This window comes from Heteronotia binoei, unplaced genomic scaffold (assembly GCF_032191835.1).
Source record: "Heteronotia binoei isolate CCM8104 ecotype False Entrance Well unplaced genomic scaffold, APGP_CSIRO_Hbin_v1 ptg000814l, whole genome shotgun sequence".
Classification (NCBI taxonomy): domain Eukaryota; kingdom Metazoa; phylum Chordata; class Lepidosauria; order Squamata; family Gekkonidae; genus Heteronotia; species Heteronotia binoei.
Window position 1 is genome coordinate 102,376 of NW_026800105.1, and position 60,164 is coordinate 162,539.

Below are 60,164 nucleotides of genomic sequence, written 5' to 3' on the forward strand. Positions count from 1 at the left end.
GGGTGAAGGAAGAGAACGGCATTCGAGTTTGCCTGAGGCGTCAATGCTATGCAGGCTGATTTCGGTACGAACCTGTTGGAGACTTGCTTATGAGCAACTATGTACGCGATTGAGTTGTGGGTGACAGAGGGGGGGAAATTCCAGAGAGGGCTAAACCGTGTTGGTCAATTGTGAAAAGCAGGAAAACACAGACGTGTAAAGAAAGGAGACTAGACCGAAAGAGTGTGACGTTTTCGTGGACTAGCGTACAGCTACCTTAAACTGGATAGCCCAGGTTAACCTGCTGTCATCAGCCTTCAGAAGTTAAGCAGGTTTGGCCATGGTTAGTACTTGGAATGGGAGACCAGAGGAGAAAAGAGGTAGGCAATGGCAGACCCTCCCAGTTACTCTCTTGCCTTGAAAACTCTACTACAGGGTCGCTATAAGAAGGCTGCAAATGGACAAGGAAAAAAAGGAGGGGAAGAGCTTGCTTATTCACTCCATGTGCAAAAGACCGATTTTGTGGTTTAGCATTTTCTACTCTCCAAGACTTATATTTTTCAATTGGTAGGAATATGTAGAAATGTAAAACTATTACATTGGGCATATGTCTACAAAGGGAAATAATCAGAAATACAGGTTATGAATAAATAACCCAGATCCCTAATTTCCTTGTGCTCCCAATAAGGTAAGTTGACCCTCCAGAAGGGGAGCCACATAAACAAACAGGATTTAAAGGGGATTGTATATTTTTGAAGGTAGAATGCCAGCAGGGGGGTGGGGGCTTTCCAGTGTTTTGCACTGAGTGTCACATGTATGACTATCTGCCCACAGGACAGAAGTCTTGGGTGTGTGCTCAATGCAAGGAGCTCCTGGTCCTCAGGGAACGAATTCGTACCCTTGAGGCCGAGGTGACTGACCTGGAGAAGCAGAGGCAGTCAGTTAGGCACTCGGGGAAGACTCTCGGGGGCGTACTATATGAGCCCTGCTCAGAACGTGGCAGCCCCGTTGCTGCCAGGGAGCATGAGGGTCGAGAGGAAACAGGGCACTGTGCTGAGGATAAGGGGAATGCGCCCTCAGAAGGAACCTTTTCTTCGGTTGGTGAGCGGGAATCCTTTCACGCCAAGGAACCATCCCTGGGCGGGGAGAGAGGAGGGGTCTTGGTAACTTCGATCCTTAGACAAGTAGACAGCTGGGTGGCAAAACCGCATACTGACCGTATGGTGACTTGCCTGCCTGGTGCGAAGGTAGTGGACATTACGCATGTAGTAGATAGGCTGATAGACAGTGCTGGGGAGGAGCCCGTGGTCGTGGTGCATGTTGGCACCAACAATGTGGGGAAATGCAGTCGTGAGGTCCTGGAGGAAAAATTTAGGCTGCTAGGTGGGAGACTTAAGGCCGGGACCTCCAAGGTAGCCTTCTCAAAAGTGCTACGTGTTCCACATGCAGGGCAGGAGAGAAAGGCACAAATTAGAAGTCTCAATGCGTGGATGAGACGATGGTGTAAGGAGGAAGGGTTTAAGTTTGTTAAGCACTGGGATGCTTTCTGGAACAAGCGGGAGCTGTACAAAAGAGACGGTCTCCACTTGTCCCCGGATGGAACCAGGCTGCTGGCGTTTAAAATCAAAAAGGTGGCAGAGCAGTTTTTAAACTAAATCTTGGGGGAAAGCCAACAGGAGATGAAATGTCTCTGGTTCGGGAGGACTCATCTCAAAGAGATGAAGGGTTAGCTGTTACTTTTCTACCAGGTAATGGATCAGAGTTGTCCACTGAGATGATGACAAACAGTATGGACTGTCTGCCAAAGTCTCGAGGCGTCAGGAGGAAGGTTGCGGGCCTAGCTTGCCTGGGAAATCATAGATGTTTTTATTCAAATGCAAGAAGTGTTCGAAGTAAAATTGGTGAGTTGGAATGTTTAGTGTTGGGAGAAAACTTAGACATTGTGGGAATTTCAGAAACTTGGTGGAATGAGGAGAATCAGTGGGACATGGTGATTGCCGGATATAAGTTATATCAGAAGGATAGGGAGGGAAGGGTTGGAGGTCGGGTGGCTCTATGTCAGGGAGGGTATACGGTCCAGTAAGACTGAGGTCAGAGAATTAGATTTCCTTCTAGAAATGCTTTGGGTTGAAATAGAGGGCCCAAAAGGAAATTTAACTATGGGAGTTTGTTATCGCCCACCAAATCAAAAGATAGAGGACGATTATAATATGATGGAAGGATTAAAGATAGTGGCTAAACATGAAAACTGTGACGTAATAGGTGATTTTAACTACCTGCAGATTGATTGGGTCAATATGTGTTCTGGTCGAGAGAAAGAGATTGAGTTTCTTGATGCTCTCAATGACGGTGCTATGGAGCAGATGGTCTCAGAACCTACCAGGGGTGGGGCGATCCTCAATTTGGTTCTAAGTAATGCCTAAGACTAGGTGAGAGATGTAAAAGTGATCACACCACTTGGGAGCAGTGACCATAACGTTATTGATTTCACCATTTGTATAAATAGAGAGTTGCTCCAAAAGACCGGTACAACGACGTTTAATTTTAAAAGGGGTAAATTCTCTGAGATGAAGAGGCATGTGAAGAGGAAACTGAAAGGAAAGGTAAATACAGTCAAAACCCTTGGGGAAGCTTGGAGGCTATTTAAAACTACAATCCTAGAAGCTCAGATAAAATATATACCACAAGTTAGGAAAGGCACAAACAGGTATAAGAAAAGGCCTGCATGGTTAACAAACAAAGTAATGGAAGCTGTAAAAGGTAAGAAGGACTCATTTAAGCGGTGGAAAGCTAGTCCAAGTAAGATTAATAAAAGGGAATGCAGGCTGTGGCAAATCAAATGCAAGACTGTGATCAGGCAGGCAAAAAGGGACTATGAGGAGCATATTGCAAAAAACATAAAAGACCAACAATAAAAATTTCTTCAAATATATTAGAAGCAGGAAACCAGCCAGGGAAGCAGTGGGGCCCTTGGATGACCAAGGGGTAAAAGGATTACTGAATGAGGATAGGGAAATGGCTGAGAAGCTGAATGCATTTTTTGCCTCTGTCTTCACTGTGGAAGATGAGAAGTGTTTGCCTGCTCCAGAACCACTAATTTTGGAAGAGGTGTTGAAAGACCTGAGTCAGATTGAGGTGACAAGAGAGGAGGTCCTACAACTGATAGACGAATTAAAAACTAATAAGTCACCAGGTGCGGATGGCATACATCCAAGAGTTCTAAAAGAACTCAAAGTTGAACTTGTGGATCTCCTGCCAAAAATATGTAATCTTTCATTGAAATCTGCCTCCGTTCCTGAGGACTGGAGGGTAGCAAATGTCACCCCCATCTTTAAAAAGGGTTCCATAGGAGATCTGGGAAATTACAAGCCAGTCAGTCTGACTTCAATACCAGGAGAGTTGGTAGAAAGCATTATCAAGGACAGAATGAGTAGGCACATTGATGAACACGGGTTATTGAGGAAGACTCAGCATGGGTTCTGTAAGGGAAGATGTTGCCTCACTAACCTGTTGCATTTCTTTGAGGGGGTGAACAAACACGTGGACAAAGGAGACCCAATAGATGTTGTTTACCTTGACTTCCAGAAAGCTTTTGATAAAGTTCCTCATCAAAGGCTCCTTAGAAAGCTTGAGAGTCATGGAGTAAAAGGACAGGTCCTCTTGTGGATTAAAAACTGGCTAATTAATAGGAAGCAGAGAGTATGAATGGGCAGTCTTCGCAGTGGAGGACGGTAAGCAGTGGGGTGCCGCAGGGCTCGGTACTGGGTCCCATGCTCTTTAACTTGTTCATAAATGATTTGGAGTTGGGAGTAAGCAGTGAAGTGGCCAAGTTTGCAGATGACACTAAATTGTTCAGGGTGGTGAGAACCAGAGAGGATTGTGAGGCACTCCAAAGGGATCTGTTGATGCTGGGGTGTGAACTGGCAGAGACTGACCAAGAGAGAGATCTTGGGGTCGTGGTAGATAACTCACTGAAAATGTCAAGACAGTGTGCGTTTGCAACAAAAAAGGCCAACGCCATGCTGGGAATTATTAGGAAGGGAATTGAAAACAAATCAGCCAGTATCATAATGCCCCTGTATAAATCGATGGTGCAGTCTCATTTGGAGTACCGTGTGCAGTTCTGGTCACCGCACCTCAAAAAGGATATTCTAGCACTGGAAAAAGTCCAGAAAAGGGCAACTAGAATGATTAAAGGTTTGGAACACTTTCCCTATGTAGAAATGTTAAAATGCATGGGGCTCTTTAGCTTGAGAAGTATCGACTGCGGGGTGACATGGTAGAGGTTTACAAGATAATGCATGGGATGGAGAAAGTAGAGAAAGAAGTACTTTTCTCCCTTTCTCACAATACAAGAACTCGTGGGCATTCAATGAAATTGTTGAGCAGTCAGGTTAAAACGGATAAAAGTAAGTACTTCTTCACCCAAAGGATGATTAACATGCGGAATTCACTGCCACAGGAGGTGGTGGCGGCCACAAGTATAGCCACCTTCAAGAGGGGTTTAGATAGAAATATGGAGCACAGGTCCATCAGTGGCTATTAGCCACAGTGTGTATATATATGTCTGTGTGTGTATACACACACACACACACATTTATATATATATATATATATATATTTTTGCCACTGTGTGACACAGAGTGTTGGACTGGATGGGCCATTGGCCTGGTCCAACGTGGCTTCTGTTATGTTCTTATGTTCTTAAATGTGAGATAGAAAATTTATGCTGTATTCATATACAGAAGTCTAATGCCACCTGAAAGAACTTACATCCAGAAGGGTCTCACTAGACTTCTGTTTTGATTTTGCTGCAACAGACTAACATGACTAGTGCTCTGGAATTATCCTGTGTAGAGTAACTTCACTTTAAAGTTTCACAGGGCTTGTAAAACAAGAGTTGTTCCACTGGGCCTATGGTTGAAGATGGTGATTGGCCTTCCCTCTTGTCTCTCCCCCCCCCCCTCCTTTAGACCAGGCAGATCGTACACCACTCCTCCCTGAGTTTTACGTCATCTTTTATTATATTATTATTTATTATGTATTATTAGGTATTTTTGTATATATATTGTATTTATGTTTTAGACTGTTTTTATCATGATGTTACCCACTCTGAGCCAGGAAATAGGGAGAGTGGTATAAATCCAATAAAATAATAAAATAAGATTATGGATTTAAGTTGGAGTTGTTATGAAAAGGACTGCAATATATCTGTGTGGAACACTTCTAAACTGAGAGAGAGAGAGAGAGAGAGAGAGAGAGAGAGAAGTTTGGTTTGTAGGAATACACATAACTATTTATAGGTGTTTCTGCCAAATAGCATTTCAGCTAAAATCTTTGTCTTATTTCTATAGTGCATGTAAAATTGAAATAGATTCTTTCTTGTGTGTCACCTGGGCTGGCCAATGGCACTTGTGTCTGAGATGAAAAAGTCAAATAATATCTCACTCTTTTGTCAAAGCATAATAAAATAACTTAAAAGCTTGTCATCTAAAATACATAGCCTCAGAATAGAGTTGGATTTCCTCTGCATGTACTGTGTGTGAGAACATATCTGTTAAATATGGGGATATGTAGAACTCTGTAAGTTTGTATATGTATAGAATAATCTGAAAAGTTTGCAAAAAGTTTATTTGGATGTAGAAAAGAATCCCGTAGAGTAGACTGACCAGAATATATATCACCAAATGCCTATGCGCGCCTAAAGCATTGGTTTTCAGCTTTTCTATACTCAGGACCCACCATTAATGTGCAGGCAGCAGCATTGGACCCATCCTGCTACCAACTATGTGACATCAAAGGGGGAGCCAGAGTTGTGACTTCATTGATTGGGATGTGAGTTTCATGCTGAAAGTGTGAGTGGAGCATTGGCGGATGGCCAGGCTGAGGGAATAGAAGAGAAAGCATGGAAGATCTTTAGTGGGAAGGGGGCCTATGAACCTATCTGTTCAAAAATTAATCCTTCTCACCATTGAGTGAGCTTTCCTTGCTACCTGGCTGCTTCTCTAAGTGGTGTGTGCAAAGAGAAGCAAGACATGTACACAAACATGGTATCACATGAACACACATGAAGGTGCTTTATACTGAATCAAACCATTGGTCCATCAAGGTCAGTATTGTCTGTTCAAACTGGCAACAGTTCTCAAGGTCTTACACATCACCTCCTACCTTGTTGTTTAATTAGAGATACCAGAAATTGACCTGGGACTTTCTGCATGACGAGCAGATGCTCTGCAACTGAGCCATGGCCCTTTAGCACTTTTAGTCTATAGCATTGGGTCTTTAAAAAAATAATAATAATAAAAGCAAAAATATTGGCAGCTGTACAGGGATTTATGAAATGGGACTCCAAAACTGCCAAAAATGCATGGATTGAAGTCCATTGACCTCCTTTGCCTTTTAATAACCAGACAAAATACATGGCCTGGTAATGTCTGTGTTAGATTTCTATAATGTGCTGTACATGGTGATACCTTTGAAGAGTGGAAATTTTCAGCTCCCCCTTTGATGTCACATAGTTGGTAGCAGGATGGGTCCAATGCTGCTGCCTGCACATTAATGGTGGGTCCTGAGTATAGAAAAGCTGAAAACCAATGCTTTAGGCGCGCATAGGCATTTGGTGATATATATTCTGGTCAGTCTACTCTACGGGATTCTTTTCTACATCCAAACTTTGGTGCTGAGATTCTTCATTGAATTGGTGTAAAGATGCTTAAGTCTTAATTGAGTCCCCCATACCTACATCCTGTTAAAGTCAGTATTATGTCAACTGCAACTGCAGTGACTCCCAATTTAAAGTGCTGGCTTTCATGTTTAAAGCCAACATGATTTGTGATCACAGTTCCTGAAAGTACTCTTTCTACCCATATGACTATATTTGAGACTAGTTGCTAGCACCTTGTTTTGTGAGCTTGCCTTATTAGAGATGAGGTTAGGGCTTCCTCAGCTGCCCTCCTCAGACTGGCATTCTTTGGCTCCTGAAGTTAAGTTCTGGAGGGCCTTTGGAATGTGGTGAGGGTTTTTGTTATTGATGCTCTTTGGTTTTGTATTGGCTGCTGATTGGATTGTGTGTGTGTTTCATACAGCAATACATTTAAAAAAGTATTATTTGTTTATGGTTCTATTGTAAATTTCTTTTCTTTTTTTGTAAGCAGCTTTTTTACTGTAATGATAGAAAGAGGGGATATAAGTGTCTTAAATAAGTATACAATATGGCATAATTACATAATGAGTTTCCCTGAAGCATTGAGCACCAGCTGATTAAACAGAGGGGACTGGGAATGCAACACAACAATTTCTTGATGCATGATGTATTTTGTGACGGGAATGAGAGTAGGTGCCAATAGGGCCATTGTTTGCACTAGGAAGCCATGTGGTGGCCCACGGTGCAGCTGTTGCATGATAAATTTCTTAAGGTGTGAATTGAAAATATGTGAATTACCTGTTTTGTTGTTACCTTGTTTCCACAGGGATACATTTTCTCAATTAGAGCTAAAAATGGGAATGAGTCACTAGCTTTATGTAACACAAAGAGCAGAAGGAAACTATTCTGAAGCATAATGCAAGTTAATGTAGGATTTTGTGTTTGAATTTAAAATACGGGAAAGTGTAAACATTGATTTAGTCACTTGTAGAATGTTTAAGTCCTACCATGTATCTGGATTCATTTGGGACTTGTATGTTGGCATGCTGATACTGTTGATGTCAATCAAGTTGCTCCACAAGTTTGACTTAGAGCAAAACAGGAATTTAGTTCCTTAAGTGATATAACTCTCTAAACATCTTTATTGGCTCTTTGATAAACAGTCTTTGACCATTGCTTCCTGTTTCTTTCCCAGAACCTTAAGGTAACTTTGCTATTCCTTCCGTTATTTGCATACCTAATAGGTTCATTTGTGTATAGGGCATATACTCAAGGTTAAATCAGGGAAGAGAGAGGTAATGTCAAGAAATATAATGAAGATCGATTCTGTTTGCTGAACAGTATGTTTTGGCAGCCGAGTATGGGACAGGGATGCAAACTAGAAATCTAAATGTGGCCAGTTGGTATGCTGCAGATTTTGAATTGATTTCCCCCGCTCCTCAAATCAGGTTTATAGATTATTCCACTTTCAGGTAGTTGATGGATTTCTGTAACTTGTTTGCCATAAAGGAATTCTCTTAATATCAAACCTAGGTGTGGCTGTTCTGAATTATTCTTTCTTTCAGTGGGTTAAAACCAAACTAAATCGGCAACTTCCACCAATCCCCACGCTGCCAATGATGTTGTTCCCCAGGGTCCCCTATTCCCCAGGAGCAGCATTTTGTGGAACTTAGTGAGAACTGAGAGGCAGGGAAGTTCTGTGCTGCTGTTTTTGTTCCAACAAACTAAATGAATATTCTGTTGCAAAACATGGCCTCAGTCTTCCACCTGTATTCATGTTGCTCAGGGGACGTTTTGTAGAAAAATAGGTGGTGGAGCTCATCTAGGGATTGTTATGCAGCTGCACTTACTATTCAGTGGACAAGGTGGGAAGGAGGAGGTGGAACCGTCAGAAAGGTTCAGGAGCTGTGCTCCTGTGAGCTCCCGCTGAATCCAAGGCCTGATGTTGCTTAATAACAGTAGCTGGTGAGAGATTTTTTTAAAAAAAAAGTCTTACTGTTTTTAATTGAGATTAAATATGCTTATTTTGCTTTTATTTTGAGTTCAGTGGCATCTTTAAGACCAAACAGTTTTATTCAAGGTACCACTGGACTTAAACTTTGTTCTGCTGCTTCAGATTAATCCACCGGAATTTACTTTTATTTTTAGGTTTAGGGGTTATCAGCATGCCTACAACCGTTTGGTTCTAAGCCATAACATGAACACAAGTGTAGTCTGTATGTCTTGTTCCAGGCACAAACTATGCAAGGCAAAGAGAACTAAGATAAAGGAAAGGTCAACATCAGCCTCCCCATATCAGGAACACAATGAAATCTCTTTTTGGTGTTTGTTCTTGCCTAGGGCTATTGCTGGTGAGGATTAAACAAGATCAAAGAGTGAACATACTGATCAGTTAAAAGGGATCCTACACAACAAAATGTTATAAATATTAGAATATAATTGCATTTGTTAGAATCTCACCACATTGCAAGTGAAGAATATACCAGAGGATTGATCAAGTAGATCTGGGCAGTCACCTCTTGGAATACTGAACTGGTATGATTGGTACTGTATTATTGCAAATGAACTTCATATACAAATTTATTTGTTTGTTATAATAATTATACCCCTGCTTGTGACAGCTTATAAATTCAGATTTAAAATTTACAAAACACAATGACACACGACCCTTCTCATCATCTAACGGAGTGGTGTCTATGGATTTATTGCCTGCTTTCCACTAAAATTCTTAGTAACCATCTAATATCTTAAACTTAAATCTAAATGAATGCTTACTTCATATTTTTATATTAGGCATCTCTCTTTAAACATGTTTCTTCTATAATTACTTATTTATGGTTCTCACTCAGTTTGCACCTGTAATTTTCTGCTAATGAGCGAAAACTTCCAGTCAATGCAACTTGACAAATATTTTCTTGGAAAACATAAAAAAAATATGGAGTATGAAAGTCCCTCCATTTTGCTTCAGATGCACATTATTTTGTTTCATTCCTTTTTTAATTGGTGCTTCTTTAATGTGCAACTGATGATATTATTTCTTTTTAAATGTAGATGTGTCACAGGCAACTCCAGGCTAAAGTGAAAGGAGAAAACAAAGCAAGCCATGAAGATACCAAAATTATATTACGCTTGTGGAATTTTTGGATGTGCAATTATTATTGTTGCTTATGTGAAATGGAGTGACCTCAAACCCGTACTGGAAACAACAGAACGTGCTGTGGTTGATTTGAAAAATCATCTCAATAGTGAGCCATCAAGAACAGATGAGGAGGTTCTTTATGGAATTATGTTCGATGCTGGAAGTACTGGAACTCGAATACACATATACAAATTTACCCAAAATCCACAAGGTAGATCAAACTATTTGGGTTAAAACTTTCTTGTACTACTAATAAGTGCCAGGCTATAGATTCTCATGCTAATTTTGATGCTCATTTGTTGACGAAAAACAAATGACATCATATAGCTTAGTAAATATTTTCAAATGTGAATAGAAGGAAGGGTTGAGAGGCAATTAACAATGTGTTGTAGTATGGAAACAAGCATTCAAGCCTTTCTACTTGCGTTAATGTCTCTCTGTGTGTATAATCCATTTGTTAGCTAACTTCTCAAACGATTCTGCTTGATGTACAGTTAAGGCTAAGGTTACTTATTTTATAGTGACAGTATTTTACAGTGTTGATTTTCTTTTCTAAATCAGTTCTTCAATAACAAGACACATGGTCTGAATTATTTAAATTATGTTCCTGTGATGGATTTCCTTAAAGCAGGCATTTTCTTGTTTCAGTGGAGACTTGCCACTGAAATTTGAGGTAAAGAGTATTTGTTTGAGTCTTTGCTTCTGTACTCCTTAGCTGCAAAGAAGTCAGTTTGAGGGCTTCCTTGCAATTCTTTCCTCCACCTTTCCTGATGTTTAAAAATATTGTGGTTCAAAGTATTTAGAATTATTAGAAAAATATGTGCACCAAAATATATAAGATGGCCTGTTGCACAGATTGCTGTTTTGGGACTAAAATAGAAATAGCAAATTTAACCAGCTAGTTCATGTTTTCTCATGAGAAGAATAATCAGTAAAATAATTACATATTAAAATATATCTGGCAAAACTCTCTATGGGGTGCATTGTGTAGGTCCATGTATTAAGATGTACAAGGTGTTTTTTTAATTACAGTTTGCTAGGGTTTTGTCTTGGGTTCCGTATGTTTTTACATTCTTTCCCGGATCATTATACTTCTTGATAAAAGCCAAGAGATGCAAAGGGCACCACAGAATACCGAACAAAAAGTAGAGAGCAATATTTGTTATCAATCTGCTTCCATCCACATGAGGCTAAAGCTTTGGGATGGGAGAAAGCACTGAACTGGAACGATATGTCTTATATAGCAGGGGTGGCCAACGGTAGCTCTCCAGATGTTTTTTGCCTACAACTCCCATCAGCCCCAGCCATTGGCCATGCTGGCTGGGGCTGATGCGAGTTGTAGGGAAAAAACATCTGGAGAGCTACCGTTGGCCACCCCTGTTATATAGTGTTCTTTATTTGCTGTTCGTTGCAACTCCAACTTGAAGTGAGCCAAGAGGTATAAATATTCAGGTGTGATAATGGGTGGAACATACTACATACATTTGTGCACAGTAGTCTGTGGTGCAAATACTTTGCTATTGCAAGCTTGGGATTCACTACAAAAATAACAATTTCTGAAAGCACTGTCTGCATTGCAATTAATATAAGATACAGTGGGGTTTCATATTAATCCTTTTGAGGTAATATTGGCCTTTGTATTTTAATCTGCAAACTGCTACATTGTATATGGATTAACTCTTTTGAAACTAGAATTTGTTTTCCAACAGAAGCTCCAAAAGTAACTGATGAAACCTTCAAAGCACTGAAACCGGGTCTGTCTGCATATGCCAACAATGTTGATGAGGTAATTTGAATTTTACATCTCTAGCAGGGCACACATGTTTCTCATTTTCTGTTCTCTCAAAATTGAACAATTCAGTTCTTCTAGCCCTTTCCCAGATAATATAGAATAGTGCTGTTGCTGGCAGTCTAGATACCTGAACATGTTTAAGTCTTGTAGCTTTATAACTGCTGCCTTGCAATGTAAACACTGTAAAAGTGGTGAGAATGACTATCTTAAAAAGCACATGAACTTTTAATGGTCTCCTTCCTGCACAAGTGGGTATATGTGCTGATCCAGAGTAGAACAGATTAAAGTCCAGTAGCACTTTAGAGACCAACAAGAGCTGTAGGTTTTAGTAATCTACCATTCCCTGCCTAGGACATGGTGATATACTAGATGGTCAGCACTGTGAGCTAGAAGTGGTTGTCATTTTAAGACATAAGTGCTGAGTAGTACAGTCCAGACCATGATTACAGCCCAGTTTATGTGAAAGCAGGCTCACCAGCTTTAATTTGATTGTAATTCTAAGCAGGTGCATTTGTGTTGGGGACCATAGCATTTTATTTTGTTGACCCAAGTTCACATACCTTTATGAAAAAAAGGTGATGGAAAGCACCTAAAGGGAAAGTTAACTTTTTCAGAGTAGCTCTGGGCAACCAAACTAGTCTATAACCTTGATTAAAAACACAGAACAAAATGAACCAGAAAATCTATTACATTTTGCCTAAAACAGAAAAGTAGAAGTATTTAAAGTTATATCAAAATAATTGTTAATATTTATTTTGTTAGGGTTTGTAGAATCTTTCGGGCTCAAGTGCCGTGTTCTACTGGAGAAAGTTTTCCTTCCAGACGTTTCGTTCTCAACTTGAGCCCGAAAGATTCTACAAACCCTAATGATGTTACCAGCCGTGAAAACCTGAAATCTTTGATTTATTTTGTTACTTTATTATATCTCTATCCCACCCTCCCCTGATGGGGGCCCACAAAAATAATAATGTGGCCCTGATAACATGGGCAGTGGTGGTGGGAGGGGCTGACTTGAGCCACCCTCATAGATATGCATCTCTGGTCTCAGTTGTGGGAGCTGACATGGGAGGCAGTGCCTCATGCAACAGAAATGGGGAAAGCAGATGAGGCCACTGGGTTAGCCAGATTCCTGGCCCTTCCTTTCCTGTCCTCTCAGTGTTTGGTTTCCCCTCCATCCATTTCAAGTTGAGCCCCTGGAGATGGGGTACCTGTTAGGGTTTTGCACTGACGTCTGTTCATGGTCCATATCCAAGGCAAACCATTCAATATCACAGTAATCAAAGTTTGTGCCCCAACCACTGATGCAGAAGAGGCTGAAGTGGACCAGTTCTATGAAGATCTACAACACCTAGAATTAACACCAAAAAAAGATGTCCTCCTCATCATAGGGGACTGGAATGCCAAAGTAGGAAGTCAAAAGGTAACTGGAACAACTGACAAGTTTGGCCTTGGAGAACAAAATGAAGCCGGGCAAAGGCTAATAGAGTTTTGTCAAGAGAACAAGATGGTCATAACAAACACCCTATTCCAACAACCTAAAAGGCGACTCTACACATGGACATCACCTGTTGGGCAACACAGAGATCAGATTGATTATATACTCTGCAATCAAAGATGGAGAAGCTCCTTACAGTCAGGAAAAAAAAGACCTGGAGCTGACTGCGGCTCAGATCATGAGCTACTCATTGCAAAATACAGGCTTAAACTGAAGAAAACTGGGGAAGCCATTAGGCCATTCAGGTTTGACCTTGATCACATCCCTTATGAATATACAGTGGAGGTGAAGAATAGGTTTAAGGGACTAGAGTTGATAGACAGAACGCCTGAAGAACTATGGATGAAAGTTCATGTCATTGTACAGAAGGCAACAATCAGCACCATCCCAAAGAAAAAGAAATGTAAGAAAGCAAAGTGGCTGTCTGATGAGGCTTTACAAATAGCTGAGGGAAGAAGAAAAGCAAAAGGCAAAGGTGAAATGGAAAGATTCACCCAACTGAATGCAGATTTTCAGAGAACAGCAAGGAGAGATAAGGAAAAATCAAGGGAACATTTTGTGCAAAGATGGCCATGATAAAGGACAAAAACGGTAGGGACCTAACAGAAGCAGAAGAGATTAGGAAGAGGTGGCAAGAATATACAGAAGAATTATACAAGAAGGATCTCAATGTCCTTGACAACCATGACAGTGAAATCGCTGACCTTGAGCCATACATTCTGGAGTGTGAAGTCAAATGGACCTTAGAAAGCATTACTAACAACAAAACAAATGGAGATGACGGTATCCCAGTTGAGCTATTCAAAGTCTTAAAAGATGATGCTGTTGAAGTGATGCACACATTATGTCAGCAAATTTGGAAAACGCAACAGTGGTCACAGGATTGGAAAAGATCTGTTTATGTTTCAATCTAATGCCAAGGAATGTTCAAACTATTGCACCATTGCACTCATTTCACATGCCAGCAAGGTCATGTTAAAGATCCTACAAGCTAGGCTTCAGCAGTATGTAGATCAGGAACTACCAGAAGTTCAAGCTGGGTTTCAGAGAGGTCAAGGAACTAGAGATCAAATTGCCAACATTCGATGGATTATGGAGAAAGTACAGGAGTATCAGAAAAACATCTACTTCTGCTTCATTGACTATGCTAAAGCCTTTGATTGTGTGGATCACAACAAACTGTGGCCTTAAAGAGATGGGAGTACTAGCCCATCTCACATGTTTCCTGAGAAACCTATATAAGGGTCAAGAAGCAACGGTCAGAACGGGATATGGAACAACTGATTGGTTTAGAATAGGAAAGGGGGTTCAACAAGGATGTATATTGTCACCCTGCATATTTAATTTATATGCAGAGTACATCATGCGGAATGCTGGCCTGGATGAAGCACAAGCTAGAATTAAGATTGCCGGGAAAAACATCAACAACCTCAGATATGCAGATGACACCATTCTAATGGCAGAAAGTGAGGAGGACCTAAAGAACCTCTTGTTGAGGTTCAAAAGAAAAGGAAAGGAAAGGTCCCCTGTGCAAGCGCCAGTCGTTTCTGACTCTGGGGTGACGTTGCTTTCACAGCGTTTTTACAGCAGACTTTTGACGGGGTGGTTTGCCATTGCCTTCCCCAGTTATCTACACTTTCCCACCAGCAAACTGGGTACTCATTTGACCGACCTTGGAAGGATGGAAGGCTGAGTCAGAGGAGAGCACAAAAGTAGGCTTGAAACTCAGCATCAAAAAAACTAAGATCATGGCATCTGACCCTGTCACGCCTTGACAAATAGAAGGGGAAGACATGGAAGTAGTGACAGACTTCACATTTCTGGGATCCGAGATCACTGCAGATGGTGACTGTAGCCATGAAATTAAAAGATGTTTGCTCCTTGGGAGGACAGCTATGGTGAACATAGGCAATATCACAAAAAGTAGAAACATCACTCTGCCAACTAAAGTCCGTATAGTTTAACCATTTGGAAAAAACTGTTATGGATAAGGAGCAACTTCAAAGAAAACACACTTAACATTGTGAAAACAGCTACAAAGACCTGTTTGATGCATTCAGGAAAGGAAATGCATACTCTTAATTTGGGACTGCAGAGTCAATTGGATTCCACTGTCAAAAGGGAGAGATTGATAAATATTAATACCTTTGCAGCGGAGCAAAACATTATAGGATTGGGTAACAGAATGTTGGCAGGCATTCATAGAGACAGACCCCAGAGATGGGATTGGCCCCCTAGCCATCTGTGCAGCCAGGATTGGAAGTGTAAAATAGCCTATCAGTTTGGGAGAAGGCATGCAAAGAGGCCCAAGGACACAGGGAAAAAGTAAGACATGGGAGATGCTTTCATACACACACTAATTACAGCACTTCCAATTCACTTTCAATCCACTTTCAATGTAATGGTCAGAAGTCCCTTTGGAGTTCAGTCATGCTTGTCACAGCCTTTCTCCAGGCTCCACCCCAAAGTCTCCTGGCTTCACTCCCAAGGTCCCAAGGTATTTCTTGAGTCAGACATGGCAACTCTAGCTCAGACTGTTAAAGGCTGTGACTGGTCAACAGATTACATCAGTTGTTGTGAAGTGTTGACCAGAGCTAGCATCAGTTATGTCCCACAGTTATGTCCCTGCTAAAATGAGAGATTTCTGTGGCATACTTTTTCTTGAGGTAGTTTGGAGCCATTGTACTGGATGCATGGCCCTTATCTGAAATACAGTATGTCACAGAAGTGAGAACACCCCCTCACATTTTGAAAATATTTAAGTGTATCTTTTCATGTGACAACACTGAAGAAATGACACTTGGCTACAATGTGAAGTAGTGAGTCTACAGCTTGTATAACAGTGTAAATGTGCTGTCCCCTCAAAATTACACAACACACAGCCATTAATGTCTAAACTGCTGGCAACAAAAGTGAGTACACCCCTAAGTGATAATGTCCAAATGGGGCCCAAGTAGCCTTTTTCCCTCCCTGGTGTCATGTAACTCGTTAGTGGTACAAGGTATCATGTGTGAAGGGGGAGCAGGTTATCGCTTTCACTCCCTCATACTGGTCACTGGAAGTTCCACATGGCACCTCATGGCAATGAACTCTCTGAGGATCGGAAAAAAACAATTGTTGCTCTACATAAAGATGGCCTAGGCTATAAGAAGATTGCCAAGACCCTGAAACAGCTGCAGCACGGTGGCCAAGACTATACAGCGGTTTAACAGGACAGGTTCCACTCAGAACAGGCCTCGCCATGGTCGACCAAAGAAGTTGAGTGCCCATGCTCAGCGTCATACCCAGAGGTTGGCTTTGGGAAATAGACATATGAGTGCTGCCAGCATTACTACAGAGGTTGAAGGGGTGGGGGGTCAGCCTGTCAGTGCTCAGACCATACGCCGAACACCGCATCAAATTGTTCTGCAGGGCTGTCATCCCAGAAGGAAGCCTCTTCTAAAGATGATGCACAAGAAAGCCCGCAAATGGTTTGCTGCAGACAAGCAGGCTAAGGACATGGTTTTCTGGAACCATGTCCTGTGGCCCGATGAGACCAAGATAAACTTATTTGGTTCAGATGGTGTCAAGCATGTGTGGCGGCAACCAGGTGAGGAGTACAAAGACAAGTGTGTCTTCCCTACAGTCAAGCATGGTGGTGGGAATGTCATGAAGCAGAGCATGATCCCCTCCCTTTGGAGACTGGGCTGCAGGGCAGTATTCCAACATGATAACAACCCCAAACACACCTCCAGAATGACCACTGCCTTGCTAAAGAAGCTGAAGGTTAAGGTTATAGACTGGCCAAGCATGTCTCCAGACCTAACCCTTTTGAGCATCTGTGGGGCATCCTGAAACGGAAGGTGGAGGTGCACAAGGTCTCTAACATCCACCAGCTACATGACGTCGTCATGGAGGAGTGGAAGAGGACTCCAGTGGCAACCTGTGAAGCTCTGGTGAACTCTATGCCCAAGAGGGTTAAGGCAGTGCTGGAAAATAATGGTGGCCACACAAAATATTGACACTTTGGGCCCCATGTGGACATTATCACTTAGGGGTGCACTCACTTTTGTTGCCAGCAGTTTAGACATTAAATGGCTGTGTGTTGCGTAATTTTGAAGAGACAGCACATTTACACTGTTAGTGGTAAAGCTGCAGTACTGCAGTCGGAATCCTCTGCTCACGACCTGAGTTCGATCCCAGCGGAAGTCGGCTCCAGGTTGACTCAGCCTTCCATCCTTCCGAGGTCGGTGAAATGAGTACCCAGCTTGCTGGGGGGAAAGTGTAGATGACTGGGGAAGGCAATGGCAAACCACCCTGTAAAAAGTCTGCCGTGAAAACGTTGTGATGCGACATCACCCCAGAGTCGAAAACGACTGGTTCTTGCACAGGGGACTACCTTTACCCACTACTTTACATTGTAGCCAAGTGATAGCTAGTCATTTTTTCAGTGTTGTCACATGAAAAGTTATAGTTAAATATTTACAAAATGTGAAGGGGTGTACTCACTTCTGTGACATACTGTAAGTATGCTGTGACTTAGAAAAGAAGTATGGGCATCATAAAGATGGCAGCAGACTGGATCTGGATTTGAAAGCAGGGTTGGGCCTCTGGCAAAAGGAAAGTTGAGCTTTTGGAGGTTTAGTTGACTTTGAAAAATGTCAAGTGTAAGTATTTTCTTATATCATGGTCCTAGGCAGGTAATGATAAATAATAGTAAAACATATCTGAATGTTAATACATATGCATCTCTCACTAAATAATTATTTAGCTGCTAAACAAGCAATATTGTGATTTGTTTTGTCTCTTCAGAGTGTTCAAGGAATAAATGAGCTGCTTACAGTTGCTAAGAAAGTTGTTCCTATGTCATTATGGAAGTCCACCCCTTTAGTCCTTAAAGCAACAGCTGGTTTAAGGCTACTTCCAGGAGAAAAAGCACAAGAATTGCTGGATAAGGTACTTTTTCTTTAAAACAACTACAACATTGTTTAGTTACTTTAATGTTCCAATTTTCTTAGGGCAGATTACATGGGGTTCCTAGGAAGTCTCCCATCCAGATGCTGACCAAACTAGCTTACCTTCAGGAAACACATAGCAGTGTTATTAGCATACCTATAATGCGTAACTCTAAGCCTCTGGATGATTTAACATTAACTGCATAATGCATTACCAATGCAGTCATTTCTGTTATCCAATATTATTCTTGAAGTTTATTAATTAATGGATCATGGTATAAATATTAGAATATTTTAATTAAATCAGTAGTTGTACAGGTAAAATATCATTTATAATCCTAATTTAAATTCTAAAGACAAGGGAAGTCCCAGAGTATGGTTTAAAGGAAGATCTATGCCGCAGCAAGGTGGGTAGCCATTTTAGTCTGTCTGTAGCAGTAGAAAAGGGTAAGAGTGCAGTAGCAACTGAAAGACTAAAAAATCTGTGGGAAGTTAAGAGCTTTTATGAGTCACTGCTCTCCTCTAAAGACTCATGAAAGCTCATACCCTCCCACAAATTTTATTAGACTTTAAAGTGCTACTGGATTTTTACTCTTTTCTACTACTATACAGCAGCAGTGATAGTAGCAAAAAAAAAATTCGCTTCTCTGCAACCTTTGCATCTGCTGGCTCATGACCACCTCTGTTGTTTAAGGCAGGGATCCCCAACCTTTTTGAGCCTGTGGCTCATTTGGACATCTGACATAGGGTGGTAGATTGCAACCACAAAATGGCTGCTGCAAGAAGCAGGGCCAGCTACAAAATGGCTGCTGCTGGAGGTGGAGCCATACATAGAAATAGGAATCCCAAGTGCAGGAGAGAAGAGGGGTTATTTTAAAAATACACTGGGGAGGAGAAGTGAGAAAGGAATAATAGTGACACTACATATGCAGCTGCCACTAAAACAATATTTTAGTCCTTTTGAGATCTCCAGTGGTTACTCAGAAGTACTGCTGATCAAGACCTTCATCTGGCCACCCACTTTCTAAAAACATTTGGTAGGCACCAGGAAAGGTGCAGAGGGCATCATGGCATCCAGAGGCACCACATTGGGGATTCCGGTTTAAGATATTTAGACATTTTATGACTCCTAAATATGAACCTTTAGTATCTCCTGAACAGACAACTAGCTGTTATACTTTTGCCAAACACATTGCTGATAAAATTTCAAGAATACACTCTGATTTGAATGCTAGTTGTAATACAGGCAAGGCAAAATAAATGTCTGATATATATCTGGTCTGCTTATGGACCATTTTGGCCGAATTACCAGGATGGATGTTATCGGGATCCTTGGATCCTTGAAGGCCTCCATTTATATGCTGGCATTTTGCCTATCCTGGCTGCTAAAATCATTTAAGAAGCTCATCTGTGAACCCTTGATGTATATTAATCAATAACTACCTTAGGGCATCCACTCAAAGAGGCAATTATCCATCTGCTACTTTGAAAAACCATATAAATGCAGGCCTAGGGCGCCAGCACCCTGCAGGGACAAGAGGCAGGCGTCCCCTCCCTGCTTGCTCACGCCTTCCCGGAGCCTCCGCTGCTCTGTTGGCTCTGAAGGATCCTTCAGAGCTGAAAGTGGCGTTTTCCCTTCCTCCATGCCCTCCAAGGTGCAGGGGAAGGGAAGGGCCAACTGTCCTTTCGGCTCTGGCTCTGAGGGATCGGAGGGGATCCCTCAGAGCCAAAAGTGACATTTTCCCCCACGTTTTCCCTTTCCCCACACCCTGGGAGAAGGGAAGGGCCAACTGTCCCTCACTGGCAGAATACCCATCTGTCATCGCAGACCCTGGCTTGTCATCGCAGACCCTGGCATGCTAAAAGAAATAAGGAATCAGGCCACCTTAGTGATCAGAGGTGACAGAGCAGAAGTTTTTGCATTCCCTTCCCTACTAGGAACATCTCCATGGCACGGAGCAATTCAGTAGTCCACCCCCACCCCGCCACATGAGGATGTAGAGATGTGAAAGGAGATCAGTCATACTTTAAAGGCTAATAAAATTTGTCACCCCATAACCTTTTGTGAGCAAAACTCATGTAATCAGATGCATTATATGAAGTGCTTCACTTGTAGAATTTCTGCCTGCTCCACAATTTTTTTTTTTTAAAAAAAAGTCCTGATGGATATAAGGGAGAAACTTTACATGGTTCTCTTTCATTAGCCAACTGAACTTCACCAAGGGTTGCCAGCTCTGGGTTGGAAAGTACCTGGAGATTGGGGGGGGGGGGCGCACAAATGGTAGCCTTGCCTAGGGCACCAAAAAGTCTAGCACTGGCCCTGCATATATATAGCCAATGATCGCTCTGTCTTGCCTTTTCTGGATAAAGTGACTTGAGAGACCAGTAGTGAACCAGCTCCAGGTTTTCCTAGATAATTCATCTGCTCTGGACCCTTTTCATTGTGGATTCAGGGCAAGTTGTGGGACAGAGACAGTCATGGTAGCTTTGGTTGATGACCTCTGTCTGATGGTAGACATAGGCCATGTTCCTTTGTTGCTTCAACTGGTTTTATCTGCAGCCTCTGATACAACAAACCATGCCATCCTGTTGAGGCATTCAGAGGTAGAAGTAGCCATCAAATTATATGCCTTGAACTGGTTTAACTTATTCCACATGGATCACATTTACAGGGTTGCAAATTAAATTGTTTTTATTGGTTATGTACCATAATGATAAATAATCTGAATCTGGTTGCAATTTATCTTTAGTTTGGGAGTTGTCCTATGGAAAACCATAGGATGCAATCTTATCTGCTGTATTATTCACTTTCTTTGTAAAGCTAGTAGAAGAAGAAGAAGATGATATTGGATTTATATCCCGCCCTCCACTCCGAAGAGTCTCAGAGCGGCTCACAATCTCCTTTACCTTCCTCCCCCACAACAAACACCCTGTGAGGTGGGTGGGGCTGGAGAGGGCTCTCACAGCAGCTGCCCTTTCAAGGACAACTTCTGCCAGAGCTATGGCTGACCCAAGGCCATTCCAGCAGGTGCAAGTGGAGGAGTGGGGAATCAAACCCGGTTCTCCCAGATAAGAGTCCGCACACTTAACCACTACACCAAACTGGCTCTCCTGATGTAATGTTTAGTAATGTTTAGCCGTGATCTCTTTTACTAGTAGTGGTGATGTGGAGATGGATAAGAAAGAAATAAGTAAATAGAGTAGAGATCTGTTGATGGGGCATCTTCTTCTAGGTTTAGGTTTTAGGTTTTATTAAATTTATACCCCCGCCCTCCCCACCGAGGCAGGCTCAGGGCGGCCCTTGTTTGTAAAGCTCTTCGGAAATCATTCATACCTTTGGATTTTGGTGTCATCAATATGCTGATGATACTGAGCTCTATATCTCTCCATCCAAATCCCCTGCTTGACTGGAGTGACTGAAACTGAACCCAGATTAGATGGAGGTAATGTTGGCTGGGAAGCCTGAGGTCTTGAATAATATTGTGCTTCTCACTTTTGATTCAGTTCAGCTGACTCTTGCTGACTCAATCAATCATCTAGGGGTTATATTGCTACTAGAGATGGAAATTAATGCAGCCGGAAAAAAATTGTTTTCCAGCTTAGTTTACCCAGAATATGGCTCCATACCTGCACTTGGGTGACCTGGCCATCTGGATTCATGCTATGATGACTGCAAGACTATTGTAATACATTTTACATAGGTCTCCCTTTTAAATTATCTTGGAAACTCCAGTTAGTGCAGAATGCTGCAGCTCAGGAGTTAGGCAGAACATGTTATACCTATTCTGCACTCATTGCATTGGCCACCCATCAGTTACCAAGCTCAATTCAAGGTATTGGCTATCACATACAAAACTCTCCATGGCCTCAGACCCTTTTGTAAACATGACATGTTAAACAATGCAAACATGGCAACATATAAGTAGAAACACAATGCAATTTCCTGATATGATGTAGCCTTATTTCCGTATTTGCAAAATGCCAGGAGTATGGGAGGGTTCCTGACCTCCCCAGGCAGGCCATTCCACAGGATGAGGGCCACTACAGAGAAGGCACATATATAGACAAGGCCCTCATCCTGCCTGGGGAGGCCCTCAGCCTGCCTGGGGAGGTCAGGAAGCCTCCCATACTCCTGGCATTTTGCAAAATTTGTAAAGCACAGTTGTTCAGGAGACCCTTTTTATAAAGGAAATAAGGCTACATCATATCAGGAAATTGCATTGTGTTTCTACTTATATGTTGCCATGTTTGCATTGTTTAACATGTCATGTTTACAATTTATGCTTTGTCCAGATGACAGCTTTGTTTCAAATTTCTGCTATTCTGGAATTATTATATAACTTTTCAGATGTATCATCCCACTGATTGCATTGATCTTTGACCCTGATATTTGCCTGTTCTGTCTCATCAACATTGTGGACTGGGACTGTTTTCTGATCCAGTATTATTCCTAGAAGCCCAAACTCTAGCAGTTTCAAGGAATATGTTTCTCTCATTGCCCTTTCCTGTAGATAATAAAAATCTGTCCACTGTCATATATGCCTGGAAACGTTCCTGACTTAATTATTAGACTGCACATTATGAGGATACAGCCCTTAAGAACAGTTTGAATACAGTTAAGCTGTGTGATTGATTTTTTTCATCTTTTCTTTATAGTCTGCTTTGAGTCTCAGTGAGAAAGGTGGATTATAAATAATAAATCTGAAGATTACAACTGGTTCAAAATCTGACTGCAGCTGTAAGCAGCCACAGGGAACAATGCTGTATCTGAAGGATCTCTGTTGGTTATTATGTCTGGTTTTCCAGGTCCATTTGAAGAGTTTGCTTCTTGCCTAAAAAAAACTCTGAGCCAAAGATACATAGATAAATGTCTCCATCTGTGTGAGCTTTCTTGTATGTTTTAATATTCTGGAGATGTGTTGGGTCACATTCCTTTATGTAAGAGGCAAAATTGGATGTCAGAAAGTTTTTATAAAGTTCCACACGAAAGTCTCCTAAGTAAACTCAGAAGTCATGAGATAAGAGGACAAGTCCTTTTGTGTGTTAAAAACTGGTTAATTAACAGGAAACTGAGTGAGTATAAATTGGCAGTTTTCCCTATGGAAAGGTGATAAGCAATGGGGTACCGCACTTCTCAGTACTAGATCTGGTGCTTTTTAAATTGTTCATTAATTATCTGGAGTTGGGATTAAGCAGGGAAGTGGCTTAATTTGTGGATGACACTAAATTGTTCAGGGCAGTGAAAACCAAGGACTTTGAGGTGGTCCAGAGGGATCTGTCAAGGCTGGGAGAATGGGTGTCAACATGGCAAATGAGGTTCATCATGGGCACACTGGAGCCAAGAATCCTAACTAAATATACGTTGATGAGGTCTGAACTGGTGGTAACCAACCAGAAGAGGAATCTTGGAGATGTGGTAGATAACTCATTGAAGATGTTGACTCACTGTGAGGCTGCAATAAAAAAATGGTAAATGCTATGATGGGGATTACAGAATGCCCCTGTATAAATCTATGGTGGGGGCCTAATTTGGAATATTGTGTACAGTTCTGGTCACTGTACCTCAAAAAAGATATTATAGTATTAGAAAAGGTGCAGGAAAGGGCAATTTATTTACTCAATTTATATCCCACCCTATCCCAAAAATGGGCTTAGGGTGGCTTACATCATAAAACCATCAAAATAAAACAATAAATAGTATCAACAATTAATAGCAAAAAGCCCCATGTCAGATAGAAATAAGTGACTCCAGTGCCCAAATAATATCAAAAGGCCACAAAGGCTAAGGAGGTTAGAGTCTTTAGCTTGGAGAAACAGCAATTGAGGGGTAACATGATAGAGTTTTACAAAATTATGCATGAGATAGACCAGGAGTGTTAAACATGCAACCGGGGGGGGGGGGGGGGGAATCAGGCCCTTGTAGGGCTCTTATCAGGCCCCCGAGCAACTGGCTGTCATCTACTTCATTCCTTTTCTCGATTCCTTCTGCATCACAGCTTGCTTTGCCAGGCTTGCTCAATTGCACAGGAGCTACAAAGCAAAGTCTCTGTTTTCTCCATTGGCTGAGGCTTCTCCCTTGGGGAGGAAGGGGGAGGGAAAGCTTGCTTTGCCAGCCTCTTTCAATTGCACAGCAGAGCTACTGAGCCAAGTCTCTCTTCCTTCTACTGGCTGAGACTCCTCCCTCTCCTGGCCCCCTGGGGAAGGAAGGAAAGAGCCAGAGCTTCCTTTGCCCAGTTTCTTGGATCCCATGGGAGAGATGCACAGAAAGCACCTTTAAAACCAACGAGTGCTAATGTTTTAAGTATGTTTTATTTACTCAATTTATATCCTACCCTTTAATTGTGTTTGTCTGTGTCCTTTATAACATTTATATCTCTGCTACCTAATCTTAAATAGGTACACACATGGCCCAGCCTGGCCCAACAAGGTCTCATTTATGTCAGATCCAGCCCTTATAACAAATGACTTACACCCCTGAGATAGAGTTTTGGCCCCTGGATGGGGACTGGATGGGCTATTGGCCTGGTCCAACAAGGCTTCTCTTGTTTAATTTTAGGTAAAGCAGATTTTTCACGAGTCTCCATTCTTGGTAAAGGATGACTGTGTCTCCATAATGGAAGGAAAAGATGAAGGTAGGTTAAGTTTCTTTGAAGTGATTTCATACAGTTGTTTTGATTCGGGGATAAAAAGATGATTTAAGAATCGTTATACTCCCCCCTCCCACCAAAAATGCTGAAACTTTTCTGTATAGTAGACAGACCTATTGGGGAATAGGGGCTTCAGTTGTTGTTGTTGATAATATCCTTTATATTTTTAACTGTCGTCCATTCACATGATACCTGCAAAGTAACACAAGCAGAAAGAGGCAGCCTCTGTCCAAGCGCACTTGCAGTCTAAAGACTGGCAGGGATGAAGTAGAGGGAGGAGACAATGTGAGAGAGGTACAGGTGATGACATGTTACAAGTATGAGATCTGCCAATCCTGCTAGTAGTCGGTCATTCTTATTCCTTGGCAGCAGCTATCATACAGCAAAAAGATTGCCTTTGGAATTCACAGTTGTTTATGATAGGTGGCAAAATCCAACAAATGTGGTACTTTGTTTTCACCAACTGTGCCTTATTTCAGCTGTTATTTATGCTGCATAGATGGGCACTTTGCTGTGTAAATATCACCTGGCTTCCAAGAGAAGGATATACCCTGGTGCCATAGACCAATTAAGTCCATGTGTGAATGAAAGCTGGATTTCTCAAGAGCCAGATGAGGAATTCCATGCATAAAAATTCACATCAACACTGAGTTTTCTCCTAGATGACAGAAGTTTATTTCTCTGGCAAATGCAGCCCATTTAGATCTGTTGTACTCACAATTTTGCAGTTACATAAACCGAATCTGCTCTGGAATTCTGTTTCCCATTCATGACTGAACAAACCTCGCTCCAACTGTTTTAGTTTTATCAATCAAGGTAGAAAACTTGCTTTGTGTAAACTCACATAACTTCAGAATTTTTCTTGCCAGGTATTTCTGCATGGATAACTCTCAACTTTTTAACTGGTATGTATATAAGCAGATATAAGCAATTTGTACCTGTAAGTGAAGTACTCTTAACTAAATAGTATTTGTTTTGTAAAACTACCTAGCGGAATTGCTAGGAGAGCCATTATATTAAAATATATTTTGGAGAAGCACAGGAAAAAAGAATAGGTATGTATATATTTACATCCATATAATTCCCAAAATAACTCTAATGTTCACACTAGAATGATACATTATATTGGACAGAGTGACACACAGCTTGCTGCTTTGTGCTTTATATGATTTCTTGATGATAAAAGTAACATTCAGAAATGAATTTAAAGCATACCTGTGCATGAAGATCTCTCTCCATAGGACAAAAATAGTTATTTTCTCTGTCTCCTTACCAGCTCCCTCCAAATATGTTTTCCAAGTGCCATGCCAGGAAACTGGAGGCCTCTGCACATTCCTGACCACCCCTACCCATCTCTGCTTTTTCAAAAAACATGAGGTACAACCTTGTGTTCCTTAATACAGAAAGGAGGCAAAACATGGCAGGCATCAACGAGGCTCGTGCAGACCTCCCATCCCCTGAATTGGTGTGGTGTACAGTGCTGAGTTCCCCTGTGCATATGCTAAAGGGAAGGGGAGAGGGACCAGACTCTGTTATGTCTGTGGAGATCCCTCTACATGTAAGTGCTGTGCCAATGTAGACAGGGATGGTCCCTTGCTGCCCAATATCTTTCTTGTCATACAAATGATTTGTTCATATGTCTGTTCGTTTTAAAATCAAGCATTTAAAATCTGTGCATGCATCTTGTTTTTATGTACTATGCTGTTTCAGAAATAGTTTTGCATTTTTCTGACTCTACAATTGGACAAATTCTGTAGCTACAAATGGCATGCTCCATGGGCGCACCTGCTACCCATTCTCACATTGTGTTTTTCTTTATGATAGTTATTGCCATGATAGAAAATGTTTACTATAATGTGCAGAGCATTGCACAAGTCCCTGTCATTCTGCAAGTACACAGATCAGTGGATTGGAATATCAAGACAGGATTTCCATTTTTTAAATATAGGAAATGTGGCAATGGGAGTGTTTCATATAACTTGATTAAACTTTAATTTCTGAACCCTGAGGGAATTAATGCCTTTTCTTCCTTTCCCCCCGCCTCTTTATTCCTTGTTTTTCCTCTGAGTAGATGGTGCTGTGGGTTGGGAAAGGATTTGTTAAAAGTTTCTTCCATGGTGGCTTTACTTTTTGGGTTACTGCAAATGTTATGGAAAAGTGAGGGGACAAATTCCAGGAAAGTAGAAGGTTGGGGTGGGCCATCTGTTATCCAAAATTGTATAAGTTCTAAAAAGGAGATATGAATGTTGTCCATGTAACTGCATCAAAGAAATGACTATTGGGATTTTATATATGTGATGTTTAGCAAAACTGAGTAACAATGGAATAAGTACTGATACTGGTTTTTTTATTATTATTTTTATCAGGGAATCTTTCTTTAGAGGAAGTTTTTGTTGTTGTTTTTTGATCCATTGGAGAATTCTGTAGACAGAAGGGATCACCCATGGAGAACAACTTCCCTGCCTGCCCCCTCCTACCATGGCCCAAATACCCCTTGAATCACTGCTGGGGAGGGGGAGATAATCCCTGGGAACAGCAAAAATTGAGTTACAAGTTTGTAGTGGAAGGAGTGAAATGGATTGCCCCCTTCTCCACCTGCAGAAATCATCCATGGGAACTAAGCCCTAGTCCTCCTGCTGTTTTCCCATGCCCAAGAATTCAGCCTGGTCATCTACTAGATGATATTGCAGGAGTTCAAATAATGTTTTTTGTGGTTTATTTTGTAAAAAATGTGTAGATTGCATAACTATTGCATTACAAAAAAATTATGTGTTTCAGGCAGCTTGAATGATCCTACAAAGAGAAGTGTAGGGATGCTGGATTTAGGAGGAGGATCAACACAAATCACATTTCAGCCAAGCAGTGAGGTAATAAGAATTTGCGTCCCTCTAACAAAAAACCAGGTGGCTTTGACTTTTCTCTTTCACTTCCACTGTACTTCCAGTTTGCCTGTGTATTGCTCACTATGAGGAAAATCAGTCATCAAAGTAAATCTTTTATATCTGCAAGCTTTAAAAAGGGAGCACTTCACTGCTGCTGATGTTGTTGTTCAGTCGCACAGTTGAGTCCGACTCTTTGCGACCCCATGGACAAAGTCACGCCAGGGCCTCCTGTCTTCCACCATCCTCCGAAGTCTGCTCAAATTCGTGTTTGTTACATCAGTAACACTGTCCAGTCATCTCAACTTTTGCCATCCCCTTCTTCTTTTGCCTTCTGTCTTTCCCAGCATCAGGACCTTCTCCAGAGAGTGCTCCCTTCTCATTTGATGGCCAAAGTATTTGAGCTTCAGCATCTGACCTTCCAGTGAACAGTCTGGGTTGATCTCCTTTAGGACTGACTGATTTGAGCTTCTTGCAGTCCAAGGGACTCTCAAGATTCTTCTCCAGCACCACATCTCAAAAGCATCTATTCTTCTGCACTCGGCCTTCCTTATGGTCCAGCTCTCACAGCCATACATTTCTACTGGGAATACCATCACTTTGACTATACAGACTTTTGTTGGCAGGGTGATGTCTCTACTTTTTATTATACTGCCCAAGTTCGCCATAGCTGTCCTCCCAAGGAGCAAACGTCTTTTAATTTAATGGCTACAGTCACCATCTGCAGTGATCGTGGATCCCAGAAATGTGAAGTCTGTCACTACTTCTATCTCTTCCCCTTCTATTTGCCAAGGTGTGATGGGGCCAGATGCCATGATCTTAGTTTTTTTGATGTTGAGTGTCAAGCCTACTTTTGTGCTCTCCTCTTTCACCCTCAACAAGAGGTTCTTTAGGTCCTCCTCACTTTCTGCCATTAGAGTAGTGTCATCTGCATATCTGAGGTTGTTGATGTTTTTCCCGGCAATCTTAATTCCAGCTTGTGCTTCATCTAGGCCAGCATTCCGCATGATGTACTCTGCATATAAATTAAATAAGCAGGGTGACAATATACATCCTTGTCGAACTCCTTTTCCTGTTCTAAACCAATCAGTTGTTCCAAATCCTGTTCTGACCGTTGCTTCTTGACCCTTATATAGGTTTCTCAGGAAACATGTGAGGTGGTCTGGTACTCCCATCTCTTTAAGGACTGCCACAGTTTGTTGTGATCCACACAATCAAAGGCTTTAGCATAGTCAATGAAGCAGAAATAGACGTTTTTCTGATACTCCCGTGCTTTCTCCATAATCCATCGAATGTTGGCAGTTTGATCTCTAGTTCCCCTACCTCTCCGAAACCCAGTTTGAACTTCTGGTAGTTCACGATCTACATACTACTGAAGCCTAGCTTGTAGGATCTTTAACATGACCTTGCTGGCATGTGAAATGAGTGCAATGGTGCAATAGTGCAGTGGTTTGAACGTTTCTTGGCATTACTCTTCTTTGGTATTGGAATATAAACCAATATTTTCCAAACCTGTGGCCACTGTTGTGTTTTTCAAATTTGTTGACATAATGTGTACATCACTTTAACAGCATCATCTTTTAGGACTTTGAATAGCTCAACTGGGATATCATCATCTCTGCTCGCTTTGTTGTTAGTAATGCTTTCTAAAGCCCATTTGACTTCACTCCCCAGGATGTCTGGCTCAAGGTCATCGATTTCACTGTCATGGTTGTCCGGGACATTGAGATCCTTCTTGTATAATTCGTCTGTGTATTTTTGTCACCTCTTCCTGATCTCTTCTGCTTCTGTTAGGTTCCTGCCATTTTTGTCCTTTATCATGGCCATCTTTGCACGAAACGTTCCCTTGATTTCTCCAGTTTTCTTGAATAGATCTCTTGTCCTTCCTATTCTATTATTTTCCTCTATTGCTTTGCATTGTTCCTTCAGGAAGGCCTCCTTATCTCTCCTTGCTGTTCTCTGAAAATCTGCATTCAGTTGGGTGAATCTTTCCTTTTCACCCTTGCCTTTTGCTTTCCTTTTTTCCTCAGCTATTTGTAAAGCCTTATCAGACAGCCACTTTGCTTTCCTGCATTTCTTTTTCTTTGGGATGGTGCTGATTGCTGCCTTCTGTACAATGTCACGAACCTCCATCCATAGTTCTTCAGGCGCTCTGTCTATCAACTCTAGTCCCTTAAACCTATTCTTCACCTCCACTGTATATTCATAAGGGATGTGATCAAGGTCAAACCTGAATGGCCTAATGGCTTCCCCAGTTTTCTTCAGTTTAAGCCTGAATTTTGCGTTGAGTAGCTCATGATCTGAGCTGCAGTCAGCTCCAGGTCTTTCTTGTTCTTTCTTGTTCTTTCCTCAGCATGAGGCTCCGTAGGTTGGGAAAGAAAAGAGATTGCCAAGGCACTTGGAAGAGAGAAAACTGGACATGAGGAAAGGGAATTAAAAACAACTACCAGTTCCTGGGAGGCTGCCATGGAGCTGGTGATTTTATTGCCTCTCCTCTGCATCTGGTTTGCTCTTTTCATGGCAGGCAGCTAGGTGCTGTGATGAAAGTGCAGAGGCTGTGGAGAAGGGGTTGTTACAGAACATGTGTCCTTTACTTCCATCCCTGGTTTGAGGCTCACAGATCAGGAAGACTCACAGCTTTCCGGTCTTCCACTCCCTCTGGCAGCAGCTGTTTCAAGATGCAAGCCACCATCCATCCATAAGTCCCATTGGACAGGTTTCCTGGAACATGGAGTGGGTGCCACATTAGGGAACAGTGCTCAGAAGAGCCACAGGTGGCTCCTGAGCCACTGAGTATCACAGACTTAGCACCAGCTGATGCAAACATGTTGATTTCTCAGAGGGTGAAGAATTTCATCTGTATGATAAAATATGCACAAGCTCTTTTTTCTGTTTAAATTGATAGAACTTTGTGTCTGTGTTTTCCGCTAAGTGTTACAAAGTGGCTAGGATGCTACACTGCTTAAGAACATGTCTAAAATGCAGAGTACTGTGCTTGAACAGTGCCAACAACCTCTAAACATTCATTTTGGGTTTATTGATAGATCCAAGTAGGCAGCCGTGTTGGTCTGAAGTAGTAGAACAAAATAGGAGTCGATTGCACCTTTAAGACCAACTTAGTTTTATTCAGAATGTAAGCTTTCGTGTGCATGCACACTTCTTCAGACGAGGAATGAGGTATAGTAAGCAGAGCCACATATAGCTCATGGGGTTTGGAATGCCAAGTGGTACAAAGTTAAAAACCAATAGCAGAATAGTAAAATTAACAAATTCAGAAAACCTTTGATCTGGGTTGCATTAGCGTGGGAAACCATAAAGCAGTAACATGTCAGAATGTGAGAATGCCTGTTAATTATTCTATTGCTAATAAACCTGGGTCAAAATGAGGGCACTTCTTTCCCAGAAGTTTTTCCTGTCCAACTAATTTACCTTTTAACATGTAACATAAATATATACATCATTCTAGTTTGCCATTAGGAAAAAATACATTAAAATATAGTGGAATATGGGTTTAGTATATGTACTGAGATAAACAACCAATATCCCTTGTTTGAGTATGTCACTACAAAAGCATTATTCTGATACACTATCCTAAAAGAGAAATACATTGGAATACTGTGGATATATCGCCATACTTGGTGAAAGTGGGTTTAGCATATGTAATGAGAAAAAAACCAATATCCCTGTTCAGTCCTGGGGAGGTGTTTGTTCCAAGTTTCATAGTAATTTGTAATTCAGCAATTTCTCCGTTAGGTTCTTGAAGTTCCTTTGCAGTAAAACAGCTACTTTGAGGTCATCCATTGAATACTTTGGAAGGTTAAAGTGTTCCCCCACAGGTTTCTCAGTTCTGTTGGTTTGCCTTTCTCTTTCCAAATATTCTACCCAGTGTTCTATTTTCCTTTACAGACGACTCTGGAGGAGACATCTGCTAGTGACATCATTTCATTTCAGATATTTAACCAGATGTACAAACTGTATTCTCACAGGTTAGTTGTGGAAAGGAATTTACCTCAAATTAGAAAACAACTACACTTTAACAAGTCTGGGGATATTCTGTACTAGTATAATCCAGCATAGGTGTGAAGAAAATTACAGGGTTAACTGCTTTTCATTGATTCATCAGCAACCAGCACTAGTTTTTAACTGTGATACTCTGTGTGAGGAGGATGAGAAGGGACAGGTATTAATGAATCTGGCAATAGGCAGAGTTTGTGCATGTTTTTACTTTACCATGCCTAAGCGAGGCATCTGAATGTAGTCATCCTGATTCAACAGGGGCCACTTATGCACCAAAGCAGGCTTTTGCACTTAGTTTAAGAAACTTACATACAATTGGACTGAAAAACCTGATTGATGAGCTAGGGCTGGAATAGTCATTTGTTCAGGTAGAGGGACAGTGTGGAGATCTGAATCCAGCCCTCTGTTCTCCTGAACAGGGGCTAGAGATTCCCATTCCTGGATCAAGGTTTTCATTCCAAAATATTATCTAGTACTGCTGAACTGGGGACTATGGATGCCCTTTCAGACTTCCTTCTTCAAGTGCAGAGACTTTGAAACATTAGGACTGATTCCACAGTAGCAATTGCTCCACCCCCATGCTTCTGCTTTCCCTGGATCAGGCAATTGATTTCCTATCAGTTGCTGCATAGCTGCATTTTTACCCATGGCTCCCTCCAATTCCTTCACAGGAAGAAGGGGGCGGGACTAGAGGGAGCTGCACAGCAACTGGCGGAGAATCGACTGTTTGATATGAGGAAAGCAGAAACTCAGGGGTGGAGCGACTGTACAGCAGAATCAGTCCAGTAGAATTTAAATTCACAGGGTGTTCCTGTGCACATGTGTGTTAGAATGTATGTCCTGTATTTCCTGTTTCTAATTCTTTCTAGTTCAAGGGCATGATATGATGATTATTATAATAAAAATGCTTTGGAAATAATGCAGAAGAGACTGCCAAATGCAATAAACTTGCCTCAACAGCTTTTCTTTCTTCTGAAGGCCAGGACAACTTTATACCAGTAAGCCCTAGGTGTACTCTGATGCTTTATATTTAGCCCCTAACTGGCTTAGTATCATAATGTCTAGTACCAATTTCATGCAGCCTGTATTTTGCAAACATACAAGAAGGTGACAATTGCATGATGAGGAAAAAAACCCAGAGCACATTTCACTACAAGTTTATAATTCGATATCTCATCCTGCTACTTTTCCTTAAATCACAAGGTGTGAAAGCAAGTCAGTTATGTATAGACCAGCTTTCTCATACACTGTGAAGTGGATATTTAACAGGTTTGTGACTATCATGGGCAGAAGTAGAGATGTGAAAACCTGGGGTGGGGGGATGTAAAAATCGAAGAGGTGGGAACATTCCATCTCCAGGACCTTGCCTTAAAAAAAAAAAAGGAAAATGTGGAGATTTTGGTGTGTAATTAAAAAAAAAATTCTGTGACATATTTTCTCTTTTAGAACCAGTAAAATGTTTTAAAGACACGGTGGGCATGCTGTAGACATATACAGCTCTTAAATTCAAAATACATTTCTGCACCTAGAAGGATATAATCTTCACAAGGAGAACATGTAGGGCTGGCATTTTTTCTCAAAGGCTAAATGCTTTGTCCTGATTTGACTCCTTCCTTGTGGTTGACCTTTTCACCTCTCCCACTCTGATAGATATAGCCACAGACTGGATAACTAGTAGCTTATTGCCCTACTTTACTTGGGGAGGGGAGGGGAGGGTGAGATCAGAAGGAGGCAGAGTAGAAACTGCACCAAAGCCTCAATGGAAAAATTCTGAAAGTTTCATTGAACTGAGCGCTCTGTTACCAGATAGCAAAAATTAAGATACATATGCTAAGACAGCATAGCATGCCCCAGCATAGTTTTCTCTCAATTACTTGGGTATATTTGCAGTTTTCTATAACTTTTAAAGCTCATGTCAGATATTGCAATTGTATATGAAAACTAAGTAATAAATGATTTATTTTATGTTGCTAAAACAATAACATTAATTTAGGTTTGATAGAACAGTAAGTATTGTATACAGGGCTTTTTTTGTAGAAAAAGCCCAGCAGGAACTCATTAGTATGTGAGGCCATGCCTCTGACATCACCATCATTTGCATAGTATGCCACGCCTCTGACATCTCCATCATATGCATACTAGGCCACACCTCTGACATCACCAAAAGTGTACAATGTCTTTTTTGGGATGTGGTAACAATTCTGGTCATCACACCTCAAAAATGATATTCTAGCATTGGAAAAGGTTCAGAAATATATATCCACACATATATATAAAGCCATAAATATATACCATTCCCAGAGAAAAAAATCAAATTCCAACACACTACTGCAGACCCAGCCATGGTGTAGTGCTTAAAGAAAGAGAAATAAAGCAAACAGGAGAAAAGACTGACTGAATTAATAAAAGGGGGGAGAGAGTTGAAAAGAAAGGAGAGGGAGAGAGGGAGGAGCTAGTAGGAAATAAGACAAACGGAAAAAGAAATATTGACAGAAAGAGTGAGGGAGCGGAAAATAAAGCAAATAGACAGAGAAAAAGAAAGACTGAGAGAAAGAAAAAGAATGCATGAAAAGGGGGAGAAAGAAAGAAAGAACACTGCCAAAAAGAAAGAAAGAATGAATGAAAGGGACTGAAAGAAAGAAAGAAAGAAAGAAAGAAAGAACACTGCCAAAAAGAAAGAAATAAAGAATGAATGAAAGGGACTAACAGAAAGAAAATGAATGAATGAAAGGGGGAGAGAGTTGGAAAGAAAGACTGACAAAAAGAAAGAAACAATGAATGAATGGAAGGGAGGGAGGGGGAGACAGTTGGAAACAAATAGGGAAAAAAGGAAAGAGAAATGAAATAGGAAGAAAGGAAAAGGGTGGGAAGAAGTGAAAGAAAGGAGGGGGGGAAAGCAAGCAAGAAAGAGAAAAGAAAGGAAAAAGACTGAAGGAAAGGGGATACAAGCAATTCACCTGTAAAAGTGCTGACTCCCACAAAGCCCGAGCTCTGTAGCTTGGCCCCTCGAGCCCCGCCGGCCAGCTGGACGTTGGGAGGCCCCGCCCAAGTGCAGCAGGCCTCTCTGAGCCCCGCCGGACAGCATGACATCGGGAGGCCCCAGCAAAAGTGCGGCAGGCCTCTCCAAATCCTGCCAGACAGTGCGACGTCAGGAGGCCCCAGCAGAAGCGCGGCAGGCCTCCCCAAACCCCGCCGGCCAACATGACGTCAGGAGGCCCCAGCAGAAGCGCGGCAGGCCTCCCCAAACCCCGCCGGCCAACATGACGTCAGGAGGCCCCCGCACAAGCATGGCAGGCCTTTCCAAGCCCCGTCAGAGAGTGCGACGTTGGGAGGCCCCGCACAAGCACGGCAGGCCTCCCCAAGTCCCACCAGACACCTGGACATCGGGAGGTCCCCACGCAAGCGTGGCTGGCCTCCCTAAACCCTGCCAGGCAGTGGGGGAAGTCGATGAGGCCAAGCTGGAACGCTGCCCGGTCCAGCCAGAACGGTGTTCCAGTGCATTTCGGCTCAAAAAAAGGTCCTGATTGTATATATTTGAGTTTCCCTCCCAAATATCTATTTTTGAGTTATTGCTGGGGGCGGGAGTTCTCATGGCTTCAAAATTTCCATACATTTTAAATCTCTAAATAGACATAAGTTACCAAATTCAATAACAATTTATTGCATTACCATCAGAATATGATTTTTGATTTTCTGTTTTCCTGCTTCTCCAGTTACTTGGGCCTTGGGTTAATAGCGGCAAGATTTTCACTGTTAGGAGTTGTTCAGGGGCAAGCCTGTAAGTATTTTTCAGTCTTAGAGATTTTACTTTTATCTTTTTGATGGGGATCTTGTTTTGTGTTTCTGAGCTTCTTGCAGTCCTTAGCCTGAGGGATTGAGGTTAGAGCTAGATGTAACATATGCTGAAATAAGAAATATAGAACACGGCACTTGATCCCGAAAGACTCTACAAACCCTAAGAAATATAATTGCTTACCCCCTGGTTAAAGAGGACCTGTCTGGTGATACTTTTTTAAAAGAATGCATTTAAAGTAACTTTTTTCCCTTGGAAGAAAAATGTCACCTGCATGTCAGTAAACAGTGTTGATGCTGCACAGCCATTTACCATGGCCAGTTTTCTTTCTGTAAATAAAAAGCACCTAGAGTATAAAACATCCTCAGAAAAAGCAACAGTGTAAACATATGGGAAGGGGGAAATACCCCATGAGGTTTTCCAGAAATTAAGTATACAGGGAAGCATTGCTTAATGCTCTGGAGAGATACACTCATAATAACCTGTAAAATTATTCAGAACTGGTGTGAGTTATTTTATTGGGGGGTAATGACCCTGGTGTCCTTGGAGGACTCCCATTCAAATATTAGCCAGGGCCAGCACTTCTTAGCTTCCATTAGTTTGCCTAGGTTATTGCAATTATTACATATTATGAGTTTTTAAATATGCTTAAAGGGTGGTGGGAGAGATCTAAAAAAATAATTCCAACTCATGTAAAAATTTGTAGGCTTTGAAAGCTGTAAAACTTATCCATTTTAGCCACCAAAACATATTTATGATATATTTTTCTGCCCTATGATATACTGGAATCTGGTATGGAGTAGTGAATACATCCCAAATACAACTTTTGAAGCTTTCCCCCACACACCATTGGTAATGTTCCTGTTTATAAAATGTGTGGATTGTATTGTCTATTAAAACCATAACATGTAACTTCCAAGTAAATATCAAACTAATCAGCAGTCATCCAGTTTAGCTTATAAGAATAACAAAAGACAAACATTTACACCGTATAATTTAAGCAGAATCATTGTCAAAACAACATAATGCAAACAACTAGAGAAAGCCCTACTAAACAAACACTACACTTGGTGGCAAAACATAAAAAACTGTGTGTAGTATGAACAATCTACATAACTGGGGGGGGGGGCGTGTTATAACATTTAGAAGCAAAGTTCTGGATCTTATGGTGTAAGGAGATGCTTGAAAGCATATAATTTCTGTTGGTAGGGCATGTAAGTGCTATCATTGAAAGTGCCTTATTCCATGCCCACTTCTCATTTGAGTAAATAAGGGAATCTAGGGGAAGGCTGTCTCTGCAGCTTAAAGCAAGCATATAGATAAATGGACTTGAAGGGCTTTTAGGATAAGTCAGTAACAGTCAGATACAGGGTTCCCATGTGATTTCTTTGCTTTTGTCTCAGTGCCTTTATTCCTGTTACAGTAAAGGAAGATGAAGAATTGACAAGTCCCTGTTCATCACCTAATTTTCAGGGTGAATGGGAGCATGCCAAGATTCTGTACAAAATTAAAGGGCAGAAGGCAGGTATAGTAACCTGATTGCCTCGTAATTTGGTATTATTAATTTTCCTTTGGTATTTCCATTAACTTGAGATTCTGTAAATAGGGGTATGATAATATTTTAAAATGGCAATGAGAGGGATTTCATCATTGAAACAGTTCCTACAAATTCTCTTTCCTATGGTCAGGAAAACTGTGTGTATGAACAATCTACATAGTCTGGGGGGGGGGGCGTGTTATAACATTTAGAAGCAAAGTTCTGGATCTTGTGGTATAAGGAGATGCTTGAAAGTGTATGGGAAATGGTAGACATTTGAGAATGAGACAGTCTCCTGCTGTAGTTCTGGCTTGTCTTTCTTGCAGAAGTTGAATACTAGGCTTGACTTGCATAATTTATACAAGTCTCAGGCTAGCTTTTTCTTGTATATATACCAAGAGAGAAGTCACAAAAAATTAACCCAAATAAATCACGATGCAGTCACTGTGACTATAATTACTATGAAATTTAAAGACATTCACACAGTTACATTACAAGCATTCTAATACATACATCTATTATATATATATATATATATATTTGGAATTATGGTTTTCAAATCATTTGAATAATTTTCTTCATGCTTGGATTGCTCTAAGCTTACAGCTAAATGTATAAAACTTAAACAAATGGCTTGCTTCTTGAAATTGCTGAGCTCGCAGCGCTTTCACTAGCTTTTGACTGAAGGTGCCTGACATTCAGTGCTCTAGAAACAACAGATGTTATAATGGGACTGTGTGGACTAACTTTTGACTTATATTACGTCAGAAGCCTTCGTTACTGAAATAATGATCTGGTGGTCGTTGATATTGTAATTGCATGATTCTGTGTGATATAAAGAAGGATCTTTAAATAAGTATAATTAGGCAGTAAAGGAGTGTATCTTTATTTGCACAATCATTGTTAAGTGGTTGGGTTAATGTGCATCTATTGGAATTAACTTATTTGCCAGGCGTTCAAACATGAAGTTCGGGGGCTGAATCAGGCCCCCAAGCAACTAGCTAACATCTGCTTCCTTCTTCCTATATCTTGCTTCCTTTTGCATAACAGTTTGCTTTGCTCAGTTGCACAGGAGTTACAGAGCAAAACCTCTATTTTTCTCCATTAGTTGAAGCTCCTACCTTGGAGAGGAAGGGGGGAGGCAGAGCTTGTTTTTCTAGGCTCTCTTAATTGCACAACAGAGCTACTGAGCCAAGCTTTTCTTCCTTCTATTGGCTAAGGCTGTCCTTCCCACCCCGCAGTCCCCTGGGGAAGGAAGGAAAGAACCAGAGCTTCCTTTGCCCAGTTCCCCTGGATCCCATGGAAGAAATACAAAGAAAGCACCTTTAAAACCAGCAAGTGTTAATGTTTTAAGTTTTTTAAAAAATATGTTTAATTGTGTTTGTCTGTGTGCTTTATAAAGTTTATATCTCTGCTACCTAATCTTAAATAAGTACACACATGGCCTCGCCCAACATGGCCCGGCCCAACCTGACATGACCCAGCCCAACAAGATCTCATTTATATCAGATCCGGCCCTCATAACAAATTAATTTGACACTCCTGTTATATGCAGTAGTAGGTTGTTTCAGCACTCTAGAAAGGGCAGTTTATTCGGATTTCATGCCAATCTGTTGAACATTATTGGCCACATTTCCATTTTGAATTGTAATCTGAATTTCTTCACTGTTTGCACATACCAAATGCTTCTTACATACTTGAATTTTATTATTAACACTGAATTATTACTGGTGGTCCCCTTGATTTCTTTTAGAAAAACCTCTCTATGAATCCTGTCTTGATGAAGTAGCAAAAATATTCAGCCAGAAGATTCACAAGACACTTGAAGTAAAGGACTTAGAATTTTATGCTATTTCCTACTATTATGACTTGGCTACGGATCTTGGTTTGATAGGTAAACTTGCTTTTGATCCTTGCTATTTCTTCCCTCTTCTCCAACCCCATTCTTCTACTGGTCCCTATAGCTAAAAAAGTGACACAAAACTAATATGATTAGTGCAAAACTCATATGATTAGAAACAGAACTTGCTACTTGTGGTGAGTGTGGTACAGAGTGGTTGTCTCTCCTAGTGATATCTTGATGGTACTCTACAGTGTCTAGGTATAACAGAGGCAATCTGCCATATGGGCAGGTTTTATTTTTTTTTCTGCAGGTCTGCTGTTGCTATCTATTTTACCAAGCTCCTTTACCACAGTATAACTTTAGTAAGATGTGTCATAGCATAGAATGGTCACCACTGCAACAGCAAGGAATACTGCCAGAAGAACACCCCAAGATCTGTTACAAGTAACCTCATTAACTGTGTCTGCCCTTGAAAAAAGACTGATTCCAACTGACCTGGTCTGTACCTTCTTATCTTGTCCTTCCCTTTGGGAACTCAGTGATGTATGTGGTTCTCCCTTTTCCTCATTTTACCTTCACAACAATCCTGTGAGGTAGTTTAGGCTGAGTGGGAATAACTAGTCCAAGATTATCCAGCACACTTTGTGCTAAAGTGGGGATTTGAACCAAGGTCTTCCAGATAAGTTAGTCAAGCATTCAAATCACTACACCACACTTACTCTCACTGAAGCAGTAGACCTGCGTAGGCTGTACCTCTTCAGACTGCTAGCAGAGGCTCACATGATAGAATATACTTTAATAAAAAGAAATATTCCCTCTGAGTAGGAAAACAAATAATAGGCAGGAGAGTTCTAGCTTTGCCTTGTTCCTGATAAGCTAATTTTCTCTGTGTAGAGAAACCATGTGATTCTTAACCATGTGATTCCCTCACCTAGAGTCTGTAGTGGTACATCCCAGCCTCAGAGTTAAATACCTTAATGAGAAGTAGGCTGAAGAATTCTGATACTCTGTAAGTACTACTTGAATGAATGTGTAATATAACTGCAGCTTGTTATACTGTCACCCTTTGTCACTTCCTAACCAAAATAGCCTTTTTCTTTCTAGATAAAGAAGGAGGGACCATGACTGTCAATGACTTTGAAACTGCTGCAAAGAATGGTAGGTCCTCCTTCTTTCCTTTCCTCAGATGAGCTAGGCAGGTTGATGGCAAAGTTGTAGTTCAGTGGAGGGCCTTTTGCCTGCCAAGGAGGAAGTAAATGTCCCAAGCCACTATTGTTATTAAGTACATGATCTACAGTTTGTTTGATTTTTCCTTTTTTGTTCTCCTGAAGCATGTAACATGGAGGTACACCAAGGAGCGTATCCATTCTTCTGCATGGATCTCATCTATGTCAGTTTGCTGTTGCAAGAACTGGGCTTTCCAAAGAGCTATGTTCTTAAGGTAATTGTTCTTTATTGCTGTACTCAGTATGAAAACAAGCATAAAGGTCCTGCACCAAGAAAGTTCAACAAAACGTATTTAAATCCTGCAAACTCTATAAAGCAGTGTATTTTCCCTATGCAATATTCTGACATTATTTGAATTACCTATGTACTGGCATCTTGTGACAAGGGCAGAGATGGGGAGGTCTCTGCTTATGGACAGTGGAAGAGGCAGACACGGGACCTTGAGGAAGGACAGGTAGTAGAGAATAATGCCTAAAGGTACCTAGTTCTAACCTGTATGTGCTTGTACCTCTGATTAAAATCCAAATGATATTGGCAAAGTAATCATGAAAACTGGCAGATTATTCTGGTACTTCATTCTGAGCTGTTTTGGTTTATAAGATCTTATTGGGTTATGCCCATGCAGTGTAAAATTTTGCAATGTCTAAATGCTGTTATTTGTCATGATCCTAGGCCTAGTGAGGTCTACAGGCTCCAGGCAAGCTTGTGTAGGATTAGTTACAGGGCCTACATTTCCCAGGATCTCTTCTATCCCTCTGATTGAGTGGGCAGGAGTTTTGGAAAGAAACTGGCCCAGAGGGGTGGCCCTCATAGAAAACAGTAAAAGGACAGCTAGAGAGGGAAGAGGCTGCAGAGAGAGGAGTGTTGTTTCTGGAAAGGCTGTGGCAGGAGAGTGCCCTTACCCAAGGCTGGTAAGTCTCTTGGTATTAGAGAAAGGGAATGTGTAGTTAGCTGCATCAGGGCTTTTATTTGTTTATACCAACCTTTACTATTTTCTATATTCACTGTCAACTAAATATTTTACTACCCACTTGTTGTTCTTGAGCACTTACAGTAAACCTGTTGTTATTGTTAAACTGTCTGAGTCTGCATGCCTCTTTGGTCATAGAAAGAAAAAGGCTTTGTTAAGAAGGAAGGCAAAGATTTGGATGGGTGCTCTGGGCCCTCCCAGACAGACTCATACCAGAGTGATGTGAGTCAGTAGAATCCCTCCCTGGTCCCCTGCTGTGTGACACCCATTATGAAAGCTGAGAGTCTGAGGAAGGTTAAAAAAAATCCCTGGTTTATTTTGCACAGTAGGGTAGTTCATAAATACCTGTTCATCACATGATGACTGCAAAATCAAGTAATGACTGACTTGCATGTGTAACTGGGCCATGTATCCAGCACAACAGATAATACTCCCATATCAGTTCATACAGAATGCTTTTATAAAGGGGTCATTTCACACACAGTCATGAAATACAGAGAAATCAAGTGATAGACACATATGCTTGAAACATCTATGAGGAACTAATGCATTTCCAACATTCTTGTCTACTTTATATTTCAGCTTGCCCGAAAAATCAACAATGTTGAAACTGGCTGGGCTCTGGGAGCTACGCTTCGCTACCTGGATTCACTTAACAAACTGCAGTATTGATTGTCCAGTGGCAAAAAGCTAAATCTGAAAGAAAAAAGTGCAGCGGTAAATAGGCATGGAAATGAGAGGTACAAATATAGATTAAATTCAAAATCTGCAAAGATCTTTTATATTTAAATTTTATGTAAAAATGTATTTTAGGTACTGTCCATGTAATTAAAAAATACTTCTGTTAATGATAAAGTAATACAAACTGAGGACCTGTGAAGACTCAGAGGTGGGGAAAATCTCATGTCCTGTCCTACTTCTCTTCTTCCAGCTCTGTCTGCCTGCTCTGTCTCCCATCTTTCTGTGTTTTATCCCCTACATTTCTTCTCCTCACCACCACTCAAACTCCCACTATTTTGTTTTTCTTCCCAGTCTCCTTGTTTACTCTGCTGCTTTCCCCATCCCCATAGGCTATTCTGGTTCCATCTATATCTCCATCTTATATTGGATACCTTATATTTGGGTTCCTGTAAGTATGTGCAGATGTTACTGTTCATAGGGGGGAAGTTAATCGCAGACCTTTTTAAATGTTTAGATTTGCAGAACCTGTGCTGCACCAGCTACACTGGCTTCTGGTTGAGTACCAAGTTAGATTCAAGGTTTTGGTGATGACCTTTAAAGTCTTAAGCAGTCTGGGACTGACTGCGGTACCATCTCCTCTGTTATGTCCCTGGAAGAGCATTATACTCTACAGGCAATAATTTGCTAGTGATCCCCAGCCCTAAAGCAGTCCAGCTGTCCTTGACAACCTGGTGGAACTCTCTGCCAGATGACAGACAACAGGGCCCTGTGGGATCTTATTCCATTCTGCAGGGCCTGTAAGGCAGAGATGTTTCTCCAGGTTTTTGAATGAGGACAAACAACAGTTGCCCAACTGGCACCTTCACTCTACATACCTCTGAGTCTCCCCTCCTCTCCCCCCCCCCACCGATATGATGCCTGGCTGTCCAGAATAAGAATTAAATTAGTAAGGCATCATCAGGGTTTGTAAAATGGTTTTAATTTAAATTGTTTTATTTATTTTAATCTGTTTATTGTTTTATGTGAACTGATGGACAGCACCCAGAGAGATGGGGTGATTAATTAAAGAGGAGAAGCATTTACCTGGGTGGCCCTGTTGTGTGGATTTTTTGATCGGCATGGTGGGCCATCCTGGGGAATTAAAATAAATAATGCTGATTATCTTTTTATGTTCTTGCTTCTGTTATCAGCACATTTGCAGTTACAATCTCAAATCATGTTAATGACATGAGCATATTTTGACCATACAGTGTGACAGTGTGCTAGTAGAGAGGGTTACTAGTGTCTAGATAAGTGCTAGATTTCTTTCACTGAACCTCACAGAAGAAAAGCTGTTTCTCTCTAAGATAAGTTTCAGTTAGTATTTGAAATGCCAGCACTTCGTGTATGTTTTCTTGACACAATTTCACATCTAAGAGTTTTACATAGAGCAACTTGATTCACATGCAGGTTCATACTTGAGGCAGCTGGCAATGTTTCCATTCCATTCCTTTCTGCAATGGAAACTATTTGTCAGGACCTGCAATATAGGATCATATTATCACCTTTGACCCCTCCTTGCAGTTCTTTGAATGTTTTCACTTGATCATTCCTCTGTAATGACAGAGGATATACACTGATGGCCATTGTTGTATGTATTACAACTGGTAATTTGTATGCTTCATCACAGTTAAAGCCATCTTCAGACTCCAGGCAAGCTGTTTGCCTGATTAATGGATATGTAATGATATCTAATAATGGCTGTCATTGTTGCATGGAAACGGCACATTGGTGTACTGAACATACAAAATAGTTGCATGGTGTTCATCATATCTCTCTTCTGCATCAGAACGCTGAAGTTTTGTAGTTCTCAGAAGTTGTGTCCAAAGACCTGCCAGAATCTGTTACTTCAGTAAATGGTGCTAGAACTGTTTGCTGTGAATTGATTTGTGAAACCAGGGATGGGCCATATGGAGTGCCAGCATCACCGGCAAGTACAGTTGAGCACATCTAACACATTCAGTAGCTTTAGAGCATGTAACTTACTAAAATAAAGCAGGTTTTAAAAATTCTTATAAAATCTAGATACTTATAACCATAAGAGAGCAGGACAGGGCTGATAACTGACTGTATTTCTGGAACACACTTGAGCTTGCTCGCATGCTGCATTCTTTGACCTTTCCTTTCTTTCTCTGACTTTTCCTTTTTTCCCCCATCCACAGTATTTTTCTTTTGCCATCAAGTCGTAGTTGACTTATGACCAGGACTTTTTTGGTAGAAAAAGCCCAGCAGGAACTCATTTTCATGTTAGGCCACACCTCCTTACAGCACCATTGTTTCGCACAGGGCTTTTTTTGTAGAAGACCAGCAGAAATTTATTTGCATATTAAGCCACACCCCCGCTGCCAAGTCAGCCAGAACTGCGTTCCTGTGTGTTCCTGCTCAAAAAAAGCTCTGCTTATGACAACCCTGCAGGGTTTTCAGAGCAAGAGACATTCAGAGGTGGTTTGCCATTGCCTGCTTCTGTGCAGACCTTGTAAATGCTAACATATGTTTTAATTTACTGCTGCAGTAACTAGATCAGGCAGCTCAAATTCTGTGGTGTTTTTGCCTCCATATTGATTTATACTGATTGCCTCCAACTCATTAACCGGCCCTCAGGTAATTGCTTCCTGGTTTAAGGGTACTGCAAAACCTCTAACATTTGCTTGAAGTGGAGGGCTTAAAATTTGTTAGATAACAAATGTATCCATCTTAAGTAAATAACAGATGCATTTGTCTTAATAAAGTGCACATTTTAAACACGTGATTTTTTTTCATTGACACACTAGCCTTTCCAGTGCACCTTCAGACTCCACTACCCACAAAATTTATGGCTATTTATGGCTTTGTATCTTCCAACCAAATAGAAAAAATAGTAAAACTAAAGAGGTCCTGATCCGGATAGCCCAGGCTAACCCGATCTCAGAAGCTAAGCAGGGTCGGCCCTGTTTAGTATTTGGATGGGAGACCACCAAGGAAGTCCAGGGTCATTACACAGACACAAGCAATGGCAAACCACCTCTGCACATCTCTTTCCTTGAATATTCTCTTGCCTGTCTCAGTAAGTTGCAGCTGAGCCCCCTCCACCCTTTCAGGTTTGCCTTGACTGTGAACCTGCTGTGGTGTCTTCTGTCCCTAGATTGTCCTCACACCTGCATCTCTGACTTCTGTCTTCTCCAAGATTATTTCACCTTAGAAAACCCAGCTTTTTGAAGACAACTATGGCTTCATGTCTGAGGGAAAAAATGCACTCCTGAGGAACATGGTAACTTAACCATGGCTCTTGCTGTTGTAGTGGGACCTCTGTATTATTTAGTTCTGTTATACTTTCCCCTTCCATTTACTTTCCTGTGTGCTTCTGTATCTTCTTCTCTTTTCAGATGTTGCCAGTTTCTTAGCTTCTGCTCCCAGACTATATAAGACTTGTGGGACTTCTTCTTTCATCGAGAAACACATGTGCCTTGATTCTGGTGACTTGGATCATGCTACTTTTTAAAAGTGTCACTCAAAACTGGTGACTCTTTTGTAAAAGAGTAGGCAGTGGCAGCTGAAACCAAAATCTTGGGCAGCCTAGTTGAATGTGGACATTCTGTAATAGATAATGAGAATTCATTTCTTCCAACTTGCCTTCCATGAGAAAAGCACTTAGGTTTCTGATGTTCTCTGCTCTTGCTGCTAAATACTGAACTAGCGTCAGTCACCCACGCCATGTTTGATTTTAATATTGCATATTATTAGCAGTTAAGTGGTTTCATGAATCTCTCAGTTGTACAAACTAGCCTATTTTGTATAGGGGTTTATGTGTTGATAAGTGCACTGTTTTGCTTGGTCAGATTTTTACGATAAATATTGAGATTACCTTTGAAAGTCAAATTTCCTGTTCCTTGTATGCTATAATGATTGGGGCTGCAATTCTAAACACATTTACAAGGAGTAAGCTTTATTTCTGCTTATACATGTTTAGGATTGCACTGTGGGGCTCTAGGTTATTTTAGAGGCAGTATGCAGGCTTGAACTTAAAACCACAAATGGTTAAGTCTGATTTCAGTTGTTCCTGTGGATGGTGATGGCTAGACCATTAATAGACACAGGAAATCAGCATGCAAGTCTTGCAGAAAACCCCATAAATGTAAATTTCTATAAATTTAGCTCCTCTGGTACAAAAAAAATTAACTCAGTCAGATATCCTAAAGTGTCAGTGGCTTCTGAACACTGTCAGAATCCTATGATTATGTTCGAAATCTCTGGGGTTTGGAAGGCTGTCTGTGATAACCACAGAATCAGAGAGTTTTAAGTGGGTTGGCCCATTTGCATCCCATTCAAAATGTCAAAAGAATAGAGCTCTAAAAGGGGATGCATTTCTGTTTAGGCCTGGCTCAGAACATAATTCAACACAACAGGTACTGGCCATGGTTTTAAGGTCGTAAGCAAAATAACTATGGCCAGGCTATCCTGATTAATACTGAGTTGTCTAGGTAAGGAGATGGAGTCCACTTCTGCCTCTAATAATCATTATGATTTATATGTTTCATATGTATGATTCAACACTACATGCCTAATTTCCCAAATTGTTGGCACAGTGAACTTTTTCCCTTTTGCTGAAGTTGTGGAGGTTAATACTTTTAGTTAAATTGCTTGAGCAGTATTTTTTTTAGAATGAAATGTCAAGAGGATCAAAGTACAACAAAAGCTAAGATCAACCCTAGATTTGTGTGACTTTGGGACATGGCAAAGTTTGTTTTGTGGAGTGTACTACCCAACCAACTTGGAAAATGCTTGTGAGGATTAATTAAAATTTAACAAACCCCCAAATACCCAGCTACCATGCCTTCTTCATGTATTCTTGCAGCTTTAGAATATACCCTGCACAAAAATGGCCCCATACTGGATTGACCACATGGGATAATTGATACATAGAAAAGCACCTTGCTTTTTAAAGGGTAAACATATTGTGTACTGTACTCTTCTGAATAGTCAGAAGTAGCTTGTTAATATCACTAGAAAAATGTGAATTTTTTGTTAATCTGTGAATCCTAATTGTTATGCAGATGTGAATTTTATAGAGAATTTATATGTTTACAAGGCTGCTTGGGCTGTCAAGAAGAACTTACTTCATTTGAAATGGTGTTTTTGGAGTACCACCACAGGGGCATTGTCTTCCTTTAAATAAATGATTGTATCATCATTGCATTAAGCAAGGATTACAGAAACCTGGACTTTTTCAAGATAAGAAGAGGAGTTATTTTTTTATACCCTGCTTTTTTCTACCATAAGGAGTCTCAGACCAGCTTACAGTTGCCTTTCCCTCCTCACACCAGGTACCTTTGTGAGGTAGGTAGGGCTGGGAGAAAGCTGTGACTGGCCCAAAGTCACTCATCAGGCTTCATGTGGAAGCGTACAATCAATCAAACTCAATTTTCCATATTAGAGTCCACCACTATTAACCACTACACCACGCTGACTCAGAAAGCAGGGCATGATATGCTTTGAAATCATGACACTCCCTTATAGTTAGTCCAGCTATTGGTCTGTCAGGGTCAGTATTGTCTGCTCTGACTGGTAGTGGCTGTCCAGTATCTTGGGTAGAGGTCTTTCACATCATCTTCTTTTGGTCCTTTTAACTGGAGATGCTGAACATTGAGCCTGGGACCCAGTGCCGGATTAAACCCTGTGGAGGTCCCTAGGCAGTCAAAATCTCGAGGGAGCCTTCGCAGATTATCTCCTAATATCTCCTGCAGGGACCTTCTCAAAAGTTCCTTTGACAAACCTGTGGGGGGGAGGCAGAAAAAGGCAAACAGGCCCAGGGCCCCTAAAGATGTGGGGGCCCATAGGTCAGTGCCTACTTGTTAATTGATCCCTGCTGGGACTTTCTGTATGCAAAGCAGACCAGACAGCACTGAGTTACAGCCTGACCCCATTAATGCTTTGCACCATGGCTCTAATCATGCACTGCACAGAGAACTTGTGTGGAAAAAGGAAAAGCCTGCAGGTTGTCCAACTGTCTAATGATCTGATCTCATTCTGCCATGTATTTTTAATGAAGTACTTCATCTTGTCTCTTCTGCAGGCTATTGTAGCTGTCTTTTTGGTGTACAATAGATTTTGCTTGTTATAAGCACAAACTTGACTTTGGAAATTAATCAAATGGCAAAACTTTGTACTGTATTGGATTGTCATTGACTTGTCTATTGAAGGATTGTGTGTAAATGTATACTGGACATTCAAAACACAATTTGTCAATAAAAATTAGTTTCTATTTGTGGTGCTTGGATTGAAGCATGGAGATGAACTATTAGTTCTACAGCATGTTATTACACAGGTGGCATTTTATTTCTTTAATTACCACATGTTTATCTTGCCTTTCCATATGGTAGCATACATACAGCTATCCTTACCACAGTCCTGTAAAGTAACTCAGGCTCAGGGAAACAAAGATTTCTCCAAGACCACCCAGTGAGTTTTATGGTTGTCTGGGTATTCCAAGCTCAGCACTGCCCATTATACATGTTTTTGATTTTACACCAAGCAGAATTTTTCATTCACAGTAGCTGCCATGTGCTGAATATCAGTATAATGTTAGTAAATTCCATTGTAGTGACAGTGCTAGGCTAGCCATGGAGATTATTGTTATTGGAGCATCCTGTGCCTGCCAAGGGAGGTAGAACCCCACAGCAGAAACTGCCCTTGGTCCCACCACAACTCACACATCTTGTATACTCTAGCATTTGGTTGCAACATCAACCATTCTCCATTGTACTACACAAGAACTTGTGCTCATGTAGTTATCAGTCATCAGAAAGAAAGCCCTGTTTGAATTCAGTGGGACCTGCGCAGGTATAAACATATTTAACAGGATGTTGCAAAGTGATCGACATGGTATATAAAATGTCCTGCACTGATTGATGTTAACAATCAACAGATCTTGAAACTATGAAAGAAGTTCCTGAGGGCAGTAAAATGGCAAATGATCTACTAATTATTTAAAAAATAAAAATGAGATAACTCAATCAGCAAGTTTGGAACAAAGGATAAGAGATAACAAGGCATTTCTCAAGGCTTCTCCTATTCTTTACCAGCTGGTTTATCAGAGCTGAGTAAAGGAAGGGAGACTTCATTTGGTTATAGCTGGTTCTACAGTAGAAACAATGAAGCTGAAGATTCTAAGCGAGAGAAGAAAGTCAGATTAGTAGGGTTTTAGTATAAAGACTAGTGTTTAATTGTATTATTTTTATGCCAGTCATGTATGTGGTACTTACATAGACAGTCTGCTGCAATCCGGAAAAGGAGATCCATGTTCACAACTTTAGCACTCTGTAGAATTCATCTAGTCTCCCATGCATATGTTTGAGCTCTATGTAGAAATATCACAGACTCTAGCGATTGCATTTCGTAACCTGTTGACCCTGCTATGTTCCCATGTGTATGCTAAGAAATAAGCCCTATTTAAATCCATTGGAGCTTACTAAAGTATAAACATGTTAGGGTTATATTGACTGTCTGTGAAGAGACTTGTCAGACTTAGTACACTGGATGATGTGGACAAAAGATGATACCACAATAAGCCTGCTTGTCTTTTAGGTACCAAAAGACTGTTTTGTGTTATGTCTAACACAGCTACTGCATCCCAATCTGAGGCTGTTAGTATATATGAAGTATGACTAGAGCTTCATCATCATGATCCTTATCTAGCAAGATTGCAATCTAATACAAAACCAGAGTATTAAGATTTCCTGCTCTACAATATAAATTAAGAGGAAACAAGGAACACTGGGTGGTACCTGGCTAATAGGAACACAGTAATAACACAAGACCAGGAAATATCTTTTGAGGAAGAGCCAGCCATGTGTAGTATTTGATCTGTCAGGGGTTGTCTAGTATGTTGTAATTACTTGATGGCTGATTCTTGGCTTATTCAAAAATGGCTCTGATTATATTTCAGGTTGTTCAGACATAAGTCAGTGCAAGGAAGCAAAGCCATGACAGACTAGTTTACCCTTAGTGCTTAGGGATCAGCTGCCCTGAGCCCTTTAGGGGAGGGCAGGATATAAATTTGATAAAATAAAAGCCCTCCCAACACAGCTCCACCGACACACAATCAGGACACAGGCATAAGCCCGCTCTGCTGAGCTGATGTCATGCTCTGTGACTCCTCACAACTCACAGACGATAGGGAGCCAGGATGGGTAACCATCATGGATTCTTGCTGTGTTTGGAAGGAAGGGGGGATGGGCATGGCATCACCAGAGACTGATTTCTGTGTCCATCATTCCCACCAAAGTGGGGAAAATAGAAGATGGATTCCTCTTGGGCCTCATGTGAAGGCTTTATTCTTCTGTTTTCCTACTTGTTATTGCATACGATATATAGTAGGGTCATGCTTTTTATTCTGTTAAGTACTGAAGGGCTTGATAATGATATTCACCTTTGTTCTTGCAACAGCGAGATAGATGTAGAACAATGGCCCTGTTCTGTCATTTAAGGAAAATGAAGGGGGGGGGGGGGAATCTATGATGATTCATCATAGTTGGTGGTATGCTTCAAATCTTTTCTCTGTTTTTAAAAAGAGTAAAGCAAAGGTGGAGATAAGCCTTAATAAAAATGCTTGGGAGACATTTCTGATATCACTGAGCTTTTAAAAGCAAACTGTAAGCAATAGAACAAATTATTCTGATTTCAAAGTTCAGTGCACTTGATTTAAATTTTCTATCATTTTGCAAAACAAGATTTTTTTCCTGCATCCCATCCCTGCCCCTTTCCCATATGCATATTCACTACCTTCCTTGTCTCCATCATCCAACAGTGACTTCAAGTCCATACATTTATGCTAAAATCAATATTTAAGGTACCACAGTGCTCTTTGTTGATTTTTTGTCATTCGCAAGAGCAGTCAAATCTGCTGTGATGTATCTTTACATCTTGCCTCAGGCAAAGGCTAGTAATAAGCTTCAAATATAAGGAGCAATTCAATTGTGGGGGAGTGGGTGTTCCATTGCCTAACCTCAGTTTCAAGCATAATAATTTTTTTCCTCTGTCACAACTTTATCTTACCATTGTTCCAAGGAGCTTAAGGTAGCATGACTCATTCTCCTGTCTACCATTTTATCTTCACAACAACCTTGTGACGCAAGTACAGCTGAGAGAGACATCTGGCCCTATGGTCTCCCCTCAAGGAAAAATAGGAAAATTCCATGCCCAGTATTTTATAATAGATCAGCAAGGTCTTTTAACATCTGCCATGAACTCTGTTTTCATACCAGAATACTGTAGTAAGGCAAGTGATTGGACCGGGGAGTGGGGGGGCTGACCCTTGGGAGGGTGCACCTATAATAGGGTGTCTCTGCTAATACATTGCTTAGACCAGTTAGGCGTTCAATGTGCAAGGAGAATGTTGGGTTTGTACACACAGTGGGTTTGTACACACAGTTCACTGATTTGGGGTAGCACTAGTCTGTTGGAAACATTTTGTTCAGTTGCACAGTCAAGCCCAACTCTTTGCGACCCCATGGACAAAGTCACGCCAGGCCCTCCTATCTTCCACCATCCTCTGAAGTCTGCTCAAATTCGTGTTAGTTACATCAGTAACGCTGTCCAGCCATCTCATCTTTTGCCGTCCCCTTTGGAAACATACAATCTTGCATACTCCTGGCAGTTGTTCATGTTTACCTGAGAAGATCTTTCCCTCTCAGTTCAAAAAATTAAGGCCATTGGGGTAGTTTGATTGCTCTGCTATAGACTTTTCAAAATGCAGAGCAGGACTCTTGCAAAAGCATCCAGCCTCAACAAAGTCCTTATCTGATACCTTCCAGTATTATGAAGAAGAGATTGGATTTATAACCTGCCATATACTCTGAATCTCAGAGTCCCAGAGCGGTCACAATCTCCTTTACCTTCCCCCCCCCCCCCACACACACACAACAGACACCTTGTAAGGTAGGTGGTAGGGATGTGCAAAAAAAAAAAAAAAATTCGGTATTGCACAGATTCGGAAGTGTACGGGGGGGGGGAATTCGGAATCCCCACATGCTCCCGAATACCGCATTCGGAATAGCCGCATATACGGTAGATGCACGGCTATTTCCGAATATACGGCCCTATTATACCCTATGGGCCATTGAAATCAAAGGCAAATAGGGTATATTTGAAGCTGCCTGGAGGGGAGGGGGTTTGAGGGAGAGCCCCCAAATTTGCAGGAGATCTGCAGGGGACTCTCACCTCCAACCCCCCCAAGTCCCCAAAAGATTGGGCCAGGGGATCCCATTCCAGGGGCACCCAAAGAGGGTGCCCCTATTCCATGATCATACCCTATGGTCCATTGAAATCAATGGCAACATAGGGCATAATTAGAGGCTACTGGGGGGCAGGGGGTTTGAGGGAGAGCCCCCAAATTTGCAGAGGACCTGCAGGGGACTCTCCCCTCCAACCCCTTTAAGTCCCAAAAAGATTGGGCCAGGGGATCCCATTCCAGGGGCACCCAAAGAGGGTGCCCCTATTCCATCATTATACCCTATGAGCCATTGAAATCAATGGCAACATAGGGCATAATTAGAGGCTACTGGGGGACAGGGGGTTTGAGGGAGAGCCCCAAAAACTGCAGGAAACCCGCAGGGGACTCTCCCCTACAAACCCCCCAAGTCCCAAAAAGATTGGGCCAGGGGTCCCTGTCTTTGGGCTCCCCAAAAGGCCCATTGCCAACAATGATGGGGAAAGCCCAATTAGCCACTTCCTCCACTACAATTGCTGTGGGGAAAGTGGCTCTGGTTTGAGGGAGAGGCCCCAAACTGCAGGGCAGCTTCAGGGGACTCCCCAGCATGCAACCCCCCTGGCCCAAAAAGATGACACCCATCTGTGGGCACCCCAAAAGGAACACTGCTCCCAATGGTGAGAAAAAACCAATTAGAGCCACTTCCTCACTGTAATTGTCGTGGGGAAAGCGGCTCTGGGGAGCAGGGGGTTTTGAGGAGAGCCCCCCAAACTGCTGTGCAGCTTCAGGGCACTGTCCCACACAAAACCCACAAGGCCAAAAAAAAATTGGACCAGGGGGTCCAATTCCTGGGGCACCCAAAGCCAAACCTAACTTCACACCAGAGAATCTCTATGGGACCCAAATGCACTACATCCCTCTATCTACTCTATGAACCCTGCAGGCCTGGAACCAATGTAAACCCAGTTGCCAACGTCACTACCACACAAAACACAATCTGCTCAAGGTCTGCTCTGCAGAGACCTGGCTGCAGCAAACCCAGATGCCAGCTCTCCAGCCCTGCCCCAAACAACACGGGGAGAGCTGGCCAACCACAACAAGCCTGCTGGCTCTGGGTCTCTCACTCAGGTGCCAGCTTCCCTGCCAAAGAACACACAATCTACAGATGCCAGCTCTCCAGCCCTGCCCTAAACAACACGGGGAGAGCTGGCCAACCACAACAAGCCTGCTGGCTCTGGGTCTCTCACCCAGGTGCCAGCTTCCCTGCCACAGAACACATAATCTACAGATGCCAGCTCTCCAGCCCTGCCCCAAACAACACAACTCTAGTCTCAAACAAGAGAAGTGGTGGACCACCACACCTAGCTCCACATCATTCTGTATCTGACACAAAGCAAGAAGCATTTTGACTTACCTTGAGTGATAGATGGTTGACTGGTCCCGGCTCTTTCGCGTTACCCAGGGTGCACCATGAGGAGGCGAGCCAGAATTGCACCCCAAATGAGGAAGATCACTGGGAGGGCCTCAGATTATGTGAGAGGAAGGCAACCATTCCTTCTCTCTCAGCTCAGCAGTAACACACCAGCATCATTGTCCCATTAGAGGGACCTCAGCATTGGTATGGCTGCTGGCTGCCTGTCATCATCACTGGCACCTCCCTCTTTCTTCCTCCTGCCCCTGAAAAAAAACTGGGTGGGTTATCCTGGCTGGGCCTGTGGGTGCTGTCGGTTACAGTTGGGGGCTGCAATGGCCCTTTCAGTATTATTAGGTATGTGTGGATGGAGGACTGGAGAAATTTGGATCGCTTTGCAGTTTTTAAACCAGCATTCACTTTTGGTTTGGGGAGGGATGGGGGGGGATGCACTGCCAATCAATTTGTGAGTGAGTTTTTGGGCTGTCTTTGGACTCTAGTCAATTTTTATTGGAGGAGCGTTTTACAACCACGTTCCAAGTGTGGGCCAAGAGAGGATGCAGGCACAAGTAGGTGCTCACTTCATTCACTCTCAAAATCCATGTTCGGGGAGCCGAACATTGGCAAGTTGACCTTCAGGAAGACCAACTGCTCAACTGCCCAGGGTTGCATGCGGTTGCGATGTGGGCAGACAATGTCGCCCATATGTGAAAAGACGCGCTTGCTCTGCACGCTCGTCGGTGGGCAGGAGAGGAACGCCTTGACCACGGAGGAGAGGGCCAGCCAGACCCCCTCCTTCATGACCCAGTAGTCCAAAAGAGACGCTTCCTGTGGCTCGAGGGGCTCAAAAAGATAGTCCCTCACCATTGCAGCACCCGTCTTCGCTCTCAGTGCCCTACCGCTCCTAGAGGGGCCAACGACCCGCCCGATGAATGTCACCTCAGCACTCTTCGTGGCGTGAGTCTGGGGGGAAACACTGCCTAGCTGGGGAGGCTGGGGATGAACAACAGCAGCGGAAGTCGCAGATGAGCTGCTTCCACCCCCCTCCTGCTCAACTACCGGCACTGGGCCCCCCCTGACTCTGGAACGCTCGACCTTCTGGGAGAGCTCGTCTCGCCAGCGATCGAGCTCATTGGCCCGCTCGGCGACTGTGCCCTTAAGGCGCGGGTCTAACATGGTCGCCATCATGTAGACCTTATCCTGGGTGAAAGTCTGAAAGCGGGCCTCAAGCCCTTCCTGCAGCCTAACAACCAGGGCGCGCACCACTGTACGAACGTCTGCACGGCCTTGAGCTGGCACTAGAAATGAGGCCAGGTCCTCACGGGCCATCTGGACCATGGGGACGACCAATGCGATGCTCGCCGTGTCAGACGAGAGCATTTCTGTGTAGGTCTTGAAGGGCCCAAGAACCTCCACAGTCTGAAAAATGACCACCCAATACTCTTGGGTGAGACGGTTCTCATCCCGAAAGACCCTCGTCTCAGAGACAAAGGCATCCAGGGCTGCTCTCTGCTCCACCATGAGCTCCAGGATGGCACAGGTGGAGTTCCAGCGTGTGCTGACGTCACCGATCAGGCGGTGCCCTGGCACGCCTATCAGTGTCTGTTTCTCACGCAGCCGATACGAGTCCGTATTGCTGCGTGAGAAGTGACCCGTGATGTGCCGACATTTCTGGAGCAGAAGTCTGTACTCATGGGTCGTGGCTAGATACAGACGATCCTGGCTTTTCGTCTGTCCCAATGCGTCCTTAACCACGAGGTGGAGAAGGTGGGCCACGCAAGGAAGGCGCTTTAGGCCCTGACGCTGGACAGCCGCCTTGATGTTGGAGCCACCACCAGTCACCACGAAGCCCTTGGCGACGTCCCCGCTGCCTACCCAGCCCTCTAACTGCCGTGAGAGGATGGCTCTGAGAGTCTCCGCCGTGTGCGGCGCATCGACTGCTTCGGCGTGCAGCAAGGCCCAGCGATAGCTGGCCCGGCGGCCCTGACCCTGCTTGTCACTACTGCCACCCCCACCCTGCAGCTCTCTGGGTTGCCACCAATGTGCAGTCAGGGAGAGATACCCCTCGAACGCATGTTGGGAAATGAACAGTGAAATGAACAGTCCCCCCGGCAGCATGGGACAAATGCTCCTTCACCACAGATCTGGTCGCCCTGAAAACAGCTGGCACAATGGTCCTGCTAAGGGTGGTTCTAGCAGGAACTTTGTACCAGGGCGCCAGGTACTCCCTCAACCCCCGCACCCCAGGATTCTCAACCACTGAAAATGGAAGCCCATGGGCGACCGACCTGGCAAGGTTCCAGGCGATCACCCTCCTGCCGTGCCTGATTCCCCCTCTTGGCACAGAGGTGCCAACCCTACCAAACATCTCAGGCAGAGATGCCTGGCGTCCCTGTTCTCCCATGGAACGCTCCTGGAGAGTGGAGGTAGTCGCGATGGGATGGACCTCCTGGCTGGGTGGTGTTGTTGGCCGCTTGGACAACACAGCACCAGCCTGCTTCTCCCCCTTAAGAAGCACCCCTGGGTGGTGCTTCCGCAGGTGATTCCACATCTCCCCCCGAGTCAGGTGGGCAGGATCCCGCCCACGACTGATCCAGGCCCTGCACAGCTGGCACTGCGCATAGCGTGGATCCTCCATAAGTTGGAAATGCTTCCAGACTTCGGAGGTGAACGGATGCCCAAACTGACTGGCAGGTTGGGTGTCCGGAGCCACCTCCTTTGAGCTGCTCAGGGCAGACACATTGTGTCTCGGGGTGGCAGGAGGGGCTGGCCGCCGGGGGGAAGTGGGCGGAGATGGAGGCACCTCGTGTGTCTCCATCTCTTCCCCCTCCACCCCATGCGGCCTCCCCTCCTGGCCATCCCCTGAAGGACTGCTGGTGCCCGAAGGAACCGAAGAAGGGGACTGGTCCTCCTCAACCAGCTTCTTCTCCAGCTCCTGCATGACACTCTGCACCCTCCTTGGGGTGATCGTTTTGGACAGAAAACTGTCCCCAAAGCTCATCTCCAAGGAGGGCTGCTCTTGCTGCCCCTCCTCCGGCTGCTTAGGCTGAGCGACATCAGCTGGAGGAGAGAGTGCCCGAGCAGCAGACCCCTGCGCAGTGCCAGCACCTAATGGCACCTCTGCTGGGGGCACCCCAGCAGCAGCCTCGATGAAGGGCCCAAGGTGGGCCTTCTTCTTCATCACACTCTGGCCAGAGGTCGGAGTGCTGGAAAGTGGCTGTGGAGTGGCCCTACGCACAGGTGGGGGGGAGACCTGGGTCCTCCCCCTCCCCTCCACCCCTCTAGTCTTCTCCTTGGCCTTGCCCCCAGGGCCCCTCTTCTGCTGCCTGTCACTCATGTCACCCTTGGCCAGTCTCACAGAACCTGAACTGAGAGTGGGGTTTTTTACAAACCTAACTCACTGCACTGTACCCTGAACCAACAGGTGCCCTGACTTCTTTTTAAAAACCTTCCCACCAAAGCTTGTTTATTTGTTTTTTTGGTCCCTAACCTGTCCTTCTTTGGGTTGGGGTAGTAGTCTGGTAAAGTTTAGGAGACTAGGTGATCCTGCCTCTACCTGGCTACAGTTTTTAAAAGGCTACCTTGTTATATCCTCCTAGTTAAACTTCTCCTAACTAGATCTTGGGACAAACCTGATTTCCTTGCAAACTAGAAATCAGTTATCCCCTATAACTTGAGAGAAGCTGTGGTTTACCCTATAGAAATCTAAGGATGCACCAGCTTTCAGTGGCTGAAAGCCAGATGCACCGCTGCTGCAACCCTAGTCTCTTTAAAAGGGAGCCTGATGTGGCCTAGTAGTCACGCTGCCTTTTATGAGAAACCTAAAATCTTTTTAAAGCACCCCTATCTGGCCTACTTGAATTGTGAAAGGAGAAAAAGCCCTAAACTGGATTAATTTTGTTTTAAATTTCAAAAAAACACAATCCCTAAAAACACCCTTATTAGTGGGGCAGCCTATTTAGTGGCCCTAGCCAAACCGAGAGCACACTCAGATTCCAAAAATCACTCTATAACAACAAGAAAGTGACCCAGCCCACACACACCCTCGCCAACCCCCACACCAACCAGAGGTAATTTTAAAAAACCAAACCAAACCAATCACAAAAGGCCAAGCAACTCAAGTGTTAAAAAAGTGGCCTTTTCACCAATAAGAAAGCTCAGGCCAAATCAGTCAACAACACCCCCACCCCCAGTCCCCCACCCCCAAACCAGGAAAAGGGACAACAGGAAAAAAGGCAACTCAAGTGTTTAAAAAGTGGCCTTTCACCAATAAGAAAACTCAGGCCAAATCAGTCAACAACACCCCCACCCCTAAAACCAGAACCAGGAAAAGGTGGACAAAAGTGGCCTTTTAAACAATGAAAATTAGGCAAACAGCACCCCCCCCCAATAACCTGAAGAGAAAAGTAACAGCAGCAGCACAACACAGCAGCAACAAATCAAACACTGAATACTTTTAAAACAGTAAAAAACTCAACTTTTAACAATACAGGAACTTTGCCAACCCCCCCCCCCCCAAAAAAAACCCCTTCACCCTAACCCCAAGAAATCCAAGCCACCCAAATCAGGAGAAGTAAAAGGACACTGCACTTTTAAAAGTCCTCTCACTAAATTAAGATATGGGCAAATTAGCAACCCCACCCCAGGCCCCCACCCCCAGCAGAACCTAACCCCAACCCCAAATAGGCTACCCACCCAGTACTCACCCACCCAAATCTGGATAAGTAAAGGGACTCTAATCCTTTTACCAACAAAAACTAAAACAAGAACCCCAAAACTGTCTTACCTTGTCTTCTCTACTCCAGGGAAGTCTGGTAAGGCTGAGTGAGAGAGCAGCAGGCAGCAGCTGAAGCCAAGGGCCAGCCAGCAGCAGCACAATCTCTCACACCAACCAACATACACCAACACAGCAGCAATGGAGGAGTCCAGCCAGGAAGACTCCTTAAAAAGGTTCTCTGGCCCTACAGAGAGCAATTTCAAAAAATAGCACTGCTCTCTGATTGGCCAAACAACAGTGCTTACTTGGATACCCAAGTAAGCAAAAGATCAAAATAACAACAATGTAGCTGATGGCTACACAACAGCTACACAACAGCCCTGCAAAGCATGCATTTGCAATGCATTTTGCAAATGCATGCTTTGGATTGGCTGCTGGGGCTCCTCTTCCCCCTCCCCCCCCTGATCCCAGGGAGGCTATGGGAGAGGCGGGAAGAGGCTACTAAAGGCGGGAAAGTAGGCAAGCAGCTCCCCTGAGGCTGCAGAAGCTACTTTCTCGCCTTTTGCATTGACAGCCGTATACTTCCGAATAGCTATTCAGCAGTATACAGTGAGCCGTATTTGGCTGCCGCATAATGGGCTTCAATGGGAATCGGCTACAGCCGATTCTGTATACAGCCGAATCAGTGGTGATTCGCCTGTATATACGGTTCGGCCGAACCGAATGCACACCCCTAGTAGGTGAGGCTGAGAGAGCTCTTACAGCAGCTGCCCTTTCAAGGACAACTCCTGCAAGAGGTATGGCTGACCCAAGGCCATTCCAGCAGGTGCAAGTGGAGGAGTAGGGAATCAAACACAGTTCCCCCAGATAAGAGTCCACACACTTAACCGCTACACCAAACTGGCTATTACACAGAACTCAACCAGCACCCTCAGTCCCAGGCATATCACAGCAATCAAGCCACATTCCTATCTGAGTGCATATAGCTTCATGACGACTGGAACCTTTTAATTCAGAATCAGATATTCAGGTTGTGTGTCACTAGCCTTTTAAAATTATGGTTTGCATGTTAACGTATTTAAAACAAAGTCAAGGCATTTCAACAAACCATGTAAAAGAAAACAAATCTTCCCCAAAACAAATAATATTAATAACAGTTCCCCCGCTCCCTTGACTCTGAATTATTTAAAGGCACAGCAATCTACCAGGGAAGCTGCAAGTTACTGCCCTTCCCTCTTATTGACCTCAATGTGTCTGAAATTTAGCTATGATGCCTAATAGTCAAAAGGGTGCTTAGAATCTTCTTTTGGCAAGTTAGGCTCATTTTTAACATACAACCTCACTGGTGAAACATTAAGCTCAGTTCTATGCATTACACACACACACAGAGGCTTTTATGCAAACACTTTCCTAAAAATAAGGTCTGTTATAGTATGCCGTGAGCACTCGGGGGTTCTTGTAGAATCAAAACCAACCAGATATTTCTGGGAAATCTCAACTGTAGATTGGTGGAAGGTGATTCAATTACACTGATTAATCAACTTAAGCACCTTAAACAGGTGCTTAAACAGGTAAGCAAACCTGGTTTTAGCTGAACATTGTTTTATCTAGCCAAAATCCAGCGCATAGTTTTACCATTAAACATTTGCTTTCCTTGCTCTTTCTTTCAGTGTGCTAGGCCACAACCAGAAATGAACATTTGTGAGCACCCTCTGCTCAGATTATACAGCAAGTATTTTAAATGGGGCAATTAATTAATTTAAATATGTATACTACACTGTCCCCATCATTGAAGAGCAGCTCAATAAGGTTTACAAAAGCAAGTGTAAATCATGCTGCACAAATGTATTAAAAACATACAAAAAGATACAAAACTACTCCAAATACATTTCTGCAGCACTAACAACACTTCTCAAACATTATTTCCGTTCAAATGCCTTTCAGAACTTCTTTTAAAAAGGCAGCTTTGCAATGTGTCTGGAACTGCCATAGCCAAGAAAGAGCATGCATGAGGCATCCATGAATGTCTTAGGATGGGACATTTCTGCGAAGATTTATACCAGGGGTGGCCAAACTGAGGCTTGGGAGCCACGTGTGGCTCTTTCACACATACTGTGTGGCTCTCAAAGCCCCCACTGCCCTGTTGGCCAGCTTGGAGAAGGCATTTGTCTCTTTAAATCACTTCAGGCCAAGCCAGCTGGTGGCTTGGAGAACGTATTTAAAGTTAAAGCTGCTTTC

At 42.6% G+C, this 60,164-nt stretch overlaps 1 protein-coding gene across 1 annotated transcript; it reads left to right on the forward strand.

Annotated features, from left to right (window-relative positions):
* The first annotated feature begins 9,721 nt into the window (after positions 1 to 9,721).
* LOC132590823 (ectonucleoside triphosphate diphosphohydrolase 6-like) lies at positions 9,722 to 45,081 on the forward strand. Its single transcript, XM_060263755.1, has 14 exons — positions 9,722 to 9,972; positions 11,471 to 11,547; positions 17,840 to 17,983; positions 24,539 to 24,614; positions 25,499 to 25,534; positions 27,408 to 27,496; positions 31,415 to 31,494; positions 35,239 to 35,303; positions 36,742 to 36,843; positions 38,609 to 38,749; positions 39,803 to 39,856; positions 40,030 to 40,139; positions 41,478 to 41,612; positions 44,978 to 45,081. The coding sequence occupies exons 1-13, from the start codon at positions 9,726 to 9,728 to the stop codon at positions 41,565 to 41,567; spliced, it is 1,311 nt and encodes a 436-aa protein (XP_060119738.1). The 5' UTR covers positions 9,722 to 9,725; the 3' UTR covers positions 41,568 to 41,612; positions 44,978 to 45,081.
* Positions 45,082 to 60,164: the final 15,083 nt, after the last annotated feature.

Coding starts and splice junctions, on each gene's coding strand:
- LOC132590823 (XM_060263755.1), top strand. CDS start 9,726: ATGAAGATACCAAAATTATATTACGCTTGTGGAATTTTTGGATGTGCA. Junction 11,548..17,839: donor ATGCCAACAATGTTGATGAG/GTAATTTGAATT, acceptor TTGTCTCTTCAG/AGTGTTCAAGGAATAAATGA. Junction 40,140..41,477: donor CAAAGAGCTATGTTCTTAAG/GTAATTGTTCTT, acceptor TTTATATTTCAG/CTTGCCCGAAAAATCAACAA.